General features: G+C 24.6%; 1 protein-coding gene across 4 annotated transcripts; it reads right to left on the minus strand.

Moving 5' to 3' along the window:
* Nucleotides 1–5,482: 5,482 nt before the first annotated feature.
* Nucleotides 5,483–30,572, minus strand: LOC145830251 (uncharacterized). Of its 4 annotated transcripts, none has more exons than XM_082938193.1 (17): nucleotides 30,437–30,572; nucleotides 28,186–28,334; nucleotides 26,687–26,798; nucleotides 26,272–26,329; nucleotides 25,914–26,050; nucleotides 22,145–22,255; nucleotides 21,613–21,819; nucleotides 19,962–20,065; nucleotides 15,107–15,275; nucleotides 14,005–14,154; nucleotides 12,856–12,986; nucleotides 12,355–12,543; nucleotides 10,145–10,322; nucleotides 9,368–9,398; nucleotides 8,897–8,945; nucleotides 7,300–7,416; nucleotides 5,483–6,130 (listed from the first exon to the last, which is right to left on the minus strand). In XM_082938193.1, the coding sequence occupies exons 1-17, from the start codon at nucleotides 30,480–30,482 to the stop codon at nucleotides 6,113–6,115; spliced, it is 1,956 nt and encodes a 651-aa protein (XP_082794319.1). In that variant the 5' UTR covers nucleotides 30,483–30,572; the 3' UTR covers nucleotides 5,483–6,112. The 4 variants fall into 4 exon arrangements, with proteins under 4 accessions (XP_082794319.1, XP_082794318.1, XP_082794321.1 ...); XM_082938192.1 differs by having other exon boundaries at nucleotides 8,897–8,948; XM_082938195.1 differs by lacking the exon at nucleotides 7,300–7,416.
* Nucleotides 30,573–72,089: the final 41,517 nt, after the last annotated feature.

Below are 72,089 nucleotides of genomic sequence, written 5' to 3' on the forward strand. Positions count from 1 at the left end.
ACTAATATTCTATTTATTTTAATTAAAACAGCTGAAGATTATAGACTTTTTCTTTGTCCATTGTCATTATGAAACATATGTTCTGGATTTTTTAAATTGCATTCTCTTAACAAGTTATATATACATATATGTACATATATACTTTAACTTATATTAAACGATATTATCACAATAAACAAACTGAAGATCTGTTCTGTTTAATATAAAAGTGAAACAATTGTATTCAAAAACAAAGTGTTTTAATAATACATACATATATATTTGAAACATGATCTGATTCTCTCATTTTTTAACGGTTGACTTATTTTGTTCTCTATCATTTTGTTATGTAACAAAGCAAGACCAAGAAATTTTACAAAATAATTTTGAATATTAAAAGGCAGATTGTTGGATAGTAAGGGTTGGAATTTGCATTTTTCAATGGAATAACCCCCTAAGTGGTTTTGTTATGTGGAAATCACTTTTTGGGCTATTCACCTGTAATATGACAAAATATTATCAAAACCAACCATGGAAGTGTAAACTTCCTTACAATAATATATTTCCGTAACATATACGTTATAATAAAAAGATCTACATTAAGTTAGTACAGTTTTTCATACTATTATTTACCACTTATTTGATAAAATATAGGTTTACAAAACATTTCTAAAGAGCTTTTTGTAATAAGTTGTAAAAAAATGTAGAACCAGTTTGACTTTGTAAAAAGATTTCAAATTGCACTTAATATCTGTTTAAATTTTATTGAGCTTTTGAACTAAAATCCTTGTTCATCCAAGCGTTTAAGAGAAAGCATGCAAGGTTTAGTGTTATACTGATGCAACTTAAGGAGAACATAATGAGCAGATACGAAATTACTGATGTAATATTGAATAAAGCTAAAACCATTGCTACATAAACCATCCTGGGCATTCTAGCCACAGCGTACTGCAAAGAACATGTAATTCCAGAATAGACATACATATTATTTGATTGTTATGTGTAAAGTTTGAATTTATACTTGTTTTCTTCTCATAAATATTTTTATAATTTTAGTTTCAAGAAGTTAAAACTCATTTTAATTAAAAAATTCTTATAGTTTAGTTAGTACTAGATTTAATTCTTGTGTAAAAGTATTGACCAGATTTAAAGTATTTTCTAAATTAATATTCTTTATATATTTGTTTTTGTTTTAAATTACTCTTTAATACAAAATGTTCATTCATTTTTACGCCTAGTTTTATATAGAGTGGCCCAAAGCGTTATCGAATATTAGCTTTTATTATAAGTAAGTTTAAATTTAACTATGGTTTTTATTGTGGTTGTAAACACATTAGAACTCTACATGGCGTCCTCGGATAAAAAATAACCAGTTTTTTAGGTAACAGTTAAAAAATAATAACAAGACAGTATTTGACCAAAATAAATTTTACTAGTATATTACATTTTATTTTGAAGGCAGTATTTATCACATTTTTATTTCACATTCTTATATTTTTGTAATCTTTGTTATATACTGCATTTTATTTAACAGTCGATTTAGAAATGTTTTAGCTTGCATTCAATTTTTGTTAAGCAATACTCACATTTACTTTATGCCCATTTAAAAGCCTTTGAGTTATTACCAATAACAAGAATGAATAGGGGGTTAGGAAAACCAATAGGCAATAGGGATCATTTTGGACAAAGTATCATAGGGGGACTAAGTAATATGTAAGAAGGGTGTTAATAGAGTTTATCCATAATCAGTCATAGGAAGTTAGTGACAATGCTTAAGTAAAATAAGTTACAAAGGGTCTTGTCTAAGTTTTAGTCCACAAAGTCACAATAGATCTGACAAAATTATGTCAAAAAAGTCAGAGCATATCTGACCAAATCATCCACAAAGTCAAAGTAGAATCCACAAAGTTTAGTCCGAAAAGTCAAAGTAGAACTGACAAACTTTTATTATAAATAAGTCACAAAAATTAGAAACCAATTTTAAGTCAAAGTGAGTCATGTTAAATTCATGAAAAGCGCTTAAATTTTAATAGTATAATAGAAAAAGACAAGATTTGTTATTAACTAAGACAGTTAAGACCAGTAATATGCTGAAAATTCTAGGAATTTGTAACATAGGGGTTCGCATAGATATGACGTTCGAGCTATTTTCTTTTGCGTTTTAATTATGTATCTGTTTTCAATTGCTGCAGTCTATAAAGTAGGTTGTGGGTACGCCACATGCTTTTACAACTTCTTACGAGCTAGAAAATATTTCTATTTAATTTTAAGTTATAAACCTTAGGAAATAAAACAATCAAAAAACTGAAAGTAGATAAATAAAAATGAAACTTAAACTAACAAGTTATGTATTAACTTATAAAAGTCTTATTTGTACTTGAAACTAGTCTAATATAATGAATCTTAAAGTACAGTCTAAGCCTAAAACTTTTATGATTAAAAATTGAGTAAAAGAACATTTTTAGACCTAAAAAGTTGTAGCTTTACTTTAGTAGAACGGCCAGTCAGTACCTACAAAAAAAGTCAAATAAAAAAAAAACTATTAAGCTCACTACAACAAATAGTCAGTTATTTAGTCATAATTCGACTTTTGCTACAGAGTTTTTATTAAATGATAATTTTAGTTTAATCTCGATTTTAAAAAGATATTTTGAAATTATGTAGCTAAATTTATAAAAACCACACTGAAACAAAAATCTGACACATCTGGCCCGTCAAGAATAAACGTTGCCATATTAAATAATCAAAACGGTAAAAAGGTGGTAGTGGTACTGATTATTTTTGATAGAAAAATATTTTTTTTAATAAACAAACTTTAACTGATGAAAAATGTCTTGTTTCTAAAACTTTAATCAATGTATCAAAGTATATACAAAAGCTTTAGAATCATCGCCTTTAGTATTTCTTTGAACAAAAATTTCCTAGGAAAACGAAATGCCTTTATTTAGTTTGTTCATCTTCAAGTTTGTAGATTCTATAGCTATTTGGGTAAAATTTATGATATTTAGTTTTTGTTTGTTTTTTTTATATATACTAAGTATACTTACCAGACAACATAGCTTTGTGATTATTATTTATAAATATATTAGATATACGCATAGTGTATTATAAGGTCTTTGCTTAAGTTTTCAATATGATGAGTCAATACCAGTTGTTATTGTGCTAGCAATTTAAAAGAATACTTTTGAGAAAATTTTAACCTTTTCATAAATCAAAATTTGTTTTTTTGGAAGCTTAAAAGTCTCATAAAAAAGTAAAAAAGAAAAATTAAACTTGAATAAAAGTTTATTTAATTGTTTTGTAATAATTATTTTACTCTATTTAACTCTGAATCAAGCTTGAAAAAAAAACTATTTTTTGTTTATTTTTTCTGTTTTTAATTGGACAACATGTGTTACTTTTTTAACTGTTGAGCATTTTAATTGTTTTGTAACGTCTTTAAAAGTAGTAAAGCTAAAGAAATATTAAAAGAAGTTAAATATTACATAATCTATTCTTCAAAAAGCAATAAACATTGCAATCAGACATTTATATCAAGCAAAATATCAAAACATACTTGACTAACTTGCACTATAAATATAAACTTTAATTCAATGTATTCTATTTGGTAAAGTAGTGTTAGTACCAATGTTTTAATCCTGATATAAATTTGAAAAACACCCAGTTTTTTATTTTAACTTAAAAAAATACAAGCTAGCAAGTTATTTTAAAGGTTTTGTTTTTATGTTTGAGTTTTATAATTGCTGTTTTAACGTTGGTCTTATTGAAATTAGAATATTTGTATAAAATTAATTTTGTACAACTATTTAAAGCATCGACATATTAAAAAATACATACAATAGTTTTAGAATTTTTTAAAACAAGATAAAAACTGTTTAAGTGCTACAGAAATATTCAAAACTCCTATAATTTCCATGAATTTGAAAAGACTATGCATTTGTTCTGCACAAGACCTTGAAAAGTATTTGACGTAGACCACTCTATAACAGAAAAGTTTTTCGTGCCCAGGTCCTTGGACTAAATATTTTGAGCTTTTTTTGTCTCAATAAACAAGTTTCTTCAGGCATTTATTAATATAGTTGCTCATAGACACAATCATATTTTATTATATTGTTTGTTGATGAAAGAAAATTTGTTGTAATTTAAACTAAAAAATCTAACTATCATAAATGAATTCAAAAGTAAGTTAGCAATTTGGACAACTTAAGATTAACCAAACAATCCGTGAAGTTAAACTTAATAATATTTTATCTATCTAAATGCTTATGATCACTAGTATAGTACATAGTTAACTGTTTTTCTAATAACATGTATTTTTTCATAAAGTTTCAAGATGTGATAACTTGTTTTATCTGCTTTGGTTTAAGTAAATATATTACTCATGAAATAAACTATAAGTGTATAACAGGAATATAAACAAAACAACAATAACAACATGGTAAATATAAATTATGTTTTTTCTGTGGTCTTTGCAAGGTGTTAAAATATTTGTAATAGATAAACTTAACTAGAAAATTTTTATATTTATTTAAACAATTTTCAAATTTTACACCTTAGTATACATATGAATTTGTTTTAAGTTTATAGCTTTAACTTTTTTAAAAGCTGTATATAGTTAATGATTTTAGGACTGTTTTTAAATATTTATATTTAGAAAGTTTTGTTATAACTTTTTATTAAAACTAAAAATGCTAAAACATGTATCTCGTCAATAGATTTTTATAGTAGAGATTTAATTATACAATTAAAATAAATATTTTAAATGTTTTGATTCTTTTTTACACATCCTTACTTAGTACATCAATTATAATATAAACTAAAATATAAAAACATAAATGTTTTAATTATTCATAGCCTAAAAGTAGTTTGTGAATAGAAACTTAGCCTCCTAATAACAAACATTTAGCGATGTGCTCTTAGTCTTCTTTATAGTTACTTTTTAACAAACATTTGGAAATTTGCTCTTAATTTTGTTTTCAGTTTAACAATCATACAGCTCTTTTTTACTTACAAAATTTACAGTTTGTTTAATTTGGAGATAAAGAACTTTTCTATTTAAAGTAAATGTTTTTGGGCTTACTGCTAGTTTAAAGTTAAGTTTAAGGTATAAAACTGTGTTAAGCAGTATAACATAATTGAAAACATATTTTAAAGCTACTTTAAAATTTTTTTAACAAAATAAATTGATAGTTTCAAAAATGTTTATCTGTATGGTAAAATTTCTTGTCAAACAAGAATTTCACTACTTAGCATGTAAGAATTGATTAAAATTTCAGGCTTTTTAGTAGTTTTTGATCAAAATTTCTCATATTTCAGGTTTTTTTTAGCCTAAATTGTCAAATACCAGGTTTTGAGGCAACCCTTTTAATTATTAAAATTAAATAACAGAGGTTTTGATTTAGTAACTTAAGTGATTCGAGCTAGATAACTTTCACAAAAAAGTTTAAGTATATTTAAAGTAAATAAAAAAAATAATTTGTAATTAAAAAAAACAACATTTAACGAAATAACTTTTATTTTTATAAGACACCATGGTAAATTTGTGACATCAAAACTATAAATGAAATCACAAAAAAGCAAAAAAAAGCTGATCACAGAGAGTATTTAATTATTATTAATGTTAGTTAATAAATTTATATTATTTTGTTTTAGATTTGGAATGCAATATTTTTTTGTTTTTTGTGTATCGCAGATTTGTGTAACTTTTAAAAAGAGTCAGGTTTTTTTTTAATTTCAAGCAGAAAAACGTCAGACAAATATTCAGCGTCATGAAAAAAGAATTCAAACAAAAATAAATTGACATAATTGAAACGAAACAACGAAATAAAACTAAAAAGTCCAACATAATGTTTTCAGCAGATTCTAAATTAAAAAATTTGGCGAAAATTTTGAATTTTTTATATGAAATTGATTAATTTTTAACAACTAAAGTTTAATTATTTTTTTAAGTTAAAAAAAGCAGCTGTGCTGAAAAATTGAACGATAATTGAATCCAGTGAAAAAAAAATTATTTGTTTCTCAACATAAAATTTGTTTTTGAGGTGAAATAAATAACTTAGCAATTACAAACTAAATAAACTTTTCTATGACGTCACAACGAAATGCATGAGTCATAATCGCCTCATCAGTGAACTCAGATGTCCAAGTTTTCCTGAAAGTTAATATTTATATAAAAATTCTGTTTAAAATAAAATTATTTATTTAGTAATGATTATCCTAAATTTCTAGCTGCTTTATTTTTAGATGATTTATTCATATTTTTTTATTATGTAACTTTTTATAATCTGACTATTCAATTATAAGTGTTTTTAAAATAAAAATGAACAAATTTCTAAATTTATTTTGTTTTTTTTTGTAGTTAAATAAAAAGGTATTTTTTTAAGATCAAAACTAAATGTTTAGATTATAAAAACTACGACAGCATATCAAGTTTATTACTTTTAGATATTCGAAGTGAGATAGTTTTCAAATTTCAGCGGATGAATTATAATAAAATTCTTTGCATAAACTGAACATGCTTCAAGTTAAAATTATTTTATTTTTCCCGCTTCAAGCTTAGTTAGAATGTGGAAATGTTTCTATCAAAAAGAAATGCAAGAGAGTTTTTTTCAAACTAAATTATTTTCTTTCACTTTCATTAAGATGAAATTCGATACGCATTAAATTCTATGAAAATTTTGTGAGGAAATTCTAATTACAATTAAGTATTTCATTTCACTTCAAGCCATACTGAGTTTTAGACACAGCAATAAAAATAACCAGAAAATAGTTATAATTCGAAATTAATTTTTATACCAAAAATTTATTCGTTTATACAAGTTTGTTTCTTTTAAATTAACTAGTTACTCTTTAATTTACATCGAATACATCGTTTAATGAGATTTTTTTTTTTACTGAATTAAGTAAAAACGTTTTAATTTTTAGAAGTTCTGCTTAAGAACACCAGAAAAACTTATTTCAGTTTTGAAAAATGAGAAAAAACAAAAGTATTTTTAATAAAAAACAAAATGTTTTTCAAGAGGTTTTTATTTGCCTTTCAAGTAGCCTCACCCTAAAACTTCCAATATATTTAGTTTCAGACGAAAATCTGCGTTCAAAGATCTATTCTCAATTCAAAAAAATGTTAAGTTTTTATTTCATTGTTGTGCAAATATCGATTTTTTATCTTAACTCTTTTTTTTTTAATGTTACAACTAGGCTCTGACAATCCAATTAAGTTGTGTTACTGAATGCAAATTAACAGCCACAGGTGTTAACAACTTGAAAATTAAAAGTTGTGATTAGAAAGATGTTAGCATGCAAAGCAGCCCCCTTGTAAACCTTATTGTTATTTTGTTTAATTGAAAACGTTCTCATTGGGGTGTTTGTGTTCAGCCTGTGATCTGACACCTGATGCGGGTCTTCCTCTATTACCAAATTGTCGCTCGATATTAACTCCTTTGTAATTTTTTTATAACTTTTTAATTGTTGGTGTAAGTAATTCACAAAATTTTTATCAACTTATCTAGATATCCTTTATTTTTAACCTTTTATATTGTTGACATAAATTCTTAATGTTTCACAATTTTCTAATATTTTTCAAGTTGTTGATATAAAACCCTTGATATTTCACAACATTTTAATCATTTATCGAAATAATTTTTAATTTTAATTTTTTAGTTGTTTATATAAGTTTCTAATATTTTACAACTTTTTCTATTTTTCAGGTTCTTAAAATAGTCTTAATATTTCACATTTATCACAAGATTTTTTTACATTTATTAATAAAATAATTATCAATTTGTTTTTAATTTTGTGTTGGAGATATTGTGATTTGTGGCAATGAAATTTTCAATCATTATTTTAGTTTATACTTATTTTAAGTGTAATAAAACAACGTCCAAGTTTTAGACTTAGTTTTAAAGAAGTTTGTAATGTGAAGTTGAACATTGGAATTTAAATTAAATTTGTAGAATATTGCTAACAGCTGCTGCAAGTAATAAAAATTGTAAACTATTTAAATTAATTATTTAATTTAAGTAAGAAATTAAAAAATAAATTTTGTGCGTTGAACATTATGAAGAATATTTGAAGAAACTTTATCTTATTGGTCTTGTACTAAAAGTTTACCTTTTTCTAAAACATAACAGTAAATTTTTTTCACCAAAAGTTAAATTGCGCAATTTTAAAAATATGTGTTGGAATCGGTTGCAATATATTATATATATATATATATATATATATATCATTACAATCAATCATATAGTAACAAAGATGAATCACAAGTATGTGGTTGTTTGATTTATTAATTTATTTTCACATGTTTGTTAATGGGTATTTTTTAATGATTTATTATCTTAAATAATTACTTTGGCTTTCCTGAGTTAGTAAATTATTAAAAAAGTTTACATCAATTAAGTTTTTATTTTATTAGTTTGTTTATCTAGTTGTACGTTAAATGATAGTTTTTCTAAATTGAATCATTGAACAATAATTACAATATTTTTATATCTAATTTACTAGTTTAGGCTTATAAATACTTTTGTTTTAACACTCACATCTTGAACTAAATCACTAAATTTTACTTTAACTTAACTTATTTTTTGAACCTACACCTTCTAGTTATATATTTTTTTTTCCTAAATTAGTCAATATTTAATTATTAACTTTTTTTGAACTTACATCTTCTAGTTATATATTATTTTTTTCATAAATTAGTTAATATTAAATTATTAACTTTTTTTTGAACTTATATCTTCTAGTTATATATGATATTGTTTCCTGAATTATTTAATATAATTTTTTAATTTTTTTAACTTACATCTTTTAGTTATACATCATATTTTTTCCTGAATTTAATTTTTTCTTACTAACATCTTCAAGATATATATTATATTTTTTTCATGAATTGTTTATATTTATTTTTTTTTTAACTAACATCGTGATCTCCGGCTTCTAATTTTTCCACTTCAACCGAATCCAATTGACTTCTGAAAAAAAAATATTTAAACAAAACCAATAATTGTAAAAAATATTAAATAAAGTGCTAAGTTTAATCAAGTTAAAAAAATCAAGTACTTTATGTTTAACTGTGAGAACAGTCACAAAAGTTTTATTGAATTTTCTGGTTTGTTATAATAATTTATAAAAGTCATTGGCTATACATTAAAATAAGTTTTTTAGACTAAAAACTTATTTCAAAATCTAATTTTAAAAAGACTTGTATTTGTAAAATTTTCTACTCTCGTTGTGAAAAAGTACAAACATTTTTTCAATCTGTTACTTTTAATAGATAAATATAGAACTTTTAAATTTAATATATTAATTACAGGTTGTATGTAAAATAATAATACAACAAACTAGTACTTTATTATAAATTTATTTTAAATAAAAATATTTTACAACTCACCCTTTAATGTGTCCTTGGTTAGCTGGTTTTTCTGAAATAAAAATTATTCTTTAAAAAATAGAATAATTTTTTTTTCACTAATATTGATAAAGTTTTAGAGTTAATTCCAAAAACAATTTAAAAACTAAAAAACTTTTAAATGCATTAGAAAAAACTTTACTAAACTTTATCAATACATATTCAGAAGATTTTCAATATATTTTTTATACATTAATATTTTCATCATAAATAAATTATCAAATGTTTCAGTTAATATTTTTTTTAATTTAGTTTAAAAAATCTAAACAAAAGTGTATAAACAATTGAAGTAATGATACACAAAATACTTAACGTAGTAAGTATGTGAAATATTTAAGCTGTATTGCGTACACTAATAAGTTTTTAACTTTATAAAAAAAGATAATGAAAATTACTTACTGTTCCAATTGAAGATAGCATAAGAAAATAAATTAAATTAATATTTCTCAATAGTTATTAATGAAAAATACAAATTAATTAAAAGTATACAAATAAAGACATCACTAAAGCAGAATAAAAAATCCGATTTTTTTTTATCTAAATCAGTATTAAATAACTACTGCAAAAACCTTTTGTGGTTTTGTTTAAGCACACTCTACATGAAATAAAGTTCATCTAACTTAGAATAAATACAAAGTTATAGTAAAAAAAAATTAATACAAAATATTCAATATACTAGCTAAAATTTACAGTAAAATGTTAATGTATATGTAGTATAATTTATTAAAATTGTAAATTAATTATTAACTTTATACTAACTGCAGAATTTGTAGTAGGCGTACGGAAGGCCGACGAGTACAAATGTCACCGCGAGAATAATGACGACGACGATCCCGGGTGACATTCCTCCTTCCTTGGGCGGGGCAGTTAAAACGTCGCTTGGGGCGGCGACATTGGTCTTGTTTTGTCCCAGCACGTTTTCCGCGTAACACGTGAACTGAATTTTTTTTTTATATTTTTTTTTATCACCTAAATTACGTTTTCAGCAACACTTTAGTAATTGTAATTAAATTATTATTTTTATAATTTGAACTAACAATAGGTTTTTAACAATAACTGACAATAAATAAATTTACTGTATTTGGTTCTGCACATATGTTATACCAACTCTGTAAAAATATTAACTGAAACATATACTAAATGCGTATAATCTGAATTTTAAGAAGTATGTTCAAATATTTAATACGTTAAATTTATAATGATTATTTTGACGTTTAGAATAAAAATGTTTTATACAACTTTTTTAATTTTATCTTTTTTTTTTCTCAATGTTTTTACCTTGGTTGTAAACTAATTAAGTTAACATTTTAAGGTTTAAGTTATAATCTTTATTTTCAAAATTAAATAAATTTCTATTTAACGTTCAAAGTTACCATAAGATAATTATGCATTTTAAAATAATATCCTAACTTTTAAATACATAAAAACTAATTAATAAATTAGCAGACAAAATTTTGCTAAGTACTAATAAAAGCATTATACTTTGAAGTGCTCTTAGCGCGGTTAAATAAACTTGTTGTATAACATTTATAATTTTCATATTATCCGTCTAATTTTTAAAACTTAACATTAAAAATATATATAAAGGTTTTCAAAAAAAAAAAACATGTAGTTTAAATTTACCATAACACACTTATTAAGCTAATCTTAATAAAAAATGTTTTTTTACTAAAAGTTAGTAATAATTACAAATAAATTAGTTGAATACTTTTTATTTTAAACTGGTATAGAACGAACTTTCATAAACCGAAAATATTTATATTAAATAAATGTACAAAAAGGAAAATAATATATCTAGTTCAAGTAAATGATAAACAAAACATTATATTATTAAGACCATATCTAAATATATATGATTAGATGATTACACTTAACATAAACGTAAATAATATTATTTTATACATTAAGAACATACGTATATACAATTTTATTTAACTTGCATTACTATATTAGTATCTAACGCTTTAAAAAATTATAATAACTTAACAAAAAATAGAAACAATAAACATTAATGTTTGAATTATTTTAATAAAATAAAAACTAATAAATAAAACATTTAAGTAATAACTGACTATAGGCAAGTGATTAAACCTTTAAGATAAAGCGGGTAGGTATTACGTACATATATAAACATAAAAAATTATTATATTAAATAGTAAATAACTACATCTTATTCAACTTACAGAAGGCAAGCTTGGTTAAGGAGGTTAACAAAAATTTTTTATGAGGTTAAGAAAAGTTGGTTACAATTGTAAAAATTTAACACAAACAATAATAATACTTGACTTACATAGATTTAAGTAAAAAACACAATTATATTGATGTGTAAATAACTACATTTTATTCAACTAACGATACTAATACATATGGTTGCCACTCGTTTTTTCAAAAAAATTTCCAGGTTTTCAAAATTTCTTCCAGATTTTTAAAAGTACACATTTTTGGGTCTATTTTTATTTTAAAGTTACTAAGGTAAGAAACTGTAAAAAAGTATAAAAAGATTGAAAAGATGATGTTAAGCTACTTTAAATATGTTTTGTATTAATAAATTTTTTTATGATCAAAATCTTTTATTTATATGATAGATTTTTTGAGACAAATTGAAATTTTACTACTGAACATGTGAAAATTGTTTTTTTTTAATTATTTTTGTTTGAAATTCCAGGTTTTTCCAGGTTTTTACCAAAATTTCTCAAATTCCAGGTTTTTCCAGGTTATTTTTGCCTAAATTATCGAATTCCAAGGTTTTCAAGGTTTTTCCAGGTAAAGTGGCAACAGTGTACATATGGATACATGATAATATATATATATACATGATACATAAATACATATGATTATCAATTTATATTGATTTCAACATTCAACTAACGGTAGGCAAGTCAGTAACACCTTATAAAGAGAAAGCGTACCAAGTACATATTGAAATATGTACAATTATTATATTAATGTATGATAAATATTCAACTAACGGTGGGCAAGTCAGTGACTCCGTTGGCGTCGACAACAAACTGCCTGCTCAGCGAGTTGGTTTCCCGCATGTCGTTGTTGTTGCTCACCAAGCCGTCTTTGGATTTTATTTCGAACGAGCAAGCAGGGTTGGCTTGAGGGGTTTGGCACTTGACCGTGACAAGCATGTGGCCCTCGCTTGACTGGGTGAGCTGTTATAATTTTTAATTGGAAATTTCATTTAAGTAGAATAGTTAAATAATAATTGGTCACGCTTGATTGGGTTAGCTGTTGTTAAATAAATAACTATTTTAGTTTTGGTGTTTGAACTAAAATGATATGGTAAGGTACATTGATCTGTAAATTCGGACTAAATCTCTGAAAATTGCGTATAAATAAACCTAACCTTGCAAAACTTTCTGAGCTTTGTTGTATGCTTATATAGATAATAAGCAAACCATTCAATTAAAAACCATATTGCAGTAATATCTGATCGTAACATTATAATTATATAATAAACAAACCATTGAATTGATTTTAATTTCGCAGGTACTCCTGAACTGGACATCGTATGCTGATTGCAGAACGTTGTTGTTTCTCGTTTTGCATTCGTACCTGCCACTGTCATCCACTTGTCCGTTTGTTACAACCAATTCTGTTGAAATAATTATTTATTTTATATGTTTGTTACAATCAGTTCTGTCGTAATAATTAATTTATACGTTCATTTTGTTTTTTTGTATTTATTTATCTTTAACTTTTTCCGTCTTTAGCTACAAATTGTGTAAAAATAATAAAATTATTGATATTAAATTATTTTAATAACAACTTACTAGTTTGAATAAACAAAAGTTTGTGTTATATTTGAAATTAAACAAATAGTTTTAAATTTTAATAAAACAAATAAATGGTTGATTTGATTAGATACTTCGAAGAATTTTATAAAAAAATAAGTAAACCAAACAACTGTGATTTTTTTATTTATCAATTGTCATTTGTCTTTTTTTTTACTTTTTTTTTTTAATAACCAGCACAGAGCCATTCCTTAAATTTGTGGTTTTATAAATGTAAAAAAAAAAACAAATTTATACAGTTTATTTATACATCATATGACAAGTGGTTAAAAAATAAAATCAAACATGTGATTTATCTAATACAAGTATACATATAAATACGAACCACAACTTTTAAATTAAAACGTTTTGGAAATTTAGACACGGTTTTTATAATTTAGGAAAATTATTATAAGTTCTGTAAAAGAGTTATATTAATAATATGTAGATTTATTTTATTTAAGTAACAGATAACTTTGAAGTTACTAAACTAAAATCGCAAAACACATGAATTAACCACAATATGCATATTTATTCTTATACTTCTACAAAATATTAAAATATTTCAGGTAAGTTCATGAAAATATACAAAAAGTTCTTCATACATTAATCTAAATACTTAATCAATTTATAAATACATTTATGGTTTGTTCAGAAATTTGTGCAAAACATGCAATTGTAAAGATTAAAATTTAGTTTATATTAGTTTGTCTCCAGTTATTAGGTCTAAATATAAAATATGCTTTTATGAACTAATTTAAATACATATACATATATTTATTTAAATAGATAAAAATATATATACATATATAAATATATAAAAAACTAATGCAAATTTACTGTTGGTCTGTTGCCAGGGTCCGTTAGGTTTCCTCATCAAAACGGTTTGTACCGGGTTAGCCTGGTGCGTGCAAGTTATCTCGATATCGTCTCCGACGTTCAAATCATCTGTTGATTTCGACGCCTTCATCGTTACGCTCGCGTCGTAATCTGTTGAAAAATAATTAAATTACTTATAAATATGCAGCTTGATCGTTGGAATATGCTCGTAAAAACTTTTGATTTGTTAAAGACTTGTATTCTAGTATAAATTTAGATCTTGTTGTCAAGGTACAATATTAGTTATTATATTGTTGTGTAATTAATTTTAATATTCTATATTTCAAAAGGTACAATATTAGTTATTATATTGTTTTGTATTTATTATTAACAATAAAAAAAAAATATTCCAACCAACAGCAATCAACAAACAAATTATGTTTTAACCAACAACAAACAATTGAGGGCATAGGTTTTACAAGTTATTTTATTTTATAGAGTTTTATCTGAGCTATCAAACATTTTTAACCGCTAAAATACTTCAAAATAATTCTTGAGTTTTAAGCGATCAAATAACTCAGTAGGTTTCTTATGGGAGGCGCAAATTAAAAATTCAAAAAAAAGGCTATTTCACTAAAAATATATCTTCCGTTCATTTTTCGAGCTAGAGACCTCAAAACTTTCGGAAAAATTCCTTTTGTAATTTAAAAGACTTTTAATGTTGCGATTAAAAGTTGTTAAAAAATTATGATTTTTGTTTACAAAAACTATCTATTTATTTTTGTTTTTTTTACTAAATTTTTATTTATTAATAATTTTGAAATCGCAAAATTAAAAGTCTTTTGAACTAAGAAAGGAATTTTTACTAAAATTGTGAGGTCTCTATCTCAAAAATGAAGGAGAAAATAGATGTTTAGTGATTTTTTAAATTTCTGAGTGAAGTAAAAAATTTGAGGTCCATACGTTTGTATCGGAAACCTTTTACAAAAGTTACAATACTTAAAATTTAAATAGTTTTATAAAAACTAGCTTGTAGTTTGTACTTGAAGCTTTTATATAAGAGCCAATGATATTTTTAGTAAAAACAATATTTAACCACCAATATTTTATTTGTCAAACTAACAATTAATATTAATTTTTTGTGATTTTTCAATGTCTCCAACTCTGCAAACGTAGGTTCCACTGTCGCTCCTTTGAGCTTTCTTTTCATACGAAATGATCTGTTCGAACTGGGTTGCGGTTTCTCGGATCAGAGTTTCAAAATTGTTTTTGTCTTTTTTGATCAGCTTCATCTGTTTATAATTTCTTAATTGGAAAAAAGTATAATTTTTTTTGTTTTAGTTTGCAAAAAATAATGATTTTTTGTTTCAATTTCAATCACAAACATCCTTTAGAGAGAATTAAATAGTTAAAATTTTTATATTTACAACTCACATCGTAGTTTAGATATTAGAAATGCTTCTAAATACTCTAGTATCATATTTATATCATTTGATATTTTTTTATTATTTGTGTTATACTCACAGCTCTCATAACAATTTGTATGATAGTTTAGATATTTTTCAAATACATTTATATTAAGTGTACAAAAACTCACGTAATCGTTCAGATACTTTTTAAATATATTCATATATACGAAAACTAACTTTAATATTTAGATAAATTTTAAATACGTTAATATATACTAACGTAATCACTTGGTTTTTTCCAGGTTTTCTAAAATTCTTCCAGGTTTTAGAAATTAAAGGTTTTAATAACAAAAAAACCTATGATAGATTTTCGTGTTAAATCTAAGTTCCATTCCTTTACATGTAAAAAACTGTTTAAAATTTCAGGTTTTTTCAGGTTTTCTAGTGATGTTTGTTAAAAATTGAAGGTTTTCTTATTTATTCCTCAAATTCTAAGTTTTTCGTTGCATAAATTATCAAACTCCACGTTTTTCCAGGCTTCAAGGTTTTTGGCTCACGTAAATATTCAGATAATTTTTAAATAAATTCATACATACAAAAACAACTAAAATATTCATATAATTTTTAAACACATTAGTATCTTAATTATAACATTTTGTATAATCATTTGATATTTTTCAAATTTTTTTTCTCAAATTCCAGGTTTTTCCAGGTTATTTTAGCCTAAATTGTCAAATTCCGGGTTTCCAGGTAAAGTGACAGCCCTTTATATAAAAATACTAACGTAGTCACTGAGGGGGTAGCCGTCGGTCGTGCAGGTAAATGTATAGTTAATTTTTAAATATTTATAATTAAATACTAAAGTAGTCACTGAGTGGGTAGCCGTCGGTCGTGCAGGTAAATGTATATTTAATTTTTAAATATTTATAATTAAATACTAACGTAGTCACTGAGTGGGTAGCCGTCGGTCGTGCAGGTAAATTTATAGTTAATTTTTAAATATTTATAATTAAATACTAACGTAGTCACTGAGTGGGTACCCGTCGGTCGTGCAGGTAAATGTATATTTAATTTTTAAATATTTATAATTAAAAACTAACGTAGTCACTGAGTGGGTAGCCGTCGGTCGTGCAGGTAAATGTATAGTTAATTTTTAAATATTTATAATTAAAAACTAACGTAGTCACTGAGTGGGTAGCCGTCGGTCGTGCAGGTAAATGTATAGTTAATTTTTAAATATTTTTAATTAAATACTAACGTAGTCACTGAGTGGGTACCCGTCGGTCGTGCAGGTAAATGTATAGTTAATTTTTAAATATTTATAATTAAATACTAACGTAATCACTGAGTGGGTACCCGTCGGTCGTGCAGGTAAATGTATAGTTAATTTTTAAATATTTATAATTAAATACTAACGTAGTCACTGAGTGGGTATCCGTCGGTCGTGCAGGTAAATGTATAGTTAATTTTTATAGATTTATAATTAAAAACTAACGTAGTCACTGAGTGGGTAGCCGTCGGTCGTGCAGGTAAATGTATAGTTAATTTTTAAATATTTATAATTAAAAACTAACGTAATCACTGAGTGGGTACCCGTCGGTCGTGCAGGTAAATGTATAGTTAATTTTTAAATATTTATAATTAAATACTAACGTAATCACTGAGTGGGTACCCGTCGGTCGTGCAGGTAAATGTATAGTTAATTTTTAAATATTTATAATTAAATAATAACGTAATCACTGAGTGGGTAGCCGTCGGTCGTGCAGGTAAATGTATAGTTAATTTTTAAATATTTATAATTAAATACTAACGTAATCACTGAGTGGGTACCCGTCGGTCGTGCAAGTAAATGTATAGTTAATTTTTAAATATTTATAATTAAAAACTAACGTAGTCACTGAGTGGGTACCCGTCGGTCGTGCAGGTAAATGTATAGTTAATTTTTAAATATTTATAATTAAATACTAACGTAGTCACTGAGTGGGTAGCCGTCGGTCGTGCAGGTAAATGTATAGTTAATTTTTAAATATTTATAATTAAATACTAACGTAGTCACTGAGTGGGTACCCGTCGGTCGTGCAGGTAAATGTATAGTTAATTTTTAAATATTTATAATTAAATACTAACGTAATCACTGAGTGGGTACCCGTCGGTCGTGCAGGTAAATGTATAGTTAATTTTTAAATATTTATAATTAAATACTAACGTAGTCACTGAGTGGGTACCCGTCGGTCGTGCAGGTAAATGTATAGTTAATTTTTAAATATTTATAATTAAATACTAACGTAGTCACTGAGTGGGTAGCCGTCGGTCGTGCAGGTAAATGTATAGTTAATTTTTAAATATTTATAATTAAATACCAACGTAATCACTGAGTGGGTACCCGTCGGTCGTGCAGGTAAATGTATAGTTAATTTTTAAATATTTATAATTAAATACTAACGTAGTCACTGAGTGGGTAGCCGTCGGTCGTGCAGGTAAATGTATAGTTAATTTTTAAATATTTATAATTAAATACTAACGTAGTCACTGAGTGGGTTGCCGTCGGTCGTGCAGGTAAATGTATAGTTAATTTTTAAATATTTATAATTAAATACTAACGTAATCACTGAGTGGGTACCCGTCGGTCGTGCAGGTAAATGTATAGTTAATTTTAAAAATTTATATTTAAATACTAACGTAGTCACTGAGTGGGTACCCGTCGGTCGTGCAGGTAAATGTATAGTTAATTTTTAAATATTTATAATTAAAAACTAACGTAATCACTGAGTGGGTACCCGTCGGTCGTGCAGGTAAATGTAGTTAATTTTTAAATATTTATAATTAAATACTATCGTAGTCACTGAGTGGGTACCCGTCGGTCGTGCAGGTAAATGTATATTTAATTTTTAAATATTTATAATTAAATACTAACGTAATCACTGAGTGGGTTGCCGTCGGTCGTGCAGGTAAATGTAGTTAATTTTTAAATATTTATAATTAAATACTATCGTAGTCACTGAGTGGGTACCCGTCGGTCGTGCAGGTAAATGTATATTTAATTTTTAAATATTTATAATTAAATACTAACGTAATCACTGAGTGGGTAGCCGTCGGTCGTGCAGGTAAATGTATAGTTAATTTTTAAATATTTATAATTAAAAACTAACGTAATCACTGAGTGGGTACCCGTCGGTCGTGCAGGTAAATGTAGTTAATTTTTAAATATTTATAATTAAATACTATCGTAGTCACTGAGTGGGTACCCGTCGGTCGTGCAGGTAAATGTATAGTTAATTTTTAAATATTTATAATTAAATACTAACGTAATCACTGAGTGGGTACCCGTCGGTCGTGCAGGTAAATGTATAGTTAATTTTTAAATATTTATAATTAAATACTATCGTAGTCACTGAGTGGGTACCCGTCGGTCGTGCAGGTAAATGTATATTTAATTTTTAAATATTTATAATTAAATACTAACGTAATCACTGAGTGGGTAGCCGTCGGTCGTGCAGGTAAATGTATAGTTAATTTTTAAATATTTATAATTAAATACTAACGTAGTCACTGAGTGGGTACCCGTCGGTCGTGCAGGTAAATGTATATTTAATTTTTAAATATTTATAATTAAATACTAACGTAATCACTGAGTGGGTACCCGTCGGTCGTGCAGGTAAATGTATAGTTAATTTTTAAATATTTATAATTAAATACTAACGTAATCACTGAGTGGGTAGCCGTCGGTCGTGCAGGTAAATGTAAAGTTAATTTTTAAATATTTATAATTAAATACTAACGTAATCACTGAGTGGGTACCCGTCGGTCGTGCAGGTAAATGTATAGTTAATTTTTAAATATTTATAATTAAATACTAACGTAATCACTGAGTGGGTACCCGTCGGTCGTGCAGGTAAATGTATAGTTAATTTTTAAATATTTATAATTAAAAACTAACGTAGTCACTGAGTGGGTACCCGTCGGTCGTGCAGGTAAATGTACAGTTAATTTTTAAATATTTATAATTAAATACTAACGTAATCACTGAGTGGGTACCCGTCGGTCGTGCAGGTAAATGTATAGTTAACTTTTAAATATTTATAATTAAATACTAACGTAATCACTGAGTGGGTACCCGTCGGTCGTGCAGGTAAATGTAAAGTTAATTTTTAAATATTTATAATTAAATACTAACGTAATCACTGAGTGGGTACCCGTCGGTCGTGCAGGTAAATGTATAGTTAATTTTTAAATATTTATAATTAAATACTAACGTAATCACTGAGTGGGTACCCGTCGGTCGTGCAGGTAAATGTATAGTTAATTTTTAAATATTTATAATTAAAAACTAACGTAGTCACTGAGTGGGTACCCGTCGGTCGTGCAGGTAAATGTACAGTTAATTTTTAAATATTTATAATTAAATACTAACGTAATCACTGAGTGGGTACCCGTCGGTCGTGCAGGTAAATGTATAGTTAATTTTTAAATATTTATAATTAAATACTAACGTAATCACTGAGGGGGTACCCGTCGGTCGTGCAGGTAAATGTATAGTTAATTTTTAAATATTTATAATTAAAAACTAACGTAGTCACTGAGGGGGTACCCGTCGGTCGTGCACTCGACCATCATGCTACTGCCCTCCTGAATTTTCTTCTTGTTCACGTTGATCCTCACTTCGGTGATCGGGTCTGAGGTAAATGTTGTTAGATAATATTATTTATTGATATTTATTAATATTATTATAGTATTATTTTACAATCTATTTGAATAAGATTAACTAAACTGAGTAATTTAAGTAACTGTTTTTTTATCAAAAATAATAAATTATTAAATATTATTAGTCTATGTTATAAAGTAATAATAACTTTTAGTGGGTCTGATGCTATTGATATTATTTGTTTATAACATGTAGATATTTGCTACAAACTAATCGCTTATGGATTAAAGTCCTTTCGGTCATCGAGCCTCACACCATTTATTTTATAACTGTTTTTAAGCAGCCTTAATCTTGACAATAAAAAAGAAACTTGAGATCAAAAAAAGTCAATAATACTGTTAATTATTATTTTTTATTATTTAATAATATAATATGTAGATATTTGCTACAAAACAATTGAAATTCAAGTTAAAACGGTTTTCAACTGCCACTTAATTTATAATATTAAGTTGTTTGTTACAAACTAACTTGATTAAATTAAAATGGTTTCTTTTGAAAGTTTTTATCTGGTTTAATTTTGTTTGAAACTTTATATGTTTAACAGTTATACCAAGTTATTTTAAAACAATGAAAAGATTACTTCTACTTGATCTGTGTATATTTTGATTTTTTTCCTAAACAAATTATAAAAACTAGATAAGAATATAAAATTCAAGAAAATAATCGAAAAATCTTAAATCATTTGAAATAAGAATAAAAAATTATTTATGTAAAACAAACTACTTTTGTAAATCAATTCATACTAGGTAAACATCACGGGTCAATACTAAACTAAATTAATAAATTTTGTATAAAAATACTTTAATACTATTTTTTATATATAGTATGTAAAGCATAGACTTATTAATTGTTTTCAGACTTTTTAAAATCTAACTAACGGTTTATAAGAAGCTCTGTTAAAATAACCAGATGAGAATAAAACAACAAGGAATAATTCAAAATTAATATTTGATTCATTTAATTGTTAATGTTTTTTCTTTTTCCTAAATGAACCATAAAAACTAGGGAAAAATAAAACATTTAACAAAATAATCAAAAAACATTTAAATCAATTTAACTAAGAATAAAAATTATTCATAACCAATTATATTTTTACTTGTTATCAAATTGTACTTGATAAACCTGACGGGTTATATATTAAACTATTTTTTTCATCTAAACTTATTAAAACATAATTCTTTATGTATTAAAATTGTTTTAAGTAAAGATAAATCGAACTAACGTTTGACAAGCATTCTGAAAAAATTTATTTATAAGATAGATTTTTTGTGTTTGAAATTTAACTACTGAAAATGTTAAAATTGTTAAAATTTCCAGGTTTTTCCAGGTTATTTTTGCCTAAATTGTCAAATTTCAGGTTTTTTAAGTTTTCCAGGTAAAGTGTTTATGTAAATATCAAACTAACGGTTGTTATATTAACAGTATAAGAACAGTATAATTAACAATTTAAAAACAACATTTGATATATTCAATTGTTTTTTATTCAAATTTTATGTTTTATGTAAATATCAAACTAACGGTTGACGAGCATCCTGTCGCTTTGTTCGCTCCGGTACACTCTTGCTTCCAATCCCAAGTCCACCCTGCACTGGAACTTCTTCAGATGGAGGTCGAGGTCGGGCATGACGGAGAGGGTGGTGTTGACGTTCCACGAGCCGTCCCTGTTCTCACCGAACGTCGCCTCGTCCACGAAGTCTCCCTGCATCTCCACCTCGCCTTCCGTGTCTTCATGAAAAAGTTTTATGTTTATCAATTTAGAAAAAAGATCTGCTTCAATGATGTGTCTTTATATTAACCTATAGGATCTTAGCCTTCAGTGTCTGAGTTTTCATGAAAAAGTTTATCATAAAGTATCAATTTAAATAGTGTCGTAGTCTAAGACGTATTAAAAAACGAATAGATAAACTAATTTTTACAAAGCAGTTGAATTTGTATTTGACTCTATTACACTTGGTTTAAAATATAATTACAAACCGCCAATGGAGACTAAAAAAACAGAAGATTTTAATCAACCTCTAAAACTTTAAACAATAATAAAACAATAACGAACCGTCGATGGAGTACCACATGATGGAAACGGGTTTGGGGTAGGCGTCAGTTATTTCGCACGTTGCCACGGCAACCTCATCATCAATTGGTTTCTTGATAACGGTGCCGTTATCTGCGTTTTGTAATTGGTAAAACACGTATTTGCCACAAGCTGTTCGTAAAATGAGGGCATTTTGTAATGTGGGGACATGTATGAAATGTTTGTTTATAATGTGATGATTAACGATCTAATGTGCTTTGAGGGATGAAGCAAGTAATAATAAAAAGCAGTTTGTGAAATGAGGGCATGTGGGTTAAAATGTATGTGATGACGTCATTCTCTATGAGTAATAAGCGTTAAGAAATGTTTAAACTATAATGTAATAAAATAATCTTGAAAGTGTTTCAACATCAAATCACAGGCTAAAAATTCTGAAGATAATTGCTATAAATATTTTAAATGACTTAAAATAAAAACTATTACGTTTTAGTAAGAGGTGTTTTTCAAGCAGTTAGTATTAGTAGGTTGCAAATTACAATATGTTGCTTACTTTTAAGTGAACTAGTATTTGCTGAGTGTGTGTATTTTAATAATGTTATAAATAAAATTTTCAGTGTTTAATTGTAATTAAAAGCTTGTTTACGATGTTATGTAAGAATCATTAAACAAATATGGAAATGAAGTTTTGAATTTATTTATTTGTGAGTTCAATGTAAAAGGCGCAGTTTGTTTTTTTATCTGGGGAAATGTTAAAATTTCTTTTGGTTAGTACGAGTTTTCTTCATATAATTTTTCTATTGTCATTAAATCAAAATAGAATTAAAGTTTTTCTTAAATAGTTAATATATTTTTATTTAAAAACCAGTGATCAGGAAAATAGTTTACTTTGGCATCAGTTTTAAACTTTTTTTATTATTAGAAAAATAATATTATCAGAAGCTGAAATTTTATTAGCAACTTATGATATACTTTAAATAAATTTAACGTAGCACTAAGTTATCAGTTTATTTAGGAAAGACTTTTTTTTTTGAAAACCTATTACAAACAGAACTGAGTTGAAAATTTAAGTATGTGTGTAAAACAACATGTGTAGAAACCCTGTTTTATTTTTTAATTTTTGTTGTTAAATAGCTTAAGTTAAAAAAAACTTGTGAATATAAATCTAGCCCTGATACAACAAGATGACATAAAATATAGTTTTAAATTGGCAAGAGCATGCTAGGTGTTTACTTAGAATAGAAAGAAGTTGTATAATAAATCAGCTAATACAAAAGATTAATTGTGCAACTGGTGAGGCAAGTTAATTTTTATGCTACAAAGTGGCAATGTGTCAAAGTTGTTATAAAATGCGGTCAAATTGCAACCTTGCATATAACAATGAGTGTACTGTATTAAGTGTTAATTTAATTATATGCGTGGTTACTGCATTATACGTGGAACTTTGCTATTTGTAAAATGTTTGATCACTAGTCGAGGTTATGTATTTATAAAATAATTTTTTTGTGTTTATATTATTATTAGTATTGCGCACGAACACATACAGACATTTGTATATCTATGTTTTAATGTGTGTAATTTCAATGTTGTTATTTTTATACACTGGACTGCATGCAAGTATATAAAAAAATTATAAAATTATTACTGTCTAGTTTGTATTAATTTGTAAACTAAACATTTAGAGATATTTATTATTAAATAAAAATAATGAGTATATACTTTTAAAATATGTAATTTATAATAATTAACTTTTAATGGAGCAATTTACTTGCTTTTGACTTGTTTATTTATGTACATATCAAATGTACTGATTGATTACAACAATTTGTCTTGTACGTTGTTATTGACTTGTATATCTTGTAGTTAATTTGATGCCAATAATTATGCGTAAATAATTAGATTACACAAAGATATAGTTAATGTTGTATCAAAAGTAGTTTGTTAATACTGATAAATTTAAATGAAGACCTTCGATTTAACAAATAAAAACTTGATTGAAGTATTGAACTCAATCAAAACTGATTGACTGAAGTTAAGGCCATAGGGGGGGGGGGGGGGGGTAGGCCATGTTTTTTACAAGTTGATCTTATTTTATAGAGTTTTTACTAAGCTTCAAGTTGCTTTTTACCGTTTTTAAAAATTCGAATTAGTTTTTGAGATATGACCGGCCAAAGTCGGGCCGCATAACAGGTTCCTTATGGGGAAGGAAAAACTAAAACGGCAAAAAAAGACTAATGCATTCAAAATCTATCTCCTCCTTCATTTTTTAAGCAATCTTCTTCAAACTTTCACAGTCTATTCTTTATACAATAACAAAAAAACGTTATTTCTAACTTTAAAAAATTTTAAGTAAAAATACCTTTTTTTTTAAAAATCACTTTTTTTTTTAATTTTTGTCATAAAATTTTTATTTTTTAAATTTATTAAAATTTACAAATAACGTTTTTTTCTCATAATGTAAGGAACATTTCCTGAAAATTTTAAGAAGATTGCTTGAAAAATGAAGGAGAAGATAGATTTTAAAGCCCGTTTTTAAAAACTCGAGAAAAACGGCTTTAAAGTTTTGGTAAACTTTATTTTTTTATATAAATATTTTTATATAACCGGTCATAAAAAAAAAGTTACTTAATATTTTTAAAATCCAAAAAAAGCATCTGAAAGATTATGAAATTTACTATAATATAAGTCTATATGTTATTTTTGGTCAAAAAATGGCTTCTACCCCCCCCCCCCCCTATGGCCTTAATTATACAAAAGACGATTTTTCATTAAATTTTGTATTGAGTTTGTTTTATCAAGTATTTTATTTTTTAACTTGTGAGAAACTTGTATTTGTAAAAAGTACTTAGCATTTATGCTGGTATAAACTAACTTTTTGAAAATGAAAACATATTGTTTATTTTTTGTTAGTTCCTTTATGTGGCAATAATTAAAAGTTCAAATGAATTAGTAATTTTTAATTCAAATGATATTATTGACATCTTTTAAAACTTATACTATACAAGGAAGCATCATAGGAGTAGAAACAAGACGTTGAAATTGAGCCAATGTTATGTTATGTAAAAAAATCAATGTGTATTTATATCAAGCTGCTTTTGAGTGACATTAGTGTATTAGTCTTTTTATACGAGTTTGCAGCATATGTTTATAATTCTTGCATAACTCTGTTAGTTTTAATTATTTGTATCAATAAATTGTTCATTTACTTCATAATCAAGTACATGCTTTTGTACTAGTGATGATTTATTTGGTAAACAGCTTCTTATAAGCTAATAAAAAAGGAGTTACAAACACAAAATGAAGTGTAAGCGATTATGAGACAAATGCTACAAGTACATAGCTAAGCAAGTTCAGAATCATTTTTAGCTTAATTTGAATAATCTGTTTGCAAGCAAGTTTTATAACTAGTAACTTTTTCAGAAAAATAATACTACCAAAGTAAAAGGCTCAATCCATTACTTATTCAAGTATGAACTCCCTTAAACATTCTATAAGTCTAAAACACTTAAATACAACGATTAGGTTTAAAATATACTGACTTCAGTTGTTTTCATTGAATAACAGCTGTGAATTATAAATTGACTACACCATTATTATAAACTTGCCTTTAATTTGGTGACAAATGACTAAAACTACTAATATTCAAACCTAATATTTCCGAGATTGAGAGGGAATTTTTTTTTTTCAAAAAAAGATCTACTGATAATAAAAGGTACCTAGTGTTTCGGTAGTTTCTAGGTTGAGGGGATTTTTTTTTATTTTTCAAAAAATATCTACTGATAATAAAAGGTACCTAGTGTTTCGGTGGTTTCTAGATTGAGGGGGTTGTTCACGTTTTGGATGGTGACTTGGGGCTCGTTGTAAACCTTGAAGGTTCCCTGACCGGTGTAACTGAACAGATCCGTGCCGAGTTCGAGCTCAAGCTCGCACCTACAGAAAAAATCAATTTAATTATTTTATTACCGAATTATAATTTTATATTAATTGTTCAGTTGAACTCACAACTGTGTGTCAGGGTGTTTAACTTTTTTCAGTTTTCAGAGAAATTATCAGCAATTTAGAACAAACTTGTATGTTTCAAGACTAGTTTATTGAAAAATATTTCTATACTTGAAGGTATGTTGCAAAACATATTTAATAAAACAAGTCACCTGTAAGTCACCTCATCTTCTGCTGTGACGTTTGCCAACGTTGCTATCATTTCAACTCCTGCGATGTTTTAATTAAAATTATTAAAATATTATATTAAGAAAGTGCTGTTTTAAAATATTATGTTTGTTAGGCATGTTGCAATTGAACTTTGAAATATAAAATTTTTACTGAAAAAGTATCAAAAGTTTACATTTGTCAAAAGTTATTAACAATAAAATTGTATGTCATAAAAATACAAAGATAAAAATATTTTGTCATGCTTTGAAATTTTAAAGTTTATAAATCAAAAACCTACCTAGAACTTTAATTGTTATATTAAGAAGAACTAGATGAACCAGAAGAACTAGAAACAATCATAAAATTATACGGGTGAAAGGTGCTAGCACAAAATATTTGTAAACAATTTTTTTTTACCATCTTCAGTCACCGTGGTTGCGCTCTCGAATCTGCCCTTGAACTGCTCCGGCATGTTGTTGTAATCCCTGGTCGGCGAGCTGTCCTTCTCGTAGTTGATCGAGTTGGTTCCCTGTTTGAATAATTATTAAAGTTTCCCAACATATTCATTTGATATGTGCTATAAAAATAATCATATGTTTAAAAAAGCACAAAAATCAGTATTAATTTTGTGATTTTGATTATGTTTGCTATTGTTATATTAGTAAAGGGTTTTCAAATAAACAATTGTTGCAAATGAAAATCTAGTTTGTTTTTATGAATATGAAATTAAACTGTTTGGGAGAAATATTATCAAATAAGTTGGTCTACAATTTAACTATTTATGACTTAGACAAGTTTTTAAAATGAATACTTTTATAATATTCTAAAATATGTAGTTTTTATTTATTGTTTTTCAAAAGCCAATAACCAGATTATTTATTAAAAAAAAGTTTTTTTCATCTTTATAGATTAGTTTATTTTACTTTTTAACAAGATATTTTGAAACAAACTAAAAAACATTTATTAAGGTTATTTTCATTACTGTTAGTGACCACTAAAACCACAAACATTTGTTCGAAAAAATGAAAACAAACTGATCTGTCATTTAGCATAATTTGTAATGAATATTAAAACTAATAATAATATCTTAAAGCTTCTTTAAATATTTTTTATAACAAAAGAAAAATTTGATGATTACAACATTTTTATCTATACAATAGATGTTTTTTGTGTCAAATCGAAACTTAACTACTAAACATGTAGAAATTGTTTAAAATTTCAGGTTTTTCCAGGTTTTTTAGTTACTCTCATTCAAAATTTCTCACAACCCAAGTTTTTCCAGCTTTTTTCAGTCTAACTTGTCAAATTTCAGGTTTTTCAAGGACTATGGTTTTTGGAAACCTGGATTGTACTACTCATCAAACTAACAGATTTGTCAGTGACCCTCCAACTAGTTTAAAACTCCATATTTTTTTTTTCAAAATTTCTCACAACCCAAGTTTTTCAAGCTTTTTTCAGCCTACGTTGACAAATTCTAGGTTTTTCAAAGACTCCATTTTTTTGGCAACCTGATTGTATCAAACTAACAGATTTATCAGTGACCATCCAACTAGTTAAAAATTAGTTTTTTTTTTCTTATATAGTTATATTTTTTTAAACTAACAGATTTGTCAGTGACCATCCAATTAGTTAAAAATTAGTTTTTATTTTATTTTTAATTAATATTTATACTTTATCAAATTAACAGATTTGTCAGTGACCATCCAACTAGTTAAAAATTAGTTTTTATTTTTTTCTTATATAGTTATATTTTATCAAACTAACAGATTTGTCAGTGACCATCCAACTAGTTAAAAATTAGTTTTTTTTTTTTTTTTCTTATAATAGTTATATTTTATCAAACTAACAGATTTGTCAGTGACCATTCAACTAGTTAAAAATTAGTTTTTCTTTTTTTTTTATTTTATCAAACTAACAGATTTGTCAGTGACTTTCCACTTGGCGTTCCATCCTGCGCTCGTGATGTCGGGGACGCCCGCCAAATCGTCGATGCACTTCATGCCGACCGTTTCTCCGAACTCGTACTGAGTGGACGATTGGAAATCTAACGATTCCGCCTCACAACCTGGAAAATATAAAAATTATTATCAATGCTTTGACGCTTCTAAAGTTTCTGTATCTTTTGAAAGTTGTTGTGTTGCTTATTTTGATGTTTTAAATGCAAGATCAACTTGAGTAAAAATACTTTCGGTCATAGCATTTTTTCCACAGATTTTATAAACAGTGCAAAGAACACTTCCTGAAAATTTTATGTATTTCTCAAAAACCGTAGCAGAAGATAGATTTTCAAAAATTTCTTTTTATTTGGCGTTTTAGTTTTCTCCTCCAATCTATTGTACTCATTAATATTAACTGGCCACACTTCATTAATCATTTTAATTATTAAAACTCTAAAATCAACTTGTAGATTAGTTAAAGCTTTAAAAAAAAGATTCAGTTGTAAAAAAAATATTTAAATTTTTTTGAAAATTAAAAAAATATTGTGATTTGAAATATAAATATTCTGAGTCAGCCTGGGTTAATGAAAAGTTCAAACTACCCTGAGCTGTCCAGAGTCATCCTGAGATTTTCAAAGACTCAAAAATGTATTGAGTTGTCTTGAGTTTGTGGCAACCCTGTACATGTTGAAAATATTTCAAGTTATTTACAAACCTTTTGGAAATACTGTTCAACATAAATCCACCTTGTTGACAAACTAAATCAAAAACTAATATATTTTTACTATTTGTGCATATAATTAACAAAATTTGCAGATAAATCTTATTGTTTGCTTATGTATTTCAAGCTTTCATTAACCAAAAGATAAATAAACTTAACTTCTTGAAAACATTCAAATCAGTTCAAGCTAAAAATGTTACAAATCATTTTCTTTCACAACAAGCATAGTTTTGGACCACCATTGAGTTGTAATAAATGAATTGAAGCCTAACAATTGAAACTTAGTCTACATTGAAGTTTTATTTCTTTTGTTGTGACCAGACTAAATAAAGGGACTTAAGTTTGATGAAAGACAAAGTTTCTATGCTTGAAGTGAATTTTTAAAAAGCAGTTTTGTGTCGAAAATAACTTAATTACAATAAAACTTTGTTTTATTTTCAGAAAACTTTGGTTACTGAAGTTTTTTGTTGCCAAAAAAATATCCAAGTTAACTAACAGTGTTAAATGCCAGCTCTTATATTTGAAGTTTTTATTAAGTTTTTCAATGATTAAAAAATGTATTTCACTACCTTAAATGTTGCAGAAAAACTTTTAAGATATTTTAAAGAGGGATAAACAAATCAATCTAAAAAAGTTTAACTTTTTACATAAAAAGAAGTTTACCAGCATACTTTAGTAGTAATAAGTTTTAGTGTGAACGACATTGTCTTTAGTTTCATACTTAAAATGATAAACTTAAGTGAAAACATACAGATCTTTTTTTTATTATGCAGCTGAACAGCCAGTAACAGAACTAGTCTAAGATTTTGAGAAAACTCAGAAAAGTAGGAAACATAATCAAAAGTAAGAAAATTGAAATTAATAAAGCTTGTGTTCTTTTAAAAATTGAAAAGATATTATAAAAAATTAGTTTCTAAAGCATAAAACGTTTTTAATTTTATTAAAAAAAAAACTGTTATGATATTTAGTATGAAAAATTAAAAAAGTCTAAGACAGCTGGATTTTTTATTAAAACCTGAAAAAAATCAAACTGATCTTATTTTTACCAAAATTTAAACAAGTTTGAGTGTGTGTTAACCATATAAAAAGTACAAATCTTTTATGGTAAATATAAAACTTAGAGTATAAAACTGTAATAATGTATCTTAAATTTTTAGTTATAAAGTAAACTAAATTTAGCAGTTAGCTAAAATAAAAACTTCAATCTATCAAAAACAATTATAAATCCATTTTGCTAAGTTGTCTTGTTAAAAGTAAAAAGTTAAATGCCAAAATAATAACCAATTAAAACAACCTTTTAGCAATATAGAAGTTTTTATGTATAAAAAGTATTATAAGTACATTAGTTAAGTATATAAATAACATTACCAAAAAAAAAAATAAAGTAAGTACTTTGAAAAATTAATAACTAAACAACACATGGACCAGTAATAAGTTTTTTTACAAGTTACTTTGTTTTAACAACACACAATATAAAGATTTAATTATTAAATAAATAAGAAAACTTACCATAGAAGAAAAGGACTGATAATGTCAGAGTAAAGAAAAACTTCATTTTGTTATATTCTACTTAAATATTTATATATCTGAAAAAATGTACATGGTTAATTATCATACTCATTCATATCAAAATTAGGTTAAACTTAAATTATTTTTTTTTATAAATATAATAATGCAATTAATCAATAATATATCATATGAATACTATTAAAGCTTTATTTTATTTCAAACAACAAATTGATAATTTAGCTCAAGATGTATTGATGTTGCTAAAAAAAAAACAAATATTTTAGTATATTTCTCTTACAACTTATTTTAGTATAAACATTGTGTTTTACAGAAGTTGCTTAAAAAAGTTACACTATTTTAGGGAATTAAAATGTGCAAGTCGGTTTTTAGTTAAGACAAAAAACTATATAAGTCAGTTTACAAAAATTTTCATCAAAGCTTTCTGTTTGTTTTCTAGCTGAACTCATTTATGCTCAATTGAAAACTTTTAGAGATTACAACCTTAAAAATTTACATATAAAACCAAACTGAGTTGTAACTTATTGTTGCACAATACCACAATATGTCACACACACGACCTTTGTGAATGCAGCTGATTCTCAAGGGAACATCAACTTAATTTCCACACAAACGATTCATGAACTGAACATTTGTTGGATTGTTATATTACTGTCTAATAATTTCACAACTTACTTGATTCTGAACTATGGTAATAAAATATTTTACAAGATTAAGAATGTTTTTTATCATAATCAAGATATTGGAACCCAAATAACCAGTACAGAGATTATCTAGTTGTGAAACTAAAAAAATCTTTCAGTAAAATGTATTAGACTAATCAGCTGTGTAGTGTAACATTTTCAACTGTAAATTTTTAGGCAATTTTCTTTTATTGATTTGATTTTTTTTACATAAAGGTTTCAAGTTTTAAGAAGTATAAATACAACTCACTGTCGTAATTATATTAAGACCGTTTATTGTTTGTTTATTAGCATTCATGAAGTTTTAATTCTATGAATTCGAACTTGTACTTCAGTTTCCTATATCTGATACTTCATGTTTAAAAATGCCCACAATAATATTTAAATTCAAAAAGAATACAGTGTTTCTACAACTAAAAAGTAAAACAGCTAAAAAAGGGCGAATTTGCTTGTTTTACATCAACGCCAGTTCTCTGAATTATTAAAACTTGAAATACAAGTTTTTTGAAAGTTTTTTGTAAACAATAAACAGTGGTTTGAAAGCATATTGCGTAAGATGTCGAATGTTATCTTTTTTTTTATTGATAACACGTTTCTTCAGTCTACAGTACTGTTAAAACTTTCCAACCAATAAAAATACTTAACAACAAAATTTAAAAAACATATATTTTACAAAAAATATCGTTTATTTTAAATATATTAAAATTATTAAATGCTAATCGGTCAGTTATTCAAATGAAACTATTCAAACTTTCCAACAAGAAAACAATCTAGACAAATAAAAGCTTTTTTAAATCTACTTTAAAAAAAACTAGTTTGTTCTCTAAACCTTGTCCAAGTTATTAAGCAGTACTCAACCCAGTCTGTTAACAAACTTTGAACAAAAAAATTAAAAATGTTCAACGAAAATTTTTAGCTGTTTTTAAACTTTTCAATGCTGTCTTTCACGTGTTTTCATACGAAAATTCTTGATCAATTTTTCTCTGGTTGCATAACTTATCAGTGAGAAACTGTTTTCAATATTACCGGGGTAAAAAATATCGGTTAGTTAAAAAGTTCAATTTTGTTTGTAGATTTGTAAATATTTCGATTGAATCTATCATGTTAAACTTACTTGTTAGAATAAAAATTAAGTTTGAGTGGTACGAAAGTTATCAATATATTTAATTGGCTTAAAAAACACATCGTCAAAGTTTTGAATTATATTTTCAACTTTGATATAAAAACTATGCAGTGTCCTTATTTTAAAAAGAAAGTTGTTGTATAAAAAAACTCCATCATTTGACAAAAGACTTGTTAAAGTCATGAGGTAACTAACGAAAAAATAAACAAAACATTAAAAATTTCTATAGTTTTATATTTTGTTTTTATTCGAACAGTCTCATACATACTCGCTTTGTGTATAAAATTAACTCATTCTGAAAACTCTGAAAACTAAAATATTTAAAAACCTTATGAATAAAAATCGTTTAAACTGTATGAAGCTCAAAACTTACTCATAAACAAACTTGTAAAACATGAAAAAAAACAGCTAAAATTAAAACAATAAAAAAAAACATTTTTTAAACGAGATCAATAAAACTAAATAATAAAAACAAAAAGTTCAACATACAACGGCAAGGCTCTCTGACCAAAAAAAGCCGAAAAAATCAGCGAAAATGCGCCACGTAAAATTTTCTCTCTCGTTCTTTTGATTCTCTCGTTTTACTGCTTCTCTCGTTTTTACTTCTCTCGTTTTTATCCTGCTCCTGCTCCCGCTCAGTGAAAATTTAAATTTTGGATTTTTTTTTTCGCGCTCAACTCAAGTAATCCCCTTTGTTGTGGCAAACTAAAAAAAAATGTTTGAAATTTGAAATGTGCACATTCGTTCAACTGGTTATTAATTTAAAAAATAATTATCAAGTTTGTACTTATTCTATGTAGTAAAATAAAAGGTTTGAATAAACTTTGCTGTTTTAAAATAATATTTTTTTTTAATAACAGCAACAGTTGAAAAATATTTTGAAATAAAAACAAGCACTCCAAGTTCTTTTGAAAAATAATTCCAAACGAAAACTTATATTTATATTTAATAAACCCATAAAAAATATAAAATTTAACTTGAAAGCTACAAGGAGAAAACAAAATTAATTAAAATTTATTATTGGCACTATAACAAAATTAACCCTCTAAACTTTATTCTCATAAACTAATCTAAACAGTACAAATTTTAATTCAACAAAACATATCCTCATTGAAAACGTTCAAACTTTGTATCCGCACCACTCTGCAATGGTGAAGTCATTTGAAATCGATGCGAGCGAAAGCTCTCTCGATTTTTTTCTTTCTCTCTTCTAACTAGACAGCCGGTAGATTGAAGGAAACTTTTATTTTTTCGAGTTTTTCACCTGAATTATTCGAGTTTGTTGATCTAAGAAGCTCTTGAGAGCTTCCTGTTTATAATACGCTTATATACAAGTGCCTTCAACTATTTAAATTTATGAGGTTTCGTTTTCAGGATTTTCACAGCTTCCTGAGTCTTTATTCCTGAAGTTTTAATTCTTATTTTTTTAATTTGCACGCCGAATTTTTGTTTTGTCTTTAAAACAACAAATTTTAACAAGCTAATACCGCTTTATGCATATTAATTCATCATTTATTTCTTATTAAGTATTGTTTATTTCAAACACCGACGACACAAAAGTAATTTAAATTTTTGCCTGAATTGTTTTTTCAGTATTCAAATGACACTGAATGTTTTTTTAATTCCAACTCTGCTTAAAATCGGTTTAACTCGACAACATGAAGATGAAGTGCTGGATTTATTAGAAGTTGTTTTCTCTGATTTTTAAATTTATCTGAGTTTTAATCCATTTCTATTAAACTCCTGAGCTTAAACTACCTGAGTTTTTAAATAATACCTGAAATTTTTATTTACGAGCAATTAAATGAGCAATGACTTTATAATTTCAGTTGAACTCAGCACTTTGACTTGAACTTAACATTTCTGTTTTGTGTTTGTAACAATAATTTTTAACAAGCTTACACCCTTTTGTTTATTGATTTATTTTTTTCTAATTTAAAGCTGGTAAATACAAAATATTTTGCTAAAATTTTCAGTTGCTCGACACAGAAGACCACCTAAATGGTTTCTTAAAAAGTTGTTGTTTTCCAAAAAGTTTTTGTTTTCCCCAAAGTGTTTTTTTCCGAAGAGTTTTGTCTTCACTGTTTATCGCGCACTTTTAAGTCAACGGAAAAACTATGCGCTTCGTTGGACCGTGAAATGAAAACAAACAAGTTATAAATAAAATAAAAAAAGTTATATATTTATATATATGTATTTTAATTTAGTTGTCAACACAAAAATAACTTGCTACTGAGACCAAAAATATCTTTATTTAACATAACTCAAAATAAAATTAACCTAAAGAAAAATTTAACTGAACAAACTTGATAAAAACGCTATAAGAAAGTTTTGTGTTTGATTATTAGTTTCTAAATAAGCTTTAATTTTTTGGTATAAGAAATCTAACATATGTTTATAAGGTAGCTTATACTTTATGCAACTAAAGTTAATTTTTCATCAAAAAAAGTCACAAAATGAAAATAAAATTTTACAAATTGATTATAAAGAAACAAAAAACTTTTGAATCAAGTAGTAAACATCAAACAACGTTTAGAATAGTTTCAAAAATTGTAAGACTGATTTTATTTTCAGGTTAATTTTTCTACAAGTACTTTTAGTTTGAGAAATATTCTATACTAAATTAACTTAAACTCATTAAATAAACTAACTTAAATAACTTCAGACTATTGGTTTTGAATATGAAACCTAAGAAAAATTTATGCTTTTTTTCTATAAACAGAATTTTAAACTTGGAACAAAAATAAATTTTTACAATAATTAAATGTTAAAAAAGATCTAAAAGTGTAAAAACCTCTCTGAAAATAATTTTTACTCAATACAAAGGAAATCATGAAAAAGTGTTAAGATTTTTCTTAAAGTAAAACAGGTGCACAACGAATTTATGAAATTTGAAAATTAAACATAGATATACAAGAAGAAAACATTATGTTGAAAAAGAATTATCTAAGTTTTGGAAGTAATAAAAAATATGAACGAGTTAAAGTATAAAATTTAAAACTTTTAAAAATAATAACGTTTGGAGTGTTAAATATATTAGTTAATACATAAGTAAGTTTTTCAAAAACTTAGTGCTTAGAATTTGAAAAGTTTAAAAGTAATTTATTTTATCTTTTCATCTAACTTGACAAAAAGAAGAATAGAACAAAATTACAAAGTTTACTTTGGAAAGTAAATTTTAAAAAGAAGTATAAATACTAACAAAAGTATGCTACATGTATAGTTTAGAATATTTTACAGCATGAAATTAAAGTTTATAAAGAAAAAAAAACGAGAAAAGTTATTAAAATGTGAATAACTGTGTAAAACGACATATCCTATTTTTTTTTACAACTAGCAACAATAAGCTTGGAAAAATTGTTAAGTGAGGTGTTATAAATTATTCAGCATTCGCAACATTAATATTTAATGACAACAGAGAGGGCTGAACTTATTAATGTTTGACGCATTTATATTAAATTTTAATCAAATATGCTTTGCCGAGTTTGATACAAACCAGATTTACTTGTTTCAAACAAACAAAAATAATTATGCTCGAGCTATTTATAGTTTTTTAAGATAGTGTAAACTTAGATGTAACTAGTAATTTGAAAATCTGAAGTTTGAATTTCCACTTAAATGTATAATTTTTTCAACATTTCAAAAGTATTAGCTTAAATTTTATAATTAACTTTTAGTTAAAAGGATGTTAGCTCGGAAATTAAATAAAAAATATTATTAAATATTTTTTTTTTTTATAATTTTTACATTTTAGGCATATCATAAAAAAAAAAGTTGTGTATTTTAAATCAATATTTAAAAAATATTTATAAAACTTAAAAGACATATGTCACACGACTTAAAATAACTAAAAACAAAACAAAAATGTATTAAACAAAAAACACTCAAACCTCACAAACCGGATACAAAAAGTTTCTATTTTTAAACCAACCTTAACTTGGCACCAGTATGACTTATACTCTCAGCAGAAAATCTGCTGTTTCACAGTGAATTTTTGATTTAGTAAAATAAAACTCCTTTTTTCGACGATGTCAATCGTAAACTGAATACGAAAGTTGTAAATGTTTATGTGTATAAGAAAATTACTTATGAAAGTTTTTATTTATAAGTTACATTTATCGCCACAGTACTAAAAAGATTATTAAAAATTTTGACTGAAAATACCTTAGAATAACTAAAATTGTGTTCAACTTTATAAAAAACAAAATGAATTTTTTTATTAAATAAAAACTTAACTTTGTGTCCATAGATATTATAATATTTAGTATAAAATAGTACAAAATTAGAAAGAAATACAAAATCTGATTTAAGATTCAAAACTTTTCTATTTTTGTTTGCGATTCAATAAAGACTATTTATATTGAAGATATTTTGTAGTAAATTATTTAGATTTTTTAAAGTAAACATTTTTCTTTCAGATTTAGTTTAAATAGATTTTTATTGCAGTTTTTATCAAAAAAGTTTAGCTCACCAGCATAAGATGTAAAAAAATTTATAAGTTCTGCAAAGGTACATATAAAGTGATGTACATCGTTTTTTTTTCAGATTTACATTTTATACAAGTAAATAAATGTTGTATATCTGTTTTAATTAACTGAAAAAGAAACTTGAAAGCCTGAAACAAATTAAAATTTCAAAACTTCACAAAAAGTAAAACAACAGTTTTGTTAACAATTAAAAAACATGCGTCTTTTGAACTAATTGCCAATTTAGCAAAACATTATAAGTAAAGCTTTTTTTATATGTGCTTTTCACCATAAATAAATAATAAATATCTATTAATTAAAATTAACTTGAAGATCTACAACAACAAAAAAAACTTTTTTATGTACTTAAAACTAAATTTTATTTAAAACTTAATAAATGTAATTCATAACTTAAAGTAACCTAAAAATCTACAAAAGTTAGTACTTTATTAAGAACAAAGACGAGAGTTTTTTCAACAATAAATAATAAATCACGCACCACTTAGCTAAATTCAACTTAAAACTGTACAAAAATAAAACTTTTTTTTACAATTAAAACGACTGTCTTTTCAACGCATTGTGCCCTCAAGGTAAAATGAATAAATTGTTTATCGGCCTTCAAAAAGCCTCCCGTTTATCTAAGCAAACAAAAAAGGGGATTTCACCAGTTGAAGTCGTTGAAGCGTGAAGATAACGTCATAATGAAAAAGCCCTGTTTTAAAAAATTGAATAAAAAGATCTCGTCAAATGAGCTTCAAGAGAAAAGTGTTTGTTACACCTTAAAATGCATGCATAAAACTAAGGAAATTTATTAAAAAACAGATATTAAAAGTTCGAACCTTAAATTTTTACTTTCAAAGTAAGTGCGAAAATAAAAGATCTTCAGAAAAAATTTAAGGAAATGGTTTTGATTTGTATATTTTGTAACTTCAAAGAAACAAACTTGACAAGAAAAAAAAAGTAAAACTCAAACTTTCTTTTTTATACCTTCTTTTGTATTAATTTATTCTTTCTAGAATTTATTTTACAACCTAAGTTTCAGTCAAATACCTCGTCAGTGCTTAAACAAATCTAAAAAGATATGAAACAGTCATGAAAAATAGTATTTAAACAACTAAATTAGAATAAAAAGAAACTTTTACTCAAAATTTTTACTTAAAAAACTAAACAGTTTTAATTTTAATATTAAATATTAAAACCAAAACATATAATACCTTTTTTTTGTCTTAAAACAAATTTTTATTGATCAACCGTTATTTTTTTATAGAGTTTAGAGTTTGTAGAATGTTAGGAGCACAAAAAGAATATTTTTTGTTGGCAACCGAACCGCGCTAACACGTCATAATGCGTTTCTACGTCATAATAGAGCAGCCATTAGGGTGAGAAAAAAATCTGCCTGAATTTTAAATGTGCTGATTTTGTGTTGAGTGTGAATAAATTGACGGTGAGAATTATCACTTCAAATATTTTTTTAAAGTTTACAGCTGTTATTAATTTTTAAAGACTACAACACAAACAGTAAAAACTTTTTCTACAAAAAGTAATGGTTAATAAAATTTAAAATAATATTTAGTACTATGTATGTATAACTTTTTATCAATTATTTTGATGTGTCACACAAATATCGTATTTGTAATTTGTTAAGGTTTAATAAAACAAAAACATAAACAACTTTTAATTAAAACAGTTTCAAAAAATTTTACATTAAAAAACTAATATTTTTAAAGCTTAAGTGCCAAATGCAAACGTTTTTATAATAATTTATAATGCAAAACCACAAAGCTATAAGTTTTAAAAAACAAGGCTTCTAATATTCAAAACTTTAGTAATGTGTTAAATTAAAACACTTATATACTACGGTAAAAATCTAGCTAGCTAAAATCTTCTCAACAAATTACTACAATTTATTAATTATCAATAAAAAAATAAAAAGTTGATAGCATTACTACTTTTCAACGTTAAAACAAACAACTTTTACAAACTAGATATTATGAAATAATATTTTTTTAAAAGTACAATACATTCATCAAAAAAAACTGCTCTTTTGGATTGAACAAATAAAACCTTAACAAGATAAACAGCTGTGAATAAATTTAAAATAAGTATTTTGTTTATAACTTTGCAAATAGCCGTAGCTTTAAAGAAAGCATATTTAAAACGTGATAAATGTGTTTTCAGACAACTCGCTTAAAACTTCAAAATTCCAAATAAGCTTTCATAATATTCACTTTGCTGTTGAAATTGTTGCTAAATATAGTGTTTATGAGAGAAATTGCACTGAAGCTTAGTTAAATCATGTGTTTAGTCTGACTTTCAAGACAACTTGTAATTTTTCTTGGAATAAAAACACTTCTTACGGCTTTTATTTCATACGAATTACGTTTAAAGTGCGCATTTAATGTAATAAAAAATTTTGAGAAAGGTCTTTTTAATATGCATTCATTAAGTACTGCAACAAAGTGTTTCGTAAGTTTGTACTTTTGAAAATAAAAATTTGAAAAACATAACAAAAATGTTTTTATAACTTACTTCAATGTTTAAATAAATTGTGATAAAAATCATACTTTGTTTCAAAATATAAAGTTCAACAACTTTAGCTTCTAAAATAACTTAAAATTTTAAACTTAAGGGTATTTATATAATATTAAAATTATTACAACAGAAGGAAACTTGTTATAATGATTATATAATTTGCTTCCTTAGCTATATTAAATGTGTTTATCGTTTTTTATGGGCAACATTTCAAAAATTCAACGGAAAATTCAACCTTTAAAATAAGAACCTATGTAATTTGTAAAAAGTTTGAATTAATGTTTTGATTTATATTTTCTACTAAGAACTTAATCTTTAATACTTATTATAAAAGACACACAGTAAATAAATTAAGTTTTGTTTTATCTTTTAAAATTTAAACCTATATCTTTAGCATTTGAAAATAACTGTAAAACATAAACAAGTCATATAAAAAATTAGAAAAAAAACTCACTTCGAAATATACTTATTAATTATTTTATCAAAGCTTCAGTTAAATAATATAGTTTTTGGGCAACTGCTAAAATTAAAATTCAGTTGAAGTTTGGTGAATTTTTTAAGCATCTTTATATGATTTTTAAATTAAAAAAAAAATTAGAAACAAAAGTGCATAAAATAGGTAAACGGTAAAAAAAACAAATATTAAAATATGTGAGAAAATGTTGAAAATTTTACAACTTAACATGAAGCTTTCCAGACGAAATACTTCCTTGAACAAATAAATCAGGTGAATTTATCAGAAAAACATGAAACATGTCGTAGACTAAATAAACATAAATATCAAAACGTTTTTACAATTTACTAAACATGGGAAAGTTGTTTTGTTTTCTATCTTACATTTTAGATTGGTTTTTAAATACACATGTTTAAAGTAAGGAGCCTAGTCTTTGTACCTGGCTCTATTTTTATTTCAACCTTAAATTATTACAAAACAAAACAGGGGATTTAATTTTGTTTTTTAAACTTTAAAACGTTTTTTGAATACTAATAAATTTAGAAATAAATAAAATAAAAACATAGTTCTAAACTAATAAGTCTGAAACACAAAGTAAGTTTATTACTCAATAAAAAGATATTTTTAATTTTGAATTTTGTAAAAAAACTACAACCTTTGATATTAATAGAAAAATTTAAAATTATTTGATGTATTTTATATAAAACAGTATAAAGCAAAACAATTAGTGAATATAAATAACTGAGAACTTTTAATTTCATTTTTAAAACACAGTATCTTACTTAGATTAAAAATAAAATAAATTTCAAACAAACTAAGCATTTTTATTTTGAGTAAAAATTATAAATTCTATAATAAAGAATACTTTGTTCAAAATTATGCAGTTTATATCATATAAAAAATGATATAAAATTCCACAACAAGCCTAATAATAACTTGAACAATCTGAAATGTTTTACATCTAGTAAACGTTTATGAATACTTATTTCTTTGTGTTTTTTTTATTTATGTTAAAAACTTATAAGTTTTTTTTTTAATTTTACCTAAAAATATAAAGTAATCTGATAATGAGTTAACATAAACTTGATAAACCTGAGTTTTAAATAAACTCATCAAGTTGAAGCTAATACTTTATTGTTTCCGGTAGGAGTATATTACTTCCTATTTACAGCTTATAGTAGCTACTTGAAACAAATAGCTACAAAACACTTATTTCCTACTAGTATAACAACTAATTTTGCTAATTGCTAACATTTTAGCATTTTCATTTAATATTTACTTAAATTATGTCAAACAAAATAGATAGCTGTTTTTGTTACTTTTTGTAAAACTTCAACAACCTTTGAAAAAAACTCTAATAGCGTTTAATCTCATTTTACATTCAGGATTTAAGTTAAAACGATCATTTATTTTTTTAACATTAAAAATGTAAGTAATTTTAGTAGAATTTTATAAGGGTAAAGTAAGTAGTCAATACTTTAGTTTAAATTATGAAAAGGTTTTATTTGTGAAATTATAAACAATTAAACTAAAAAAAAACCACTTAAATTTCCTATCATGTAGTATACAAGTATATATAAAACTTCTTATTCTACAAAGTTAAATAATTTTTACCATCAATTAACAAATGGTATTTAAACCATGAAAATGGTAAACAAATTATAATGAAAGTTTTTACAACTCAAGATAGACAAAAAAAAGGTAAAAACATAAATAAGTATTGTTTAATTATACAGCTCAAAATAAAAAAAAAAGTAAAATACAATTTTGTAATAAAGTTGTTTGAAGCTATTTATACATTATCAAAGTTTTCGCTGATCAATTAACTTAACGAAGTTTATTAAATTATTTTTAAATTTAATCTAATCAAGTAAAATTTGCTTTCTTCTTTAATTTGTTTAGCCTATTTTAGAAATAAAGCATTCAACTGAGACTTTTTTGATGTTTTTGAAAAGTATCTGTAAATATTTACAATCAAAATCGTTGAGATAAGTGTTTTTTACAAGAGTTTTACGTTTGAGATATACATGTTTTATAAGCTAATTTAAATTTAATGGCTTTAAAATTTATAATATTACGTTGAAACTTAATTGCAAAAAAATGTATTGAAAATCACTTATATGTAATTAAAACAATAATGTAAAAATAATTACTTTTTTGATTCTCGTTAAACATTTTTTAATTGAGCTTTGAAACTTGCTTTTAGATTAAAATTCTATGTTTTAAATTGCTTTAGTGAAAAGTATAAAGGTTTAATTTAATGATAAGTATTAACTAAATGTAATTTACCTGAACTATATGTTTTTTTTTCACAAATGAAAAAACATGAAATAAGCTTATGAAGAGAAAAATTGACATTTTTTCCACTTCTTAAAAATTTTATTAAGAAATAAACATTTTTCAAAGTTCACACCAAAAACAGTGTAAAAAAATTACAGTTTGCTTTTGACTAACTAACTAAATCACCCTAGAAAAAAAAACTATTCATAAAGAAAAACAGAATAGTAATGACAACAATAAAAAGAAAGAGGTTTTATAGTTTTAATGAAAGTTGTTTGAAGCGTTTACACTTTTATTCTTATATTCTGTTCAGTAAACAAACATAATAAGTATTAAAGATCAACAAAAAGTTTTTCAAGTGCTTCATTTTTCAAATTCACTTAATGTTTAATATGAAATAAATAAAGTATTTATAAAAATAATTGTGTAAAGTTTTTTATCAAGTCTGTAACCACAAAGTTCAATATTAAATTATCAAATACAAGATTACGAACACAATTCTCATATTCTCCTATTTTTAACAATACATGGTTTCAAAAGTTTTAAAAACTCATTAAACTTTTTTTTTTGCCAATCCATAAATTCCCCTTGAGTTTAAAAACAATCTTAACAATGGGAAAACAAACTTCAGTCTGGCTTTTCGACCGCAAGCGAAAAATGTAACAATCGAATAAACGCTAAGCCCATTTTAGAAAAACGCCAGAAAAACTCACAACGACCAGTAGCCATTGAAAGGTTGCGAAATTGTGATGTTTACACAACAAAAATGTTTCAATGGTGCTCGTAGAAGCTTTGTGTGATATTCAATAAAGTGGAAGGGAAAAGAAATTTTATGTTTTATCAAGTTTTGTACACCCAACTTTTATTGTGTAATATTTTATATTCCTTATTTTTTAAACGCCCCTTTTCGTAATAAGTTTTTGTTTGTTTTTTTTTAATAAAGGAAAGTGCTTCTTTGAATGATATATATTTTTTTCACGTGAAAATGTAAAGTAGCCTCTCCAAGTTGTGATGAAAATAACAAAAAACACATTTTTGAAACGCCTTACATTTGTCATTTTTATAGTACTCTAAGTGTTTTTGAACTTATAAGACATATTCCTTTACTATAACAAAAGGAATTTTTTTACGTCAAAAAAATATGATAGGAATGAACTTTAAGTTCTCACTTAGTATTTTTTTAAAGTTCTTATACATTTTTATTGGTCATCTCAACATTACAAACATTTTATAGAAAGTAAAGAGCTTAAAAATATAACTCAAAATTTAATTTCAAATTTCTTTAAAAAATGTTTCATTAAAAATTCTTTATAATTTATTTTTCTTTGAAATCTTCAAACTTTAAGACGCTTTAAAGCATTTTAAAGTCGACGCCAAATTTATTTCAGTCTGAAAGAAATGTCTACAGGGACACATTTTTAATTAAAACGGAATTTGATGACTTTCTAGAGACACATAAAAACTTTGTTTAGAATGTTTTCAGGACGAACAATGGTCATTTTAAAAGTTTAATTTGTCATCATTTGCTGGACTATATTATTTCGTTTTTTATTACTTAATGAATGTGTTTAGAATATTTTCTGCACTAATAGTTTTTATTTTAAAAATTTTATTTACTGGCTTTGTATTAATTTTAATTTGTGACATTTTTTTGAATTTAATTGTAAATTAAATTATAAATTTAGTTTAATACTGTTAAATTTATATAAAACCGTCAAAGATTTTCAATATTTTTTTAATGCAGGCATCCATAATTACAAATTTAATCGGAAATTTAATTGTTAAGTACTTTAAGTTATTTTTTTTCAAGTTTACCTGTATTTAACTAAAATACACTAATATATTTTTCTAAACATTCACTCAAATTTTAGTTCGATTAAATAATTTTTTATGTAAGCTTTACAAACTAAAATAAATAAAAGCTCATAAAAGTACTTGAAAAAAAGTTTTAAAGCTTTAGTATAATTTTCAGCAATCAATTAAAAAACAAAAAGTGAACTTTAAATTAAAGCGTGAGAAAAATATAAATTTGACTTTTTTGTCATGTTACACTTTAAAACTGTAAAAAACTACTAATACTTTACTTTATATTAAAAATGAAAAATTATATTTAATTATCTTATTTATTTACATAAAATTCTTGTTTTTATCAACTTTTTTACAACTAATACTTTTATAACTATTTTATTTACTTTTAATAAAAAGTTATTAATTGTACTAAATGTAAACATTTTCCTATAAATAAAATTTCCAAAAAAACAATAACTGACCAAGTGAAAAGGTTTTAAAACTGCTTGAAAACTGTAAACTTCTTAAAATTATTCAGTTAAAACTTTCAGTACAAAATATAACAACAAACTAAAAAAATACAACTTACATTTTTACTCAAATGTTTAAAAAAAAACTTATCTTAAACTGTTATCAAAAGCGCTTTGAAAGTATTAAACAATTCAAAGTATTAAACCTTTTATGTCGTACTCAAACAAAAACAAATCAAATGTAACTTTTAATATTAACAAAAATATAATATTTTTCTCAAGTGCTCTTCTTCAAACGAGCAAAATAATTTATTTTTCAGCGAAAAACACAAAACTTTTGAGCGCAGAAGAGCCGATGAAGCTTTGACATTTCAAAACGCAAATCCTGCTTCAGCAACTTGCAAGAATCGAAGTTCTCTCGAATTTCGTGCGCAACCGAAGACCTCTCTCGTATTTGTCTGCAGAGCGGCGCGCGGTGGAAAATAGCGCGTTTGAGAAATCTCGTTCCTTCGAGTTTCGAGCGAAAACTAAACATGTGTGTTAGATTTCATAGAATAACTCAACTTAGACTGCTCAAAATGCAAAATATAATAGTTTTATCGAGCTTTATGGCGTTCTAAGTTTGCAAAAAAGCGCGCTATTTTTACATACAAGCAGCGGCAGCTAACGTGAAATCTCCAAATGGAAAAATCGATTTTTTTGACCTAACTTGAAAAAACTACTACAAAAACACGAATTCATCCCGTGGTTTGACCTCCGAATTTATTTTTTGCAAATTCGGCTGAAAATCTGCTTTATTCCGTTCTAGGTGATTTATATTTTACTTTGAAAGCTAATAAACAGAGTTTGATAAATTTCTCAGCATTATAAAACACGATATTGCTTGTGAAATTGAAATATAAATGACAAAATAAATTTAAATTGCTGCAATTTCCTTGAAACTGTCTTTTCTACCAGTTTTTTACGCGCAATATTGATTTGTAATGTTTATTTTTATGCAGTAATTAATTAAAATAGCAAACTGAACAGAGTTGACCTTTTATGAAGTTACTTTCGCGCAAAATGCTAAAATTAAACAGAATCAAAATGTCAGAATGTACAACAATTCATCGGTTAAATGTTAACTTTCAATATTCAAAATAGCTATGATTTTAAACTTTGAACTGTTTTATTTTGAACATACTTCTTGTGGATGTTATTTAAGTTTAAAAAAACTGTTTTGATGTCAATAAAACACTGTTTTAGACATGTTATTTATTTAAACATGTCTAAAATTTGAAATTATAGACGTACTGTGCTTATTCTTAAACAAACAATTATTTGAAGCTAGTTTTTGAATAAACTTGATTAAAAGTCCTTAAATGAATGCATTATACAGACAAAATATATGCTTAAACTCTTTAAACTTAAAAACTAAAGTATATTTATATACTTCAGTATAAATTAGCCAAAAAATAATAGTTTCAAATAATATTTTAAGAGTCTTTTAGTTTAAAACTAAAAAATTGAAGAAAACTTAAAAAAAAAATCTTGCTGTTGTGTTTTTACGAAGCTCGAGTATTCAGTCATTTACTAATCTTTGAAATCTTATAAAAACATAAACAAATTGACACTTCGTTCGCTTAATTTATGCCTGTCTTTTTTAAATTGATCGTGACGTAATAGTAACCAATTACCGTTGACTATCCGCTTAATCAATTACATATGCACACGAAACAAAAATAACAAAAAAAAACTAAACACATGTAACCGTTATTATAAATTATCAGACATTTATCAAGTTGTGTTTTTTTATATGTGGAATATTTTTTTACTTGTCGTTTTTTGCAAGCGGTCACTAATTACTAAAACTTCAAAAGACAGTTACGTTGAAGTTAAAAGAAAGCTAACTGAAAAACAAATTAAATAGAAACAAAACTAACATTTTTATAAAGAATAACACTTATAACTGTACACAGATTTAGATAAAACTTTAAATAGTTATCAAATTTGTACATCAGTGATGTATAATTTGCTGTGTTAGAACAAATAAGAACAGTTAATTGCCAGGTTTAACCACTAATTATGAGATTAAACCGGCTTTATCAACTGAAAGTTATTTAATCATTAGCATGTGTCAGATTTTCTTGAAGCTTGGTAACTATATTAAGTATTACTCATAATCTTGATCAAAATTTGGTTGTCTGCAATTTTGTTTTTAAAATATTTTTTAAGGTTAAAATTTTGTTTTATGGGTTGTTTGTAAACTTTTTATATGCTTATATTTTGACTTAATTTCCATTAACGTATTAATTTACATGAGTATTTGATTAAAAAAAAGTCTAAAAATAAAATTTTATATGTTTTTTAAACCAACCTTTTTTTTTCTTAATAAAACGATGCAAACTTTAAACCATTAAGTTTGTTTTATTACTTCAGAACAGCTGTATATTTTACAAATTTATTACTAATGTTACAATTGACATTGTCAACTGATTAGTATCGATTAACCGATCATATAATAACTGAAACTGCATTACCACTAAGCCTATTATACAAGCAGAACTAAAGTGGATGAACTAATTAAAAGCATTTGTTTCAGTAAGCGTGCACCTAATTTGAACTTTTTAGACGAAAGCCACTGGTATTAAATAAATATAACATAATGGCTTTTAATCCAACTCGTGTCCAAGTATGGGGGCTTTTCTGTGTTTATAAGTAACTAAAACTGTTTAAGTTGTAAAAAAACTTTAAAATTCTTGTAAGAATCAAAATAAAGTTGTTTAAATATCAGCGCGTTTTGAAAATACTTACATAACCTGATGTAAAATTGTAAAGTTTTTTGCTTGCTTTAATTTTTATAAGTTTAATTTGGTTACAGTTTGTCTACAAAAAAACCTCTGTACTAAAATAAATCTAAATAACTAGTTTTGTAACAACAAATTTCAAGGACTGCTTTAAAAACATTAAGAACTATAACTAAAGTAAACTTCTTATTTGATAGTTTTTAACAGCATTATAACATGTTTTAATTAAAAGTGTTATAGTTTTGTGTACAATTTGTTTATTATAAAGACTTTGTTAAATTGGATTTTTCAACACTTTATCTTCTAAAAAGTCTTAAATTTACATTTTATTCGACTACAAAATATTTGTTAATTAATTTAAAAATTTGGATTTATTTTTTATAAACAACAAAAGCAATGAAATATCTTTAAAATAAAAATCGGTTACTTTACAAAAAAAAAATAAATGTTAAAAATTAAAAAAGTTTTTTATCCTGGGAAGTGTATAAACAAAATCTTTTTTTTTTTCAAACACTATAAACTTTGTAAATACGAAAAGTTCATAAAGTATAATAATTCGTAAGTTGAAATTTTCCATAGTAAATTATGCTATATTTTAAAAGTTAAAGTCAAACAAGTTTCAAACCAAACTCAACTTTGAAGTCAAGCGCATATAATAAACTTACATATAACATTTACTACATCAAAGCAATTTTTATATATAACGTTTTGTTACAATGCAGCTAATAAAAACCACGTGCCTAATACATTTTTTGAAAATATAAAATGTATCAAATGGTTTGAACAAGTTTGTAAGTTTGATTATTGTTAAAACACTTTGAAAAACTAAAGATAAAAATATCTGATTTCAAAGTTAGTTATATATTTAATTAGTAAAAACTAAAAACACATTTAAATATAATGAAAACTTTTGAAGATAAGCTATATTTAGTTTACTTAAATAAGTTTGCTTCTTGCTATAAAGTTCATACAATGCAAAAATATTTTACTTCTAAGACAATTTCTTTAATATTAAATTATGGTAAAAACTATAAAATATCCAAATACTTTAAAGTAAAAAATTTCTAAGAATCATAATATGTACGACAGTTTTAAAAGTTCACAGCTTTTATTAAGAACACTTTTATCAATAGTACAACATACAACGTTAAAACTTAAAAAATAAGAGAAGCAACAACAGAACAAAACTTGAAAATTTTTAAATTCCAGTTTGTGGTTTGATTTCATGTTTTATATTAATAAGTTAGGTTATACACCGTTCTATTTAAACAAGTGTCCGTAGAATGCTTCAAGCTTAACAAATTTGCTATTTGAAAAAAAGTGTGCTGAATAGAATATACATATATTTTGAGATAACAAATAGAGCTTTCATTAGTTCTCATCAAAATAAGTTTGAAACCTTACAATTTCTTAGTTACAATTGATAATTTTCAATAGTGTTTTTAACAGTGTTTTGACAGTGAAACAATATGTAACATTTTTATTAATTTTTTTTTTCAGCTTATATTCAAAAAATATTTTTCTGTTTTTGTTGCTTAAAATGAACAATTTATTGGTTTGTACATTTAACATATTGTATTTCACTAAATTACGCAAACCTTTATTTGTATAATAATTTTTTTTCATCTTCGCAAACTTTGTAACTGTTAGACATTTTTTTTGAGATTTTTTGACGTTACACTTGAACTTTAATTTTTTAAATATCTTCTCTTTAGACTAACAGCCTTTAAAAAACCTTTATTTGTTAATCAACCCTTTTGTCTAACTAAATGTTTAAATATATAAACTGCAATTCAACTTTGATTTTACTTTTTAAGTCGATTTCTATCAGGTGTCGGTTCACTATCAAAAGATTATTTAATCAACTTGTCACTTATTGTTGATCAGAGGTGTTGATCTTTTTATCTTGTGTTTAACTAGAAGCAGACAAAACATTACAGACTTCATACGATTCAATCTTAAATGTTTTTATTTGAAAACAAAAACCCCTCAGACCCAGCTGAAATGTTTCAAGTTATAGGATACCGGTAATTCGTAATTAAAATAAACTAATAACTTTTTACTAACTGTTTTGCTAACTTTAAAACACATATGTAACATAAAATATTGTTTTAAACTTTACTTTGCAAAAATGAAATACTATTCGAACTAAAACTTTTTTCAACCTTTTTAAATACATAAAGAGATACCAGTTAATTACTGAAAATATACACTTTTAGTTTTAATTTTTAAAACTAATTATTTGTTTTTTATTGTAAGTGACACAAAACTAATTTCTAATTAAAAAAAAGTATTTGATTTTTTTTCATCTACTAAGCGTATATAAAATAAACTTATTATTTAAGTTAATAAGTTTATTAACAAAAAAATTATTTTCAACCAAACCCTAAAAGTTTATGCAAAATCCTAAACATTTTTTAAAACTTTTACAGTTTCATTAAAAAAATCAGACAAATCTAACTTAAAAGCAAAAACTTCTGAAATTAAGTTATAAAAGCTTTTTAGTACTTAGAGACAGTAAAAGACGTCAGTAAAAACTAAAATGTTAGTTGAGCAAAAGAATGTTTAAACTTTTTTAGCTGCAAATACAGATTTGAAAAACTTATAAAAAAAAAATTGTGGTCTTTGCATTATATGTCAAGTAAACTGGGTATAAACTTAATTGACACAGTGCGTAAAAAAACTATTTGATTAAACTTAAAGCTTTAAAGACATCCTTATAGCATTATAGAGGTAATCATGGTTTCAAAAGACACTGTAAATAATTTAATAAAAAGATTTATTTGAATTCAACTACTTTGTTATTTTAAAGTTGTTATTTGATTAATTAAACACATCACAGTTAAAACTCTAACTAGTACTTTAAGGTTTAACACTTTGTTTAAAAATTGTAAGCAAGAGTTTTATTTTAAAACATTAAATTTTCAAAGTTATATTACAAACATGCACTGCTAACTTAAATGATGTAGAAAAAACTAAAAAAATTACTAGGCAACTGTTGAAACAGAAGGATTACCGTTAGATAAACTTTTTGTGTTGAAAATTTAACTTTAAGCTACTTTAAATTACTTTGAAAATTCATAAAACTTTCACGAGCTCTATAAACTCAGTTGACTTGCAGTAAAAGAAATAGAAATAAAATTAAATAAAAATAAAAGTTTCAAAAGCATCTTAAAACTTTAATCAAAATTTCAAGTTAATATGGTTTTTAAAAATTGTTAAAAGCTAATTAAATCCAAGTAGTTTCCAACTTTAATAATATGACTGAATTAACTTATTAGTTATTAGGTGTGATTTTTTTTACTTTCAGCTATTATATAAAGTCGATTAGTAAAAGTTAACAATTTGTAACAGACTTAAAAAAGCTTAATTTGGAAAAAAACTTCTAAAAACAAACTAAACTTTCGAAACAAAAAAATCTTGACAACATAAAAAGAACACGAAAATTTAGAAATAAAAAAACATTTTTATACACTGAAAAATAAAATTGCCATCAAAACAAAGTCTGGTCAAAAGTTAATTGTACTATACTTTGAAAAAAAAAAAGATAATTTTTAAACTTTATAAAGTCTTTAGTCTTAAAACTCTAGTAAGTTTTAGCTTTAATTTTTTTTTCGTTTGATTACACGACAACACTTGAAAAAATTAAACTAGGTATTTCAAAGTACCACAAATTTTAAAGTTTTAAAAAACATTTTTTGCAGTCAAATAAAGACAATAAAAAAGGGTTTACTAAATTTTTATTAAGTAGAAAGTTATTCTTGTTAAAAAACTTGTTTTTAAATAAGCCTACAGAAAAAATTTTAAATAAAATATTTATTTGACTTTTATTTTAAATCACTTTGATAAGTTTTACTAGTCACAAAATTTTAGAGGCTGTATCAAAACAAAAAAATTATGTTTCACAAATCATTTTAATTTAAAAAAATATAAGTTTATTTTTACCAAGTATATATGACAAATAATTCTATAAAAATTTGTTAATTTCGACTGAACTAATTGTTAGAATGATAAATTCAGAACATTTGAGCACATTTTACAAACTTTATTTATGAAATTTATGCACTGTGATTTAATTATTAAAAACTTTCACAACTTAATTCTTGATCCTTAAACGTTAGAGTTATACAGTAGCAATATCTTTTAAAAATAAAACTAAATATTTTAATATAAAAACAACATATATCAAGTATATTACAACAACTTTCTTAACAAATTCCTAAAACACTGTGATACAAATTCAAAAGTTTATTTATTAATAAATTTTTAATGTTTAATAACTACTTTTTAATAACGCTTTATATTCATTAAAGAACACTACTTTATCTTAAAAAGCTTTTTTAAACCACGGTTTATTAAATCAAAGAAAATTCTAGTTATTACTGCTGTTAACAGTTTCCTTTAATGAAGCGATTGTACATTATTTGAGAATATTTGTTCAAATGCAAAAACAAACACACAACATTTAGATTGTTTAAAGTTCTACTATTATAAAGCTATATAAAAAGTTACCTAAAAAAAAAATTTTTAATGTTTTATTTAAATTTGACAAATAACATCATATAAAATCAGAAAACAATTTCAAGAGATGTACTTATATTGTATTTGAAATGTCACTAACAATTTTAAAATGAAAACTTTTATGTCAATCGAAAAAAAAAACTAAAACAAGTTTAAGAAATTTCTTTAAACTATAGTTTTGAAAGGTTTTTTTATTTACAGTTTTAAAGGTTTATTTTTATTTAAACTTTCTCAATCTTAAATAACCACTAACTAAAATCATAAACTTCTTATTGAACATACATGTAGCTACGAACAATGCTAAAAATAAATATTGTTTTAAAGTTTCAAAGGTCAACATAGTAGCGACTTATAAATATACACATTTAAAGATGTGAACTGCTTTATTTACAGGTGTTATTGAAAGGTCACATATTAACAGACGCTAAATAAAGCAAATTCAAGTCATATGCGTATTACTCAGTGTTAACAAGCAATTAAACTGTTTAAACTGCAAATGTTAAGTTTGCGGAAGATTATGAAGGATAAATTCATTAAAAGCTTTTGTGCTTTCAAATCCACTTTTACTTGTGGCCAACAGTGAACTTTTCAAAAAAGTAAAAGTTTTCAATAATATTGAAATAAACTTAAATAAACCTAGTTAAAGTTTATTAATATTAGAGTTTTATAAAAAGTATTTTACGATAAAAGGGAAGACTTATTTTTTTTTTTTTGATATGTGTTTTTTTTTTGATCGTATATGCAATTAATAAAAATAAAAACTAATAAAAAATAAAAAAGTACTCAGACTAAGTGTTCAAATCCCCGTAAATAAAAACTCAAAGTCAGGAGTTCAAATGCAAAAAAAAACGGATTTTACAAAGTTTTTACAAGTTAGAAATACATAAAGTATGGTTTTGTATTATAATTATTTTGTTTATTTTTGCCTTTAAAGGATTTTTGTAAGTATAGTTGGATTATTTTTGTTTTTGATTTAGAATACTTCTGACAACAAAAGTGTATCCACAGTAAAAATACAAAAGTTAATATTTTTATGTTAATATTTAGACAATAAATTACTAGAAAGCTTCATATTTAAGGAGTCTATATAAATATAATTTATTACAAAAGCTTCACTTATTTCATTTTTTGTAAGAATAAAATAAAACTACCAGATTAGTATTCACAATTGTTAAAGCTTTTTTATTATCGCTGAAACAAATTAAATTTTTGTTAACTCATAATTAAGTTTTTAAATAAAATATTTTATTTGTTCTTTTAACTTTGTTTTTGAATATTTTTTATTTAAAGCTTATTTAACTGCAAATTTCGTTTTTTTTTTTCAACTTTATAAATAACGTTTAATCGAAGAGTAAACAGTTAAAATAGTTTACAACATTAAAGCTATAAATATTGTTCTTGTTTTTTAAATATTATCTAAAATTAGATAGAATAATTCTTACAGTGATCGCTCCCTACTTTACTAAAAACAACTAAAATACTTTACAACTTAAAATCATCAAACTTTCAAGTTTTATGAACCCATTCAAACTAGTATGACTTAGATGTTTTAAAACAATGTTTTTATACATCTAAACAAAGAAGTTCAAAATAAAAGTTCACTTAAGTTTTTTACATAACATGTCTATTGTTTGTAGCCAAGGAATTTATTTACAGCTGTTTAAATATTGTCAACAAACAATTAAAATTAAATAAATCACTCATCAGGTAATGTTTCACCATTAGCATATGACGACGTATTCAGATTATTTAATTAAAATACTTATTTGTTTAATCATGTTCGTTATTTGTTTTAATTTGTAGATTCGTGCGTTTAAGTTGAAACATTTGCTGAGATTTAACTGAAATTACGCACTGAATTTATACTTAACGGTTTCCATAATTCAGGTTTTTGATTTTATTTACTAAAAAGTTTTAAGTATTATTTTGTTGTGATAATTGTTTTCATTACATGTAGGTGAATATTAAAACAAGAAAGTTTACACTTAAGTTATAAATTAATGTTATAGTATATTTGAAGATGTTGTTAATTTACTAAGTCATAAAGCCATGATTTTGAAATTCATATTGTAAAGTACAAAATTAAATCTTTAAAAATCTCACATTTTTGTATAAGAAATGGTAAGGTACTTTGAGAAAAAACCTCATTTAAACTTTGAGAAAAAACCTCATTTAAACTTTGAAAAAAAACCTCATTTAAAAATCATGTTTATAGTTTATTCCAGATTCAAAACAGCTTGAAAATTATATAAGAAAGATTTACAAGTGTTAAATACTTAAAAGCATCAAAACATTTACGCATAAACATAAATGTAATAATTTTAAATCACTTTAAGTAAATCTTTTTCGTTTAAAAAACAATTATAATCTCAAAAAGGTCAATTACTGTTTTTAGTTTAATGTTTTTTCATGTTGAAAACATAGCAAGCTGAAAATAATCTTCAAAAACTGCTTTACCAAAACACTAGTTTTTTATAACTAAGACTAAAGTTTAGTCACATTGTCTCTTGGACAATTTTCACAAAATAAATTGCTCGCGGGCCGCACTATTTAGATAATAGTCTTCGAGGGTCGCACTTAATTTTAAACAATTGTAATAATCACTGTAAAAAACTGTTTTAAACCAAAAAATGATTAAATAAGCAATAATAAAGCACTAGTAAAGAGTATTTATTGAACTAGCAGCCAAAATTTAAGTTATTATTACGAAATTTTTGTTTTTAGTGTTTTAAGAAAACATGTTATCAGCTAAAAAATACCTTGTGGGCCGCATTTGGCTCGCGGGCCGCATTTTGCCGACCCCCGTCTTAGATGGTTTGAAAAACCTAAATAAAGTAACAGTGTTTTTCATACAAGCATAACTACAATAATTAAATTAATTAAGTTTTTATCAAAACTAGTTTGTATGTAATTTTTATTTGTTTAAACCGCATTAATTTTAAACGTTTATATATACTGAAGTCTTTCTAGCATTTAAAAAAAAAACTGTGTAAAGTTTTAATTGTTAACTGAAACCTATAAGGTTTTCAATATTGCATGTTAAACGTTCTCTGGATATAATAAAAAAGTGCAACAATTTTTAATAAATACCTAATTTAAATTAGTTAATAATTAAGTTTAGTAAAATCAAATTCCTATTTATATACAAAACAAATAAAAACATTTATATTTCAATATACATGTGCATTATTTTTATTCTAATTGCTTTTTAAGGCTAATGTTTAGAAAGTTAAGTCATTTTAAAACATATAGCTACATTCAATAACCACTTAAAAGCTTTTTATTCTATTTGTTTTGTAATCACATAAAAGAAAGTTTTTTTTAAGTATTCAAAGTAAATACTCCTGTTTTACGGTTTTTATAGAACTTTACAATTAACAATGGTGTTTTCTGTGTTAGTTGCTATTTATAGCTGCACGTTTATTTTCTGTAAAAATAAAGCTTTAAAGGATGTTCCAATTTTTTTTTTTGTTTGTAACCTCGAGTCTTAGTTAACGTAGATAACACTTTAAAATATTTGTCTTAACGCTGAGAAAAACATAAAAGTTATTTTGTTAGTATAAAATTTACAACTTCAAGCTTACAAAATTCTTCTTTGTAATAAATTACAGTTAAAAACAAATTTCTAAAAGTTTTTGTTACATTTCGAAAACTGGTTTTGATTTTAAAATTATCCTTGTTGTGTTGTAACAGAAAAATTTTGTTTAGAAAGTTTTTTTTTAGACACTAAACTTCAATGCCTAGCATAAAACAAGATAATATATGATTATTAGCTTTAATTTTATAAAATCGAAAATTTCAATACTGACTAAGCTGCTTTTTTAAATTATAGAACCAATTTTAAATCTGCTAATATAATTTAAGTTTAAATTTTAGTTTGTTATTAAAATAAAACAGTAATAAGTTAAAAAACATAAAATATTATGACTGATAAAGTAGTATGTAACTAAAGAACTTCTAATTAAGTAAGGATTAATTTTAAAAACAAAATTTTAATAAACGTATAAAGCTTTGTGCTAACAATAGTAAAAAGCTTAATTAAATATAAGAACAACATTATTTTGTTAAATTTATTATACGAAACCAAATATTGCAGCAATTTTTTCCTAATAAATTACATTTTCAGTAAAACTTGACTTTTGCAAACTTAAGACTGCAATAAAGTATGGTTTATATGTAAAATATAAACAGTCTTTAAAGTCAAAGAAACCTAACTTAAAGTAGAAAAACTTAAACATTAGTATATAGTTACTTTTTGTAAAAAAAAACTATTTTCTACACCAAAGCGCATAGACTGTTATCGAAATTTAACTTATTAACATTATTTTGTTAATGTAATAGTAAAAACATCTTCCATAAATAACCATTACATAATAAATTCAATCTTTTTTTAGATAAATAAAATAAAACGGTCCGAGAACACAAGAAAAATATTTAGCAATAGCTATGAATTGTTTTTGTTTTGACTAAGAAAATCTTTAAACTTTGATGTGCTAAATATTACAATAATCAAGTTAAAATAACTTTAATTGTTTATCTTACATGTATATTTCGAAAGCATATAAAAATTACTCATAAAAAGTATCAGTGAAAATTCTAGTTTATTAATAAAATAAAACAAATTAAGTGTTTATTTTAGTAACAAAACAAAATTTATATATACTTGTTTAAATGTTTAAGTTTAAATGTGTCAAATACTTTATCAAACTTAATTTTTTTTGATGTTTAATATAACAAATGACAAAAGTTACTGTTACAAAGCTGTGGTAAAACTTCTGGTTTGTTGTAGAATCACGCCAGCTAAAATCCATTAGAGATAATTTTGAAGTGGTCATCAGAATGTGTAAGTTGGAAATCTTCCAATTGAAACAAGTAGCCGGCGTTTGATTGGTCAGTTTTGCTTCGTTTTTATTGGTTGATTGGTGTAGAGTAGTTAGGCAGTGGCTGATCGCAAGTAAAAAAGAGGCAAGCTATTTTTGAATAAAGTTTTATCGAGTTTTATGATTAAATTTATAATTAAGCCCGGCTGAAAAATTAAACATGAGCTGAAGTAGATTTCAAACGTGTTTAAAGTTATGGTATATTTTTTTTTTATTATGTTTTATCTAAAGTGTTTTTTTTATCATCAAACTTAGGTATAATTCATTTAAAAGTCTTCAAAAAAAATTATTGAACTTTTTAGTGTAATAACACTGAAAAAAAAAATATACAAAACTTTTTAAATATTTTTAAAACCAATCTTAGACTACTGTTTTAATAATTAAAAAACTCTCCGATATATTTTTGTTTGTGTTCACAACAAATAATGGTTTAAATAGACATTTTATTCAAAAAAAACATGATATTCAAAACGTTTATAAAACAAAAAAGCTTACATGTCTATTGTTAGAATTTTTTTAAGTAAAATCTAAATCTATTTTCCACTGAAAGTACTAAGTTGCTACTTTTAGACTAGCTTCTTCTTTTGTTTTGTATTGATCGAAGTAAACTAGTAGTTCTAAATAATTAATTTACTAGTAGATAAACTTGCCAAAAATTTGCTTTTAAATTAATAATTGGCAGGTTATTTTATTTTAAATATTTAGTAAATTTTATTGCTAAACTTGTGTTCGCTTACATTGCATATTTTTAGAAACTTTAAGCGTTTTTTCAACTAAATGTTTAAAAAGTATATAGTTTTGTCTACTTTACAGACTCAATATTAAGAAAAGTAAAGGTAGATTTTAGCAAACATTCTTTTACCTTTCAACCGTTGCATTTACTTTTTTATTAATTTTATTTTTTTTAATAATTAATCAACCAAATGTTTCGACCGCAATTGTATTATTAGATATTTATAAAACTTTTATGTTGGCTCTACAGGCATCACAGCTGCGCTCTCGACATTTGGTTTTGTTATCGATTCGCTTTGTGAGTAATATTTCCACAAGTTGCCTGTCAGCAAATTGTTGCACAAAAAACAGCATCTGCAAATATTTTCCTGTTTCAAGTGTGATTAATATAAATCGGTAAACAGAAGTATATATTCTAATTAAAAGTATCAGCTTACTTGTTATTTGTTTTATATCTCGCTAGAATTATTATTGGTTGTCAGTAATTATTAATGGTTTAATAAGGTATATTACTTTGGTAAACAGTAATATTGAAATATAGATATGGTTATTTTGGGTTTACTAAAAATAACCGCTTTAGATGGCTTGCAAAATTATTATAATTTGCCAATAATTGTTAGTGTACTAAAAAAGTTGAGTTTTATAAAAAAAAATAAACTTTTTTACCTGATTTTTACCGAAAGAGTGGTTTATCGAAACGTTTTTAAATTTGTTACTTAAGTTCTGATAAACTTCACTTTTCTTATTTAAAGTTTTTATTGTTTAAAGAGTTGTAATGTTTATTAAATTTAAAAATAAACAAAAAAATTAATGTTATTAACTTTGTATGTACAAAATACGGTAATTTTAATGTAAATCGTATTTTTTTATTAATCTAGCATGTTTGTAGTTAAATAAATTATAATTACATATTTTACATCCATAATACCTTAATTACCACAAACCTAAAATTAAAACTCAACAAGAGGTTTATTTGTATTTTTTTTTAACTAAAAGCAGCAGCTACATAAAATCAATATTTTGGAAGGTCAAACTTGTTTTTCTGTGCGTTTTGTTAATATCTAGCCAAAAGTTAGGGCTTAAAGTCAGTTTAAACTTTAGAGCTAACATAAAAAAAAAATAACGAAAAGTGTGTAAAACACCTACAACAACTTTTAGTGTTTAGAAAATTATAGCTAAAGACTTTTATAAAATAAAACATTCTTAAAGTTTATTATACAAATAATAGCGATTTATTTACAGTTGCTCATATACTGTTATTAATACCAAATAATAATATTAATATAAAATATTCCAAATAAACTATTTGCTTACACTATGAATTTTAATACGAAATTCATAATTTATTAAGTTTTTATGTGTGAAACATGCTTAAATAAACATTATAAAAGTGTTATTAAAAACTTTGAAAAAAATAAGATAGTTTTGTTTTGCAAAATTGAAGTACAGATTTGTATAATAAAATTTTCAAAATATACGAATAATCTTATTAATAAAACCAAACAGTTTTTTAGTTTGTTTATTAAAACAACATTTTGACTTTGTATAGTTTAAATTTTACAAAAAAATGTTTATACAATTAATAAATCTTTCAATATTACTAGGAATCGTTAATAGCTTATGATAACACTTAAAGTAAATTCAAAATTTACTATTTTAAAAACAATAATACTCATTTTATTTTACAAAATTTGACGCTTCAAAATTATCATAACGTTGTTTACAAAATTGTTTTTTTTTTTTATATTGTGACATCATAAGCAAATGCATCAATAAAATCATGCAAGCGTAATAAAACTTAAGGTAATGGACCGTAATAAAGTCTTTGTAATTGTTTACTTTATTCAAACTAGTCAAATTAATCATCAACTTTTTTTTTGGAGTAATATTGTAAGTTCTATTTTTGTTTGTGAATAGTTAAGATCGAAAATTACTTGTTAATATTTTACGTTAGTAGTTAGAAAAATGTAAAATATTATAATCTTACAGTTTAAGTTTTTACTTTATTAAAATCTGCAAAATCTCAGAATAAGTTTAGTTGTTTTATAAACTTTTTCTCATAGAGATTTAAACTAAGAAACTAACAAACAAAGTCAAAACATTATAGGCTTTTAATCTGAAAAAATTGTGTTATTTCTAAAAGTTAAAAATAGTATTATTATAAATTAAAAGTTTATATAACTGCTTAAAAGAAATACTTTTAAAAAGTTATAATCAAATAAAAACAACTATGGCTCAACTTGCTTATAACAAAATTGTAAATAAAATGTTACTGACTGATTTCTACACAAAAACCATAGATTTAATAAGTATAGCTTTAAAACTTAAAATAAAAAGTGTGTATAGAGACTATAGATTTTTTAAATAAAAAGCTTAAAATAGAGGTTTTCAGCTGTTAGAAAGTAAACATTTTCATGGTTTAGAAAAGTGTCGAAGATTAAGAAGTGAATTAACGCAAATAAGTTTTAAATTTTTGTAAATTAAAAACAATTTGAAACGTCAATGAACTTTGAGCTTATTTGCTTTGAACTTTGAATTCAAAAAAAAAACTTCAAATATAAAATTTGACCGGTTAAAAGTGAGAGGTCATTGTTTGAAATGAGTTCTCATGAAAATTGAAACTTTAAAATGCTCGACGTTACTCAAGTTTGCTTCTCCGATTTCATCTGACCCGGTTAAAATGTTTTATTGTTTTCATTTGATATTGTTGATGTTTTTATTGTTTTTTGATTGAAGCAACTTTTTGACCCGGGCTCGCCTAATTTGGTGTAATTAGGTATTATGTTTTTAGTTTTACCTGTGGGAATAATTTTAACAAAAAAAACTTGAATGTTGCAAAGGTTTTTTTTTTTCAAAAGTTATTTAGTTTTTTTTAATTCGTTTACTGTTTTCTACTTTTTTTTTATTCAGTTTGTAAAGCAAATAATATAAAAGTAAAAGATTATTGTATATGCTTAGAGTTATTATCTTTAAATTTAAATTAAATTGTTTTCAATATTATTATTAACTTAAATCTTAAAAACCACAATAACAAGTTATCACAATGTCAAATAATACAAATAATGGGATTTTGAAATGTTGGTCATCAGTCGAAAATTGCAACTATTAGAGCTTCATGTTTCGAAAAATAGCGAATAATTAAGTTAAAATTGTCCAAAAAACAATTCTAATTCTTTTCAGTCCTCAGAATTTAATCTATGTGACAAATGAACACACATTTTTAGCACTAATTAAATAACAATAAATGAGCCAATAATTCTCCTAAACAATAAAGTAAAAAATTGTTTAATGATTTTGATAAATTAAAAAACATAACTTCATTGGAAATTACATTATGACAAAATCAATATGAAAAAGCATAGTAGTTTTAGTATACTTTTTGTAATACTTATTTTCATGCTTAATATTTAAAAAATAACCTTTTTAGTTTTGTCTCAATAAACTATACAACTTTAAAAAAACTAAGTATTTTTATCAAGTTAACGTTTTAAAACAATAGTTTTAGTTTTTTTGTTAATGGTTTGTTATAATAAACAAATCAACACAAAGTTACTTTAATAAACAAAAACCACACATAGAGAAACACACAATCAGTAAGTTTTATGCAATAAAGTATTTTTTGCACTTGCTAATACAAAAATAACAGTGTGTTTATTTACTTAAATGTGGTAATAATTCAATTTAAACAACCGCAACTTTTAAAATAAATTGCCTCCGGTTATTATTATTTTTCCATTAACTTTTATTTAGTTTATAACTTTTAATTCACACTAGTTTGAAGTAATTATTCGATTTTTTCATTATATTTGAAACGTGGAACCATTGTAACTTAAGGGTTTTAAAGCTTTTTGTGAATAAGTTTCTGTATATTGCATGTAATATTAATCGAACACAATTTTATTTGTTTTTAAATGAGTAAAATATTAAAATGATATATTGTTTCTACAGAATGTATTATTTTTTAATAGGTTACCAAATCAAATGAAAACTACAAATTATTTTAAACTTGGCTTTTAAACGCAAATTAGAAGCAAAAACAACAATCCAAATAAGTTAACATGTTTACACTTTCATCTAATATTTTCACAAATTTTTAGCTAAATCTCATGCAAAGAAAAATGTTTCTAAAGCCTTAGAAAAAGATAAAAAAAAGTTATAGTAAAAGCAGACTACAAACTTCATATTGTTTTTACTAGTTTCACGGTATTATGCCAATCAGGATTAGCTTAAACATAAAAACAATTTTTTGATGTTACAAGGCTAAACTATATGTAAAAACTTCAAATCCAAAAAGTAACCTTTAAATAGAATAAAGAACATGTTTTATGTTAGCCTTTTGATAAAATGATGTTTTGACCACTTAAATTCTTCCTTTAAAGTCAAATGTTAAATTTAAAGAAGGTAAGTTTCATAATCTATTAAACTAACTCTAAGTGTATTAACATTTTGTTGTCAAACTGCTTTTATACCTAGATTTTACACAAAACTTTAAGTTGAATTTGTATAGTTATTTTGACAAAGTAAGCGCAAAATACTTAGACACACAAAACAAAAATTAATATCAAAATACATGAAACATTTTTATTACTTTAAACATTAGAAATTGTTAATTAACAAACTTTTTAATTAAGTAAACTTTAACACAATTAAATATCCTGTTAAAGTAAAATATATTTTTATAGTAAACAAAATGGATATCTAAAATTCATAAGATATATTCTTATTATAACTTGACTCATTTAAAAATTAATCATAATTAAGATTTATATTAATAGGAAAATATAATCAATATGAAAAGAAATCATGTTATAGTTTGTTTGAGTTTTTTTTGTCGTGTAGAATATAAGGAGCTGTAAACGTATTGATGGTTAACATATCTTGTATGTATTAAAAGCTTTAAATTTTTAGATAATTGTTCCTGTTTCATTCAAAATTATAAACTTACATAGAATACCAATTCAACAAGAATACAGCTTACAACTAATCAGTTTATTTTACAAATTAACAAATAGTAAAAAACAAATACTTTATGTTTTTTAAGCCGTTGTATTATCAAAACTTCCATTTGATTAATAACTTTTGTTATTAAAGCTTATCTATGCACTAAAACAAAGAAAATAATAAAAATATTTTTGAGTTATGAAATTTTCTTAAAGTTGTTCAAGTCGAACATATGATGATTAAAACGAACACACTTCTTTAAAGAAGATAAAAAACAACAAACACATTGTTGTCAGTAACACAATCTAAAACTGATTAAAAAAAAGTCTGCTGTATGTGAAAAGCTAATCTGATAGTATTTCCTTCCGATTAAAATTTAACGAAAAACACCTTTACAGCGGTTGTGATAAAAATTAACATGCACCAAATGTTATAGTGGAGCGTCTGTTTGGTATAAAAACCAATTTTAAGCTGTATTTTGAGTTTAGTTTTTTACAAGTTGTTTGTTTTTATAATTTATTTATTAGTCATGAAATTGTTTGTTTATGTGAACTTTGTACACCTTGCCAATACGGTTTGAAAAACATTTTTTAAATAATTTGCATGAAATAATTCATATCAGCCAGCTTTTTATAGAAACATAAGCAGTAATTTTACAAGCCTTAAATTTAGAATGTGTCATTAAACAGACTTAATACTATAACCTTGTGATTATTAAAAGCCAATTTTTTTTCTCTAAAATCACTACTTTACTTTATTTTGAAAGCATAAGTTATGTTATGTCAAAACATAAAAGATATTAACCGACTTTTTTTAACTTATTTCCTTATAATAACAAATCTTTTTGAAAAAAATTATGAAGAAACTACAATTTCTCTAAACTGTCAATTATTACGTTAAGTCTCGTTCATAATTAAAATAAATTAAAAAACAACGCGTACTTATTATACAATGTGAAAGCATCGCCAAGGTACGTGTATGTAACTTTAATTAGCAATTAAAAAGAGTTACAGCTGATTTATTTGTCTGGTCTGGTAATAATTGCTTAATATAATAGCAATTAACTTTTGTTACTAGTTTTGTTACTAGCTTTGCTACCTCATTATATTTAAAGCTTACGCAAAAAAATTTAAAAACTTAAGATACCGACGTTGAATGTTTGATAAAATTTTAAATACTTTACTTTGCACTTCAACGCATTTTCTTCACAGATTAAATTTAATTATTATTAATTATAATTAAAATAGTTATAATAGATATAATAGATAAAGTTTACGATTCTTTCAAATAGAACAGTATCGACTGCAATTGTAAAATTTTTGAAATGTTTTCACTCATAGCATTGTGCAAATGAGGTTAAGTGATGATACAGCAGAATATTAAGAAGATCTATACCATTATCTTCAACCCACCTTACCCTAAACTTTTTATCTACACCCTGAATCCTAGCTACCGTAACCAAATAAATTAAAAAAACGTTTTTTTTTTTCATTATTAAAAACTTTGAAAAAAAGTGAAATATTAGCCAACAAGAAGCGACCTTAGCTAACTCACAGTGTAAATCCGACATCCAAAAGTCAAATGCAAGTTGACTGGCGATATTATGACGTAACAGGATTGCGATGTTAATACGGTTAATAAACATTATAAATTGGCGCTGGTACGTAGAGTTAATGGACAAATTGGCTTTTTGACATATTAGCAATCAGCTGCTGCGTAACATCAACACAAATTAGAATTTGTTGACAAATGCATCTTATACTTGAAACAATAGATAATTTAAAACTTTAACACTTTATTTTATTCCCTGAAATTTTTTAACGATTAGAAATTCGACACTTGAGAGTAATTATTTTATCTGAAATAAGTTTGTTTATTAATTTTTATTAAAAACCATACATTTTTAAAATAGATAACAAATAAATCTTCAATGGGTGTCGATAATCGAGAAAAAATATCGTTTTTAGAAATTTCTTACTTTCCTGAGCTAACGAGCTTTTTAGTTTTCATAATACTTACGAGTATTATCATTAAATTCTTTTTTTTCACAAAACAATTTTTTATAAAGTATACGTTGAACTTCTTTAAAACATTTTTGTTTCGACTAGAAAATATTTGAATTAGGAAAATTAATTTGAAAATTAAATTTGTACAAGCATTAAATCAATTAATACGTTAAAAGGCCAGTATTTTCTACTAATAAAAAAAAATTGAAACTATTTTTATCATTTGAATAAAATATACTTTTTTTTAATTATTTTAAAAATATATTCATTCGGTTTTCAAAATCTCTAATTAAAATGAACAAAAAGAAATTTTACAAACTATTTTAAAGTTTTTATAAAATAGTGTTCTACATAATTTTTACTTAAAGTTTTTAGTGGGAGCTAACGATACCTAGCGGTTGGTTTTTCTTTAAAAAGCTTCAAGTTTATTAACTTTTTAAAACACAATTAAATTATATGACGAGCTTCAAAATCATCGGACGTAGTAATATTTTTTTTAGTTAAGGAAAATCTATAGTTGTTAAAAAATAACTGCAAAACAAATTCAAAGTTAAACATAAGTTTTTATTGTCGTTGATTTTGTATTTATTAGTCTAAAATATAGAAAGTTAACATTCTCTAGTGTTTGTTAAGAAATATTAAAAACAACATTTTAACAAATTTATAAAACTTAAATGTATAAGAAACACATTTTTTAAAACTAACTTTAAAGTTATTAAAATAAAGTAAAAATATTATAAGAAAAACCTTTTGTTTTATAAGTTAAATTTTTCAATTATCTTTAACGTAGTCTATGGTCAATAGCTTAAAAACATTAAGGAATTTTTTTTTGCAATTAAAAACTAAAATATGTTTAAGCGTAACTCAAAAATATAAAAGGTTTCATTAAAATTGAAACAACCTCACAATAATTTTACATTTTTAGATAAATTTTTAGTATTAAATTAAACTTCAATTATACTTTTTTTAACCAAATAGTTATTTTAAAGCAGATAATTTTTAAATATAAGGAGCTTATTTAGTTAACTAGTTGCCAGTCACTATTAATAAGTAGAAAACCGTGTATTAAAGACAATTAAAAAGATTTTAAAGTATTTTTGAATTAATGAATTTAAAAGTGTGTTTATCCATTTTATTTATACTAAAACTTATTGCATTTAGAATAAACTTTTTCTTTATTTTAGTTGCCTTTAAAATTTACTTAAAAACTTCACAAGACTTCACTTTTGTAAGAGTATTTACATTGTTTAAGAAACTTTAACATAACAAAGATTTTAATTTGTAACAGTATTGGTTTAAAACGGTTAAAATCTTTAAACTATTTTTTTTGTTTTACTCTTTTTTTTATAAAGTTTTTTAAAGTTAAACAGCTCATCGCATACAAATAACCTAAAAACGGATAAAAAGCGATGACATTAAAAACAAAAATTGATAAGCATTAGATTTTTTCTAAAGTCTTTTATTCAAAAAATACCAAGTCAGTTTTGTTAAAGATAATTCAAAAAAAACAAATTATGCAAATATAAAAAAAAAATTATGTTTTTCGTTCTAAAAGTTTTATAAACTAAAGTTTGTTGTAATAATTAACAACGATGTTGAGTTTTTTACTCGTTTTATTCATTCGAAACAAAACATTTTACACGACTAAAAATTTAATTTAAAAAGATAAAAAAGTCGAACAAAGTCCTAGAAAAAGTGATCAAATAGAAAATAATTATGTTGTAACAAATTTTTAAGTCACACTTTTAGTATTTGGTGCTACTAAGAATTGTCCTAAGTTAGAAAGTATGTTGTTGATATTACAACAAAGCTATATTTGTTTATATTTATACAGATTAAAAAAAATGTTTTCAGCTAAGAAAATGTTTGACAGTTTATAAACAAACAAGTTTTTAAGAGTTTTATGTATATTAAACAAAATTAGTTCATACTATTATTGTTTATTGAACGACAAAGGTGCTCAAAATATTTGGTTCAAGGAAAACTTTTCGGTTATCGAGGATTACACCAATTGGATACATTTTAACGTCTTTCACAAACTTCATTTTAAACGAATTTCATTAAAGTGTCCTTAAACAGCTGTAGTTAGTGTTTTGTAGTTATAAAAACAAACTGTTTTGTTAAAAAAATGCAACAAGTTTTGGTTTAAAATTAACAAGCTATACTCTTATATATACATTCAATCTCGATTACATGACAACTCAAATTCCGACACTTCAAATTCTTCAAAAAATATTTGAAAGACTGTATCTCAATAACTAACTTAAACTTGAAAAAAATAAAAAGTACATATGTAGATCTTATTGTAATCTCAAAGCCTTTTTTTTTCTTTTTTGCGATATGTTAAATATTTTTCAAAATAATTTAAAATTACTAAAATTAACTATGTTTTTTACTTTGTTTAGGCCATATCTCAAATTTTTTTTTTTAAGAAAAAAATGGCTTGTAGATATTAATATTACCTACATATGGATTTTTACTTTTGACAAATATACATTACTTTTTTATTTGTGGTCGTTTCAACTTTTTTTAGAGAACTTGAATTGTCGGAATTTGAGTTGTCGGAATTTGAAAAGACGTGAACCCTTCAATCTTTAAAATTAATCTACTTTGCAGAGTTGATCAGATCGTTATCTTAATGTACATTAGTATTCTGTGTCACTATATTAATTTAAATAAGCAATTTTACTACTACAAAACATTTTTACTATCACAAGATCAAATAAAGTCAAGGATTTGATTTCATATTTAAAAACTGCTTCTGCTGAAGCTTACAAAAGTTATTGTTTCTACTGAATATAAAGTATAGATATTAAAGTAAACTACAGAAAGAAAATGATTGTTTCATTAACGCAAATGGGTTATTTCAGTTGAGAATTTATTTCCACAGCAATAAAAATTAGATGGTTGTCAGTTTTAGTTAAGTATAAAGTAGGAAATTATTATATATATAAAGTTAACAACTTGTATAAATTATCAGGGGTTTTAATTAGAATGGCAGCAAAAAATAAACGGGTAAAGAAAGATATATATTAAATGGGGGGGGGGGGGGCAGTTATTAATAAACTTTTTGCAAAGGGGATTTTATAAAAATCCGGCTGTTAAATTATGTTATTTAAGTTTTCCACGATAAAACTGTTTGACTTTAAAAAGTTTTTTATAAACTTTTTTTTGCTTGCACGAGTATTTTTCAACGAAAACAAAAACGCAGTTTTTAGATACTCGTGGTAAGCTTTCAATTTTTGGATTTTTGAAAATATAATACTTTTTGTATGAAAGTAAATTAAATTTTTATTTTGTTGATTTAGTCTACAAATTTAAATAATTAGTAAGTTGTTAAACTTTAGAGAAAGTAGTAAAATATTAAACTTTTAATTAAAAAAATTACTTTTTCAGTTAAGTAATAAAACAAGTTAATTTTAAACCGAATAAGCTTGTATTAAAACTGTGTTTATTTTTTAATTAATTAAGAACTATAAAAGACAAAACAACTAATTAAAAATTGTTTATTTAGCATTTTAAAACTATAAAACACTTCAAATTGTTGTAAAACAAAGAAATTATTTTGACTAGTAAATAATATACAAGTAAAATAAACATCTTTTATAATAAGACTTGAAAAAATTTCTAGTTAGTGAATATAACTAAAAAAAATTGGTGATTTTAACAATTAAAGGTTTTAATGAAAAAATATAGAGTTAATAAGTCACACTATATTCTGAGATTTCAATAACTATGTTTAATAAATTGCTAATCGTGTTTGAAGGAATTAAAAAATAGGATAAAATAAAGTTAATGTTCACAAATAAAGTGGCTGTAAAGTATTTTTAAAGTTTCTGTAATTGTATACAGAAAACCTTAATTCCCGTTACTTAATTGCAAGTTAAATTCTAATCAAAAGTTTATTGATTTTTTCTCAATATAAGCTTTTATGTATTTTAAAATAAAAAAAAAAATTTTAAGAAAAGGTTTAGAATGTTTGAAAAAATAACAAGTTCGGATCAGATAAAGTAATATGAGTAATCAGTATTGTTAAAAATGTTTTTTTTTTGAGTCATTGTAGAATTACCAGTGCAAAAAATCATAACCATCGTAACTTACAGGAAACCCAGGATACCATCCCTCTAAACTAACGTGAACAAATTTCCTAAAAATAGATAATTACTTCTAAAACGTAGAAAGAGATAGAGTTTGAGTAATTTAATTTATTTATCTTTTTTGACTTACTCCCATGAGCAACCTTTTGTACTCTCTGACTTTAATCGGCTATATTTCAAAAATTGTTTGAATATTGAAAATGTGTAGATAGCAACTTGTAGCAAAATTAAAACTCTACAAAATGAGATCAAGTTGTAATAACAAGTAACCCTATTTACATTCCCTTTATAAATTTTGAAAAAATTAGAAAACAATGATCACTTATCTTTTTTATTTAAAATTCAGTATGACTTTAGTAGGGAGATAGATTTTCATTTTAACATTCAAATTTACTTGGAATTGTAAAACTTCAATACATATCAAAATTCATCTTTATGAAACTGAAAAGAAAAAATAAACTTTCTTTTATTTCTGTTTGATACATGTCAAAATATATTCCCCTTTTTTTTTGGCTTGATACAATAGTCATAATTTAAAAGAAAATTTCTTTAGAAGTTTTTAGGTTAACTTATTATAATAACATCCAGAAAAAAATTTCCAACATCTTAAATAGTTGTTTTGCTGTAATTTAAAGATCATCTCATTTCTAACAACTAACACTAAAATAAATTGTCATCTTTTCATAAATTTTATAATCTAAAAGTTTAATTTAAACCTAAACACAAGTTACTTATTAATTGATTACAAAATTAAAAAATTGAAAGTTTGTTTAAATTAAGAAAAAACAAGTTATGATTTTTGGTGTTTCTTATATTATACTTTATTAATTAAATTATGAAAAGTTACTTGAACAATTATAAAAACAATTCCAATCAAAAATTCCTGTTCACAAATTAAGCGTATGATATCTACAAATATATCAAAAATACTAATAAATAAAATTAAATACAGTTTTTAAGTAACAATCAAATAACTAATTTTTTGTAAAGATTTTGTTAATTTGTTTTACTCGAATATTCAATTACAGGAAAACTTGGACATCTGAGCTCATTGATGACGCATTTATGACGTAATCATTTCGTTATGACGTCATAAAAAGGTTTATTTAGTTTGTAGTTGCTAGGTTATTTATTTCACCTAAAAAACAGTTTTATGTTGAGAAACAAATGTTTTTTTTTTTACACTGGATTCTAATTTTGTTCAACTTTTCAGCACAGCTGCTTTTTTATTTAGTAAAATAATAATTAATTTCGGTACTTAAAAATAAATTAATATCGTATATAAAAAATTCACATTTTTTACGGGCAAAATTTTAAGTTTATAATCTGCCGAGTATGTTATGGTGAACTTTTATTTTTTTAATTTTGTTTTGTTATTTCGTTTCAATTATGTGTCAATTTATTTATTTTTTTTTTTCAAAGCGCTGAAATTTTTTCTGCTTAGAATAAAAAAACCTGACTTTTTTAAAAGTTACACAAGTCTTTGATACCTGATTAAAAAAATATTGAATTTTAAATTTAAAACAAATTAGTATAAATTTATTTACTATTAATAATGATTTGATAGTCTCAGTGATTTTTTATTTATTTTTGTGACTTTATTTATAATTTTGATGTCACAAATATACCATGTTGTCTTATGAAAATTATTTCGTTAAACGTTCTTTTGTTATATTATTAATCATATAGCATACAATTTGATAATATAGTGTTTATTCAGCTTTCAAAAAGTTAGAATACTTTGATTTGTTGTAATACAAAAAGAAATCACTTTGAGTAGTAAATAAAAAACAAATAAAATTGACATCTTATATTATAAGAGGAAAATAACTTGGATTTAAAAAATATTTTTGTTTGTTGTAGTATAAGCAGATAAAAAATTAGATAAAATTTAAACTAACAAAATATTGCTTGTTTAATTTTAAAGAAATATAAAATATTTTGAATTACTATGTAACACAATAGAATAATAAAATTAACATCTTAAATTATAAGAGGCAAACAACTTTGATAAGAAAATATTACTGTTTGTTTTGTAAGAAGAGAAAACTTGAAGCATTTGAAAATAGAATTTATTAATAATTTTTTTTTTGATTTATTTTCATTTAACGTAGTCTTTAATGTTTAGTGAAATTTTTAATTCATGTTTAATAAATGCTTGTTTATGTTTGAAAAATAAAAAGTTCGGATCAGATAAAGTTAGTATTCACAAATAAAGTAACGTGACAGATCAGGTTGGTTCAAAATGGTATTTTTGTCTGAGTCATTGACGAAGTACCAGAACAAAAAATCAAAACCATCGTAGCTAACAGGAAACCCATTAGAATGCCATCCCTCTAAACTAACCTGGACTCCGTCGCTGCTCCTCCTCCAAATGTTGGTGCTTGTTTCATCTCTTCTGATTCCCGTGTGGTAGTGATAATACGTCAATCCTAATTCTTCGAAAAGTTCACTAGAAATTTTAATTAATTAATTGATTTTTAATAAATTAATATAATTAAACTTATTTTTAAGCGGCATTTATAACTCTTCAGAAAATTGTCGGAAAATTTTTGATTTAATTAATGACATAAAATTTGCTATGTAAAGTAAAAAGTCACTTTACAATAGTGAATTTAAACGTTTGCTAAAAATGTTTATTCATATTAATATCAAATTTTGCTTGCTAACTTTACTATTATTATAAAAACTAATACATTTTGTTTGTATAAACCGTAATTAAAGTTTTAAAAATTATTTATATCAAAAGCAGTAAAAATTTTAACAGCGCCTTGAACACTTACTTTTTTATAAAAATAATATAATATTGTTTATATACTGTATTTAAAATTTTCAAAAATTTTGTTCACAAAAGCAGTTAATACAATTTTAATTTCACTTGTGTTCTAATAACTGTATTTATTTTAAAAAAATATATTCTAATAACAGTAACTTAATATTTTTCACAACATTTACTTGTTTTACGCGATGTATATATAAATAATAAGTACAATATGCTTTTGCTACATTTAAACTTTATAATTTTAAGTGTTAATTTATTTTACAGTTTTATATAACCATTCAAGCTGCACTAAGTTCAAATAATTTAGATGTTAAGCAACTTACCCTCTACCTTCTTTAGTGAGTATCCTCGGATCTTTTTGAATCAAATCGCCGTGTTTATTCATGCAGAACTGGCGGGCTTCTGTCCAATACATGCGTTGTTCAACAACTTCGAACTTTCCTGAAAAAATTAAGTATTTAAATAACAGTTTAGCTTATTTAAAATTTGCTAAAACTTTTATAGTAACTTGCTTTAAATATATTTTAATAAAACATACTACAAAGTTTTGTGTAAAAATTACCTAAAACACTTGTAGTGGTTTGTAAGTTAGAAGGAGTGGTCATTACGAGCGATGTTCCTTCTTGGTAAGTTGTGGTATTCATTTGAGTTGTTTCTTGTAAAGTTGTGGTATCCATTTGAGTTGGTTCTTGTAAAGTTGTGGTATTCATTTGAGTTGTTTCTTGTAAAGTTGTGGTATTTATTTCAGTTGTTCCGTAAAATTTAGTTGTAAAATTTTCAGGGGAGTAAGTTGAAGTTTCTGAAAAACATACTATTTGTTAAATTGGTTTATTTACAACTTGTCTATAAGAATAATTAAATTGTGTACTAATTGAAGTTTTCTAAAAATTCAATATTTTTTATAGCTTTTGCTATCTTTTTTTCAATATACCTTATGTGAGTAGTATATATTTTGTTATTTTTATTTTATTACTAACCCATAGTGCTTTGTGTTGTTATCGGAAGATCACTGACAGATGATGTAGTTTCCTGAGCATCATTCTTTTTAACTGCAGTCAACACAACTCTGAAACCAGAGAAGTTGGAGTCGCAGT

The sequence above is a fragment of the Thalia democratica genome, chromosome 2 (assembly GCF_965202585.1).
Source record: "Thalia democratica chromosome 2, ktThaDemo2.hap1.1, whole genome shotgun sequence".
NCBI classification, from domain to species: domain Eukaryota; kingdom Metazoa; phylum Chordata; class Thaliacea; order Salpida; family Salpidae; genus Thalia; species Thalia democratica.

Coding starts and splice junctions, on each gene's coding strand:
- LOC145830251 (XM_082938192.1), bottom strand. CDS start 30,482: ATGAAGTTTTTCTTTACTCTGACATTATCAGTCCTTTTCTTCTATG. Junction 10,323..12,354: donor GAGTCACTGACTTGCCCACC/GTTAGTTGAATA, acceptor AAAAAAATTCAG/TTCACGTGTTACGCGGAAAA. Junction 7,417..8,896: donor TAGAAGCCGGAGATCACGAT/GTTAGTTAAAAA, acceptor AAAATTACAAAG/GAGTTAATATCGAGCGACAA.